The following is a 72,089-nucleotide window of genomic DNA, read 5'->3' as shown; positions in this document are numbered from 1 at the left end:
GGTTCACCCCCATTGTATCACATATCAGAGCTTCATTCATTTTTAATAGCTGAATAATATTGCATTGTTTGAATAGACCACATTTTATCTATCCATCTGGCCACTGATGAACACTTGGGTTGTTTCCACGTTTTGGGTGGAATAATGCTGCTGTAAATATTAGTGCACAAGTGTCTGTGGGCTATGCCTTTCCATTTCTCTTGGGTATAGGACCAGGTTTGCTGAGTTACATATAATGAGTTGCTTGCCTAACTGCCAGACCGTTTTCCAGAGTGGCTCACATTTTACATTCCCACCAAGAGGGCACCAGAGCTCCAAGGCTTCACTAGATTCATATGATCTTTCATGCTTATACTCTGCACCCCCATCCCCAACAACCCCATTCTCTCTGAGTGGGAGTAGGGCCACCAGGCACCAGCTGTCTTTGCACTTCCCCTCATCAGACCTCAGGGTACAGACCTGGCAGAAGCACTTGATAAGTCAGCCCCATCGCTGGCCAGCAGGGGCACTCTCATTGGTCACATGACGGGGTGGACCAGGTGATTTCTCCATTCCAGGTAAACGGCTCCTCCTGGTCCCATGTGCATCACCTGGACTTGCTGGGGTGACCTCATTTCATTCCTCTGAGGTGCAGTGGACGTAGATGAGCAGAACTTCCTTCTCATCTCTGTAGAGCCACCTCGTCTGTGTCACAGGAGCTGTGGATTTCTCTCCCTCAGCCTTAATAACCTCATTTACAACCTTGCTGTAAAATAATGTCACAGTATGTCATAATGATGACACAAGGTAACAAGGTGAACAAGCTCCCTTCCTTCCTTCTCTCCTTCCTTCCTTCCTTCTCTTCTTCCTTCCTTCCTGCAGGATGAATGTGAGGTCCTGGAACCTGATCAACTTATTCAGCACTCTCAATGAAAAAAGAAAGGCCAGGACTCACCCTCTGATGCTTGATTTAAAATTCTAATGATCATTTTAAAAATTATTTTATGTTGGAGTATAGTTGATTAACAATGTGGTGTTAGTTGCATGTGGACAGCAGAGTGATTCAGTTATGCATATACATAAATATATTCTTTTTCAAATTCTTTTCTTGCTAAGTTATTAAGGAAAATGTATTGAGCAGAGTTCCCTGTGCTATACAGTAGGTCCTTGTTGGTGATCTGTATTAAATATTGAAGTGTGCACGTGTCCATCCCTGTCTTTTTGGATGCATCAGAGTTGGGCTTGGATGGTGTTTTTATCGGTTCCTGCTTAATCACTTGGTGGTTTCCAACTCTTTGCGACCCCATGGACTGTAGCCAACCAGACTCTTCTGTTGATGGGATTCTCCAGGCAAGAATACTGGACTGGGTTGCCATTTCCTTCTCCAGAGGATCTTCCTGACCCAGGGATGGAACCCTCATTGCCTGCATTGCAGGTGGATTATTTCCTGTCTGACTGAGTCACCAGGCAAAGCCCATTTTTTGTTTTTTTTTTGGTTGGAAACACTAAATATGAGAAAATCCCAGGATGGCTAATTAAATTTATTCATTAAATTCTCTTCTTAAATACTGACTTTCTTTCCTTGTAGGGTTAAAATGCTGGAGTGTTAGTAGTTTTTATGATAATTATAGTCAAATTTACAAACCTCGGGCATCCACTGATCTCAACAGCAGGGATCAGGAAATATTTCCGCTAAAGGGCCAGATAGTAAACAGCTTCATTTTGGTGGGCCCTACAGGCTGTGTTGCACTGACTTCTTTCTGCTGTTGTGAGTGATGGGAGACACGGAAAGTGGTTAAGCCACAGACGGTCAGACTGTGCCCACCTCTGGCCCTTCAGGGCATCACAGGGAGTGGCTAGCCGGGGCAGACACTTCTCTGTCTGCAGAAGGTGCAGGCAGGACGGCAGGGCTGGGATGACGTCTCTGTCTTCCCTTCTGTCTAAAGAGTCAGTGCTGACAATTTTCTCGAAGCCCAGGTCAGACGCTGAATGTCAAAGGCGGCGGGTGGTGTCACACAATGAGGATGGTGGTCAGTCAGTGAGTCGCTAGACTTAGCCCCAGAGGGGCTCATGTGGCCAGTATATTGTAGGCGGAGCTGTGGTCCTGCCAGGATGAGCCGCAGCAGGTGGCTCGCGTGGAACAGGGGTTCCCAGGCAAGCAAGGAAGCCAACCATCCCAGGTGCAGTCTGGAAGGAGAGAGAAACAGGAGAGGAAGAGGCCCCAGGTAAGGATGCGAGCAGCACTTTGCCATGGAAGGCCAGGCTGGAGCCCAGGTAGAAGGCCTTCAAGGGCGTCCTCACCACCTGGAGTGGAACCTAACTCTCCAGGAAGGACCCAGTCACAAGGACAGCAGGACCCGGGCTGGAGGGAGGTGGTCTTGGGAAGCTGGGTAGAATTATGTGATCCTTACTGGGCCACGTTTAACTTAGGACACATTCTTTTTGTTTCCACTCACATGAACGACTTTATCCATTTTTTAAAAAGCTAAGTCATTTTTAACATTTCCATGCAATCAAAAGGTCACACATGCCCTAACATGTGTCCCGCAGGTAACAGATGAGAACCCACTCTGCAGCACAGGGAGATCTGCCCAGTATTCAGTGGAGACCTCAGTGGGAAGGGATCCGAAAGTGCGGGGACACGTGTGTGCATGGGCTGATCCACTTTGCCATATAGCAGAATTTAGCACACCACTGTAAAGCAGCTATACTCCTATAAAAGTAACTTAGAAAAAGAAAAATGGATAAATACTTCATTCTAAAGGGAGTCTGTGGCTTAAAGATAAATGTCCCCTAGATTACAAAACCCTGAACACACAGGGAACCTAGAAAATTTAATATTCAGCTTAGCAATGCGTGTATGGCCGAATTCCAGATGCTTAAGGGTGACATAAGGTCTTTGTCTGTCACTCGTGCCTCATAGATGTGCCTCATGTGATGTGATGTTTCCATTCTTCACCTGGGCCCCAAGCCATGTGCTTCCGTCCCAGTGACTCTGCACGATGTTAGTGATGCCCTCGATTATGGAATCATTCCACAGCTCATAGGAAAGTAAGGTGATAGCAGTCTTCTCACTAGTCTTTCAGACTGAGTGATTTTCTAGGGATCTGCTTAGAGTTTGGCCTTGTGACTCTTTTTATTATTGACAGAGCCAATGTTTTCTGGGCACTTCCTGTTTCCAGACACAGCTCTGCGTGTTGGATCTCCTGGCAGAAGAACTGCACACACGGCAAGACTCGGTGACCAATGGGAGTCACGGCCACAACATCCTTTCAGCTTGGTTGGTCTGGGGACTGCATCTTGAAGGGGAAGTGTTTGAACATACCGGGATCTAAGGACACAAGGTTGGAGCCTTGGTGTATTAGTCATCCAAGCTGTGTAACAAGTCACCCCCAAACTTAGAGGCTTCAACAGGTCCTTCCTCCATTTCTATGGGTCAGGAATCCAGGACTGGCTTAGCTCAGGGTGGTTCTGGGCTGAGGACCTTTTCTGTGAATTGCTTACATTCTATGGGGTGGGGCTGTAGTCATCCCAGGATTCAGCCAGGGATTCAACCAGGATTCAGCTTCTCATTTTCAATAGATTCTCGGTCCCCTGCTGGCTGTGGGCCAGACACTTGAGCTCCTAACCACGTGGCCTCTCCCTGGGGCTGCTCCCACTGTGGCGGCTGGCTTTCCCCAGAGCAGGCAACCTTAGGGAGAGGGAAAGAGCCAGGATGCCAGTCCACATCATTTTATAACCTAACTGGGGAGTGACATCACTGCTTCTGCCATCTGCTGTTGCTCACACAGACTGAGCCTTGTTGCATGTGGGAGAGGACTCACAGAGTGTGAAAGCAAAGAGACAGGTCTCGTCTGGGACATCCTGGAGGCTGGGGGCCGCTCCTGGGATAATGTCAGAGTTAACCCACCTCCAGAGGAACCAGAGATCAAATTGCCAACATCCACTGGATCATGGAAAAAGCAAGAGAGTTCCAGAAAAACATCTATTTCTGCTTTATTGACTATGCCAAGGCCTTGACAGTGTGGATCACAATAAACTGTGGAAAATTCTTAAAGAGATGGGAATACCAGACCACCTGACCTGCCTCTTGAGAAATCTGTATGCAAGTCAGAAAGCAACAGTTAGACCTGGACATGGAACAACAAACTGGTTCCAAATAGGAAAAGGAGTACGTCAAGGCTGTATATTGTCACCCTGCTTATTTAACTTATATGCAGAGTACATCACGAGAAATGCTGGGCTGGAAGAACCACAAGCTGTGATCAAGATTGCTGGGAGAAATATCAATAACCTCAGATATGCAGATGACATCACCCTTATGGCAGAAGGTGAAGAGGAACTAAAAAGCCTCTTAATGAAAGTAAAAGAGCAGAGTGAAAAAGTTGGCTTAAAGGTCAACGTTCAGATAACTAAGATCATGGCATCTGGTCCCACCACTTCATGGGAAACAGATGGAGAAACAGTGGAACAGTGTCAGCCTTTATTTTTCTGGGCTCCAAAATCACTGCAGATGGTGATTGCAGCCATGAAATTAAAAGATGCTTACTCCTTGGAAGGAAAGTTATGACCAACCTAGATACCATATTAAAAAGCTGAGATATTACTTTGCCAACAAAGACTCTTGAGAGTCCCTTGGTCTGCAATGAGATCCAACCAGTCCATCCTAAAGGAAATCAGCCTTGAATATTGATTGGAAGGACTGATGCTGAGGCTGAAACTCCAATACTTTGGCCACCTCATGAGAAAGGTTGACTCATTGGAAAAGACCCTGATGCTGCAAGGGGCTGGGGGCAGGAGGAGAAGGGGACAACAGAGCATGAGACGGCTGGATGGCATCACCGCCTCAATGGACATGGATTTGGGTGGACTCCGGGAGTTGGTGATGGACAGGGAAGCCTGGCGTGCTGCGATTCATGGGGTCATAAAGAGTTGGACACGACTGAGTAACTGAACTGAACTGAACCCACCTCCAGGCAGTTTCCAGGGCCAGCTGCAGGAACAGGTCTTGATGCTTGAGGACAGGAGGAGGAGGGGTCCATGTCTCTGGGAGCAGGGCGACCTCCCTGCTGTGGGCCGTCCCTAAGGCTGAGCTGAAGGGCAGCGTGTCATCCTCTGCTCCCCAGGGCGGGCAGAACTAACACACACACACACACACCAGCATCAGTGTACAATGAAGGCATTTGTTCTCTGCAGTGAGAAAACACACACAGGTGTGTGGACTGTGTGTGATGAGGGAGGGAAAGAACCTGTTAGGAAAACTCTAAGGCATTGGTTGGGCTTCCCCAGTGGCTCAGAAGTAAAGAATCTGCCGACAATCTAGGAGACGCAAGAGATGGGGGTTCCATCCTTGGGTTGGGGAGACCCCCTGAAGGAAGTCACGGTAACCTACTCCAGTATTCCTGCCCAGAGAATCCCATGAAGAGAGGAGCCTGGCAGGCTACTGTCAATAGGGCTGCAAAAATTCAGACACAACTGAAGTGATTGAGCATGCACACAAAGACTGGTTACAGATAGAAAAAATAACAATAACTGTCAGTACAGACAATGTGACATAATAGATACTAGAGAAAAAAAAATAAATGCTACTTTCAAAAGTTCACCTGGAGCACAAAAGCTGATGTTCCTCTGCACCAGACAAATTCCCTGGCTTTTTGATAATGAAAGTCTGAGCAATCGCAGCCCTTAAACCCACAGATGGTTTCTGGGGAACAGATCAGATGAGAGTTTCTTACAACAGGTGTGAGCTTCCCATAGCGGGCATGTGTGAATTATCTCCCACCAAACACAGTGGCCACTTCCCTCAGCCTGATGCCTCATCCCCCTCTGAACTTGCCGTAGCGGGACGAGATGGAGAGAAACAGGTTCTGTCCAGGGAGACATTGGGGTGAGCTCCTCTGGAGGGCCACCCCACTGCATCTCTGCTCCCAGAGCAGCCACACACATTAGCTGTCACTTTCACTAGCGTGTCCCTACAGATGATGCCCATTAGGCATGCGTGGACACCAGGAGAAGATCACAGGATCGTGGAGGGAGGTCTAAGAAGATCTCAGCAAATGTCACAGCCACTGCTAACAGATCCTTCTCGATGAAAGAGTCTCCTTGGACTGAGACTCGGGGAGAGTATCAGGTGTTGTGAAGATCAAAGTTGATGTCATGTCATCTCTAGGCAAATTACTTATTCCCCAGGGCGTGTGATTCAAAGTTCTGAAACGCTCCCCATGTTAGATATCTGCTCAATGTAATGTAATATCTGGACTTCCCCAGTGGCTCAGCAGTGAAGAACCCACTTGCCAAAAGAGGAGACGTGGTTTTGATCCCTGGGTTGGAAATATCCCCTGGAGGAGGAAATGGCAACCCCCTCCAGTATTCTTGCCTGGAGAATCCCATGGACAGAGGAGCCTAGTGGGCTACAGTCCATGGGGTCAGAAAGAGTCAGACACGACTTAGCGACTGAGCATGCATGTGCTCAGTTCAGTCACTCAGTTGTGTCCGACTCTTTGAGACCCTGTGGACTGCAGCATGCCAGGCTTCCTTGGCCATCACCAACTCCTGGAGCTTACTCAAACTCATGTCCATCGAGTTGGTGATACCCTCCACTCATCTCATCCTCTGTCGACCTCTTCTCCTCCCACCTTCAGTCTTTCCCAGCATCAGGATCTTTTCCAATGAGTCAGTCCTTCCCATGAGGTGGCCAAAGTATTGCAGTTTCAGCTTCAGCATCAGTCCTTCCAATGAATATTCAGGATTGATTTTCCTTTAGGATGAACTGGTTGGATCTCCTTGCAGTCCAAGGGACTCTCAAGAGTCTTCTCCAATGCCACAGTTCAGAAACATCAATTTTTCAGTGCTCAGCTTTCTTCATAGTCCAACTCTCACATCCATACATGACTACTAGAAAAACCATAGCTTTGACTAGATGAACCTTTGTTGGCAAAGTAATGTCTCTGCCTTTTAATATGCTGTCTAGGTTGGTCATAGCTTTTCTTCCAAGGAGCAAGTGTCTTTTAATTTCATGGCTGCAGTCACCATTTGCAGTGATTTTGGAGCCCCCGAAAATAAAATCTCTCACTGTTTCCATTATTTCCCCAACTATTTGCCATGAAGTCATGAAATAATGGGACCAGATGCCATGATATTAGTTTTCTAAAAATTGAGTTTTAAATGAACCTTTTCATTCTCCTCTTTCACCTTAATCAAGAGACTCTTTAGCTCTTCTCTTTCTGCCATAAGGGTGGTGTCATCTGCATAGCTTAGTTTATTGATATTTTTCTGGGCAATCTTGATACATTCAACCTGATAGCTATTTCCTTGTCTGATTTCATCAAAAGTATCCATTCTCAGGTGAAGCAGTAACCCACATTCAACTATCAGTCATTCAAATCTGCCATCAGTTCCTCTAAGCGAGCACATAAAAAAATGATGACCAGTGGAGAAGTAAATGGGGTGAAAATCTTTGGGTGGGCTTTGGGAGAAAGCAGTGTTGGTGGAAAATGAAGTAGCTCTAGAGATCTGGGACAAGATGGGGACCCAGCAATAAGTAGAAGAAGCCCTTCATAAAAAAGAGCAAATTTCAAATGCAATCTGGGTGTTTCCTTGTCCAAAATCATGAGGCAATCCATTAACATTGGATTGTATAAAGCCAAGGATCCCAAATTTGGGTGCATTTTCTAATAACCTGGAGGGTCCTTTAAGAATTGTAGCAATCTACCCCTGTAGATGATCACATAGTAGGTTTTGGGGTAGTATGTGCACTGCTAACAGATACTGTGGGTGTTTGAAGCATGGAGTCCAAAGATCCCATGTAGAGCTATATAATTTAAAAAGCAAAATATGTGAATGAGTTTGATGGGACATTGTGGTCAAAGATTCTAGACCAAAAAAAGGTAAAGAAAAAGCACCATGATGATGCAGTGAATTATTGAATTTGAGAAGTCTCAAATAGTTATCATACCTTGGAGCAAATCCAGAGCAAGTTGTTTAAAAACTCAGGGACATTTCTGCATAATTCACCAAGCCGCCCTGAGCTGCCCGCCTTGTCTCGTGCATCACTTTAGCTGTGGGAACTTGCTCTCCGTGCACACATGCGATGAATAAAATGCTCTCCTACACAAGTGAGCAATTCCAATTTCTTTGGAATTAGAAGCATACTTAATGCTTACCATTGTACAAAAGCCTCAGTGTGCAGTCGTGAAGTCCTGTTGACATTAGTTCTGGATGCACTCATGCTCTGTACCAGTGATAATTGTTAATTGTCCAGGAGAGGAAAGTCCCAAAGACTATTTCAGGAAGAATCCTGATGGAATGAGTGACTTCAATAATCAGCTTCCCTCTGTTATCAGTAAAAGTAAAGAATAGTGCAGAGCGCAAGAAAGTGAAAAACAGCTTCGCTGGCAGCTGAACCATGATGATCTCAAGAGAATGTAAATCATGTTCCAAGAATATAGTGCCCGGATAAGGCCATTCCAAGGCCATGTGGGAAACAAGACAGAGACAGATGGCACTCTCGTGCCACCAGACCAAGGCACATCCCCTCTTCCAACCTGAGTGAGGCTTACCAGTGAAAACTTGAACCTCTTTCCTTCTGGAAGAGCTTATGACACCCAATTGCCAAATTAGCCCCACTTTTTGACAGCATCCCCCACCCAGAACTCAGCCACTTTCATAAACTTCCTGAGAATCATCCATCATGAGTCCAGTCCTACAAGAGCCCTCCCAGCTCCCTCTTGCTGGGATATTCAGACATCTCCACAAACCTAACTTTGCACTGCAGATGTAATGCTGGTGGCATTTGCCCTGAAGACTTCAGCAAGGGGAGACCTCACTGAGGTTTGACCACGATGCCTGGCTGCCACCGCCGAGCCCTCCGCTCAGTGACCCAGCACCCATGAGACCTTCCGAATTTCCAAGGAGTCAAGGCTGCCTTGCTTCCAGTGATAAGTGTCAAACTAACGAGTGCCACTGCTTCACTGAGTCCCTCAGTCTGGGATTTATTTTGGTTCCTAAGACTTTTGAGTCAGAATCAGACTGTGTCACTATTATTGTTCAGTTGGTCAGTTGTGTCTGACTCTTTGCAACCCCGTGGACTGCAGCATGCCAGGTTTCCCTGACCCTCAGCATCTCCTGGAGCTTGCTCAAACTCATGTCCACTGAGTCAGTGATGCCATCGAAACATCTCATCCTCTGTCACCTCCTTCTCCTCCTGCCTTCAATCTTCCCCAGCATCAGGGTCTTTTCCAGTGAGTCAGCTCTTCATATCAGGTGGCCAAAGGTGGCTATTCATATCAGGTGGAGCTTCAGCCTCAGCATCAGTCCTTCCAGTGAACACCCAGGACTGATCTCCTTTAGGATGGACTGGTTGGGTCTCTTTGCCTCCAAGGGACCCTCACAAGTCTTCTCCAACACCACAGTTCAAAAGCATCAGTCCTTCAGCACTCAGCCTTCTTTATGGTCCAAATCTCAGATTGTGTTATGCTTTGGGAAAATGTGGCTTCTAACACGGGGCTCTCCGGCGCCCTGTCCCTGATGTGTTGTTTGTCTGTAAGAGGAAATCTGTAGGGCAAGGGTTGGCCTGGACCCAGCATTCCAGTCTCTCATGCCAGCCCCGGTAGAGTGGTCCAGCCTCAGACCAGTAACCTGTGAAAGTATACCAACGTGGTTTGCCTTTTTGAAACTTTGTGAGAGCCTTCTGTCTTGCCTCCATGCACTAAGAATGGATTCGTTTAGGTCTGTGTGCCTGAAGTTGGAGCTGTAGAGACCTCCGTTTGGACACATTTATTAGAGTCCAAACTCTAAATGCATCATCTGTACTGAAAGGTGTCACATGGGGGCCCTTTCAGTGAGTCTACATCCATTCAGGCCAGATAACTGATTTCTTTCAAGAGCTTATGCTTCTTGAAAAATTAACTATTTAATATATCTCTCTAAATGGCCTCTTTCATGAAACACAAGCTGGAATGACCAAGTGGCCATCTTGGGGAATATCGACCCAAACAAGACTGAGAGAAAACTAGAACAGAACTTAGAAGCAAAATCTCAAGAATCCTGTGGACTAAATTCTTTAATTCATGTAAGGAACCCTCCAGATGCAAATTGAACTCTAGAATTGCCCAAAAAAAAGATTAAGGGAAGGCCAATAAAATGTCAAAAACTTACAACTGCTCCACCTTCCTATTTATATACCTAATTTCCCTCCCCATCTCTTCATTCTCCTGAGCCATCTGTAGGATCCTGAAATTGAAACCACCTTGTCAACCAGATTCCAAACACCTCCTGGTTCATGAACTGTGTACCATGTCTGTTTCCAGTCCTGTCTGTTGCTGTCTTAACTGGCTTCAGTCATGTCCGAATCCTGGTGACCCCATGGACTGTAGCCCACCAGGCTCCTTTGTCCATGGGATTCTCCAGGCCAGAAGGAAGCGCCACCTGGGTGCATTGCTAGGGACCGCCCAAATCCAAGGATCCTATGGAGAAAGAGAGGCCCCAAGAATTCAAACTTGTCTTGGATACCTAGTCTTTCCTGACCTCTATCAATGAGACCACTTTTTGGTGGGGCCAGAAAATGCAAGTCCTTACCTTAAAGTAGCTAACAAGCTTGACCCTGAAAGGAATTTAAAAATTAGTGAACCAGAAAAGTTAAAAAAAAAAAAAAACAAAACATGTTGACAAAAGCAAGTGACCCTGATGTTTTGGATGAGTTAGAGTCCCTGAGAAGAGTGTTTCAGGTAGGAGAGTATTGGAGGTCAGGGAGTTGCAAAGATGCGTCCGGGTGCCTCTGTGTCCATGGCAACAGTGGATAGGAAAGTTGCAGCAACCACAGCCAGGAAGAGAAATGTAATCAAGGATCAGATCTCTCAAGAAAGAAGGTGTGAATACAACTGTGAGTGCATCCAGAATGATTGGGGGAGCCAGGAGTTGACATGTTTCAGTCATGCCTTGAGACAACCCACAACGGTGGAGCAGAGATCGTAATGTGTCCCATAAACCCTCTCTTTTATGTATTATTTTAAGTCTGTTAACATATGCATCCCTACGTGCATGCTCAGTTGTGTCCAACTCTTTGTGATCCCGTGGACTATAGCCCACCAGACTTCTCTGTCCATGAAATTTTCCAGGCAAAAATACTGGAGTGGGTTGCCATTCCCTCCTCCAGAGGATCTGCCCAACACAGGTTCAAACCTGTGTCTCCTATGTCTCCTGCATTGGCAGGAAGTTTAGTGCCACCTGCGAAGCCCCTGCTAACATATACTGAACATGAAACTTAGCGTTTTGGCCATTCTAAGGGTATAGTTCAGATGTGTGGAGCTCATTCACACGGCCCTGCAGCCATCACCACCACCCCTCTGCAGAAGTCTTTTCATATTTCCAACTGAAATGTCTTAGACAACGAGCCCCCAGCACCCCTGCCAGCCCCTGATGACCACCGTCGTAGCTGCTGTCTCTGTGTGTTCTGACTAGCCTGGGGACTTCATGTGAGCGGGTCATACAGTATTTGTCTTTTGTGAGTAGTCTATTTCATTTAGTACGATGTCCCCAAGGCTCACCTGGGCTGTAGCCTGTGTTGCATATCCCTCGTTTCTAAGACTGAATGGTGGCCCATTGTACAGGGGGACTGCATTTTGTTTACGGATCCATCCATCTATGGATGCTTGGGTTGCTTTCCCTTTTAGCTATTGTGAGTAAGGCATCCATGAACATGGGATATCTCTTTGAGATCCTACCTTTAATTATTTGAGGTATTTACCCCAAAGTGGAATACCTGGATCCTTTTATGTATCTTCAATGTCATTAGCCAGATATCACCTGAAGAGGAAGCCAGAGTGGGTTTAGTGTGATCACAGTTAGATCTAGGTGGGACTGGGGTCAGTGTGGCTCTGGGAACCTCATGGCATCCTGGGCCCCACACAGACTTGTTCCTGAACAAATAAACTACCTGTGCTCAAGCCCTAACCTCAGGTTGTGCTTTAGGATAACCCCCAAGGAAGAAGACAGTCAAACTCTCCACCTGTTCATATGAGTTGGTAAGAATTGCCAAAATTATCTCTATATCAAGAGCCAAAAACCACCTCTGATTTCAGTTTGTGGATTTCCTAACCTTCCAGAATTTAGAGCTTCTGAAGTTTTTTCAATAGCGGTCTGAGAGATTATTACACAGAAGGCATTGTGCTTTGGTTACCATTGTGTTGATAAGGAAAGGTAACAGAAAAACGCAAAGAAATCTAACAAATGAAAGACATTCATGTACACTTATTACCAACCAAAGAAAAGTAGATAGTACAATATTTAATGTTAATGGTGACCAGGTTTTACAGCTGTTTCTGAATTCATGATGCAGATGTAACCTTGAGATTTGCCTAAATTATAAATTTATAAAATGCACAGAGTCATTAGGGTATTTCTTGTTAGGTTCTAAATGCTTTACCAGCTGATATTTCACACCTAATTAGTTTGATTTTGTCAGAGTTTGTAGAAACCTCCAAGCAGTCACACATGCTAGAAATCGTATTTATGATGTGCATTTACATTTTGAAATGAAAAGGTCATATGATTAACATGGTAGATCTTAATAAGCTCTGCTTAATTTCATACTTTATCATCTTTTGAAACATCCCAGGAGTGAACACCAAGGAATGTCTTAATGTTTATAATTGCAATGATTTACATTTTAAATTATAGTGATTCACTTCATTTTAGACAACTTATTTGTCAAAATGTATGTGTTGAAACCCTGACCCCCAAGATTGTCTGTGTTTGGAGACAGGATATTTAGGGAGATAATTAAGGTTAAATAAGGGTAAAGGCATGCATGCTAAGTCACTTCAGTCGTGTCTGACTCTGTGAAACCCTATGGACTGTATCCCACCAGGCTCCTCTGTCCATGGGATTCTCCAGGCAAGAATACTGGAGTGGGTTGCCATGCCCTTCTCCAGGGTATCTTCCCAACCCAGGCATTGAACCTACTTGTCTTATGTCTCCTGCATTGGCAGGCGGATTCTAGCACCCCCTGGGAAGCCCCAAGGGCATGAGAGTAGGGTCTTAGTCTGTGAGGGCCAGTGTCCTTGTGAGAAGAAAGAGACACCATGGGTCTCTCTTCACGCACGCAGGGAAGCCGTGAGGACACAGTAAGAAGAGACGCCTGCAAGCCAAGGAGGACGTTCTCTTCTGGGCACCAGCACTCCTGCCACCTCGGTCTCAGACCTCCCGTCTCCAGAGGCAGGAGAAAATGAACGCTGTTGATCAGCCTGTCATGACGGCCTGAACCGGCAAGACAGCCTCACCCTTGGGGTGTGTGCTCCTGGGCACGGGCAGTGTCACCCAAGTCCGAACTCCCCCGAGCACTAGGACAGCGCTGTCAATGCAGCCGACGTTGGTGAAGCTGTGTTTACTGCGTTCAGACCTGTTCAAGAAGTGTTTGTGGGGCCTATAGAGGTGTGAGCTCCACACCTTGGAGATGACCCACCAGGGACCTCCCCTTCTGGCTCCCAGGGACTCAAGTGTGTGACTCATGTTTCCTCAACACGCCCACCACATGAGCCAGGGCAGGGACCAGAGAACAACAAAAAAAAAGAATCCACTTATTTTCTGGTAGCATTCTCCTCGGTGTTCAGTTTTTGAAATGATATTGACCACGTTAACGTTTCCATCAGCGGAGCTCCTGTGACCGTCAGGCTGACCCAGTCGATCCTGGGCGCTGTCAGAGGCGCTCCCCTGGAGGCACAGTCCCTCCATCGCATCATTCCGCGGTTCTCCTTGCTTCTCGGACAGCCCCTGGTGTGTGTACCCGAGCCCCAGTCGGGGTTCTGGGCGTGAACGGTGGTGTATTCTCTCTCTGCCCTGCGTCCCCTCTGACCTCCTCTCTCCTGCGCCCTCAGAGGGTGCCTGCTCCCTCTGACCTCCTCTCCCACACTTATTACCACACCACCCAGCCTTCCCCTCCCAGAGGAGCAGGGAGGACATGGGAAGGATCCGTGACCCTGAAGGAGCGGCCCTCGTGAGCCCAAAGAGTGCAAGGACAGCCAGGTGAGTGGCCCCATGGGCGGCCTCCCTCCCTGAGACCGAAAGGAGACCCCAATGTACACATCCTGAGACCGCCCCTGCCTTCACCCCACGTTGCCCCGGGGCCCATCGAGTGTCGTCTCCTCACACTCTGGGACATGGAGGAAGCTGCGTTCTCCTGCTAACTGCTGTGTTTTCATGACACCCTTTGTTGTTTTTGTCGAGTTGCTAAGTCCTGTCCGACTCTTTGCAACCCCATGGACTGCAGCCTGCCAGGCTCCACGGTCCATGAGGTTTTCCAGGCAAGAACACTGGAGTGGGTCGCCGTGTCTCCTGCAAGGGATCTTCCTCATCCAGGAACTGAACCCATGTCTGCTGTGTGGTCAGGCGGGTTCTTTACTGGCTGAGCCACCGTGGAAGCCCCGACGGCAAGCTAGGAGACCGGTTTCTCAGCTCTCAGAAGCTGGGCTAAACGTCAAGACTTATCTCCTAAGGAAGTAATCAGGGCAAAACCGAATATGTGACCGTCTGGCCACCTTAAACGGAGAGACGTCTAGAAGTGAATCTACTGAATTTACTGAAGTCTAGAAGTGGATTTACTGACACTTTCGGGAGGTTAAAGCAGAGGAAGATGGGTGTGTAGACCGACCGCAGTAGCAGGATCATTGCTGCAGCCTCTTCCCCAGGGATAACTGAGTTTCCTCAGGACCAGTGACGTCAAGAACGAAACAAAGCCAAAGACGCCAAGATGGGGAAGGGGGAGGAAAGAGTCATTTCACAGCAGAAATGGTGAAATTTTAAAAATCGACATAAAATAAAAGTTAACTGCAGCTGCTTTCCCCTGGCATAATTCTCCTTCCCGTGGAATAAAGCATACTACATGATCTCTTTGGCTTCCCATGCCAAACTTAAGAGTGTGATCTGGAAGGCGGAATTAAAGGCCAGACTGTAGAGTTTCCACCAGCAGCCGGGGATCAGTGAGGGGGGAGTGTGAAAACGAAGAGGGAAGGATTCCTAGGGGCTGCTGAGACGGTGGAGTCTGAAGCCACTCAAGAGATGCTGTCAAGGAGAAGAACTGTTCCTGCCTGGGGAGCCGATGCATTTTTAAGGATGCAGGTAGCCAAAACTGTTTTCATCCCAGCTCACAAATAAAACTGTTTTCTTCCCTGAATCTTCCTCGACTGGCCACATGTTGTCTGGAAGACTTTGCACACATGTTTATGTGCATGATGCCTCAGGGCAGTGATAGAAGAGGGAGCTTGTCCAGCGCAGGACCGCAGTTGGGCCCAAGAGAAAGCAGAAGCATCAGGAGCGTGAAGACCAGAGAAACCGGTCACCAGCACAGCTCGTGGACTCGCTCGGCAAGAGACGGAGAGAAGGCGGCGAGGATTCCCAGGGGGACTGTGCTCCTCCCCGTGGCTGCTGCAGCAGGTCACCGCGGACTTACATGCACCTCTGTCACCTTAGGGCTTCCCCCATAGCTCAGTTGGTAGAGAATCTGCCTGCAATGCACGGGACCTGGTTTTGATTCCTGGATCAGGAAGATCCCCTGTAGAAGGAAATGGCAACCCACTCCAGTACTCTTGCCTGGAGAATTCCCATGGACAGAGGAGCCTGGCGGGCTACAGTCCATGGGGTCGCAAGAGTCAGACACGACTGAGCGACTAAACTACAACCACTGTTACCTTAGGACTCTGGAGGTCAGGAGTCTCACTGGGCTAAAACCTGGGTATAAGCAGAGCGTGTACCTTCCGGGGGCGCAGGGGAAGGAATCCATTCCTCGCCATTTCCAGCTTCTCAGAGATGCCCACGTTAGCTGGCTTTGTGTACCTTCAATCTGACTCCTGCTTTCACCCTCACATCTCCTTCTCTCTCTCCCTGACCCCCTAGCTTCCGGCTGTTACTGCCCAGATCCACTCCCATACTCCAGAATCCTGTCCCCATCTCAAGAGCTTCAACACAATCATGTTGGCAAAGTCCCGTTCTGTGCTTGTAAATTAACCTGTTCGTAGGTTCTGTGGGTTAGAAAGTGGGCATCTTTGGGGGCCACTGTACTGCCAACCACAAGGACCTTCTGAAGTCCTGGAGATGGAAGACTCAAATAAAGACTGATTTAACTTATCTGAGTTACAAGATGTGCAGCATTAAACTGCTGTTCTTGGCATTTGGTGGGGCGGGGGGGGATGGTCCAGAGAGCATCTGATGGGAATGGGGCATCTTTCCACCTCTGTGTGCCATCCCAGAGTTTCTGGAGCCTGCCCACACCTGAGAGCATGTTGTCCTCTTCGAATAATACTTTGAGGCAGGCACACAAAGATGAGAAGCACCATCACTCCTGTTACAAATAAGCCCACGGGTAATAAATTTTAAAAAATGCTTTGATAGAAATGCTCTATAAAATTAAAAGGAATTTAAGAAGGGCAAATCCATTCTTTTATTTGTCTGCATCATTTATTCTTTGTCTATGTGCATATTCTTTCTATGTGTTCAGAATATCTTGTTTTGTTTGTTGTTTAGTCACTAATTCATGCCTAACTCTTCTGCAAGCCCATGGACTGTAGCCCACCAGACTCCACTGTCCATGGGGTTTCTCAGACAAGAATATTGGAGTGGGTTGCTATGCCCTCCTCCAGGGGATCTCCCCAAGCCAGGGATCGCACCCAAGCCGCCTGCATTGGCAGGCTTATTCTTTGCCACTGAGCCACCAGGGAAGCCTTTATACATTCCATTAAAATCTTGTCCTATACAGTTATCTGCAGGACTTCCCATCAGTGTTGGTCGTATGTAAGTGTCCTTTTGAACTCCTTCTCATTCACATCTTGATTTGCAAACTTACACACAGTATTCTGCTCCTCTCTTTTCTCATGTAATAGTGTTTTGTGAAAATTCCGTGGGGTCAGCGCAGAACTTTTGTATGGACCATGTAAGATCTCTTGTACATTTGTATATATTTTTTATATATATTTCACTTTGTTAAAAGTTTCTGTCTTTCCATTTAACAATGTTTGCCGTTCCTTCTCAGAGCATTTTATAATCATCACTTTAAAGCTTTTGACAGATATTTCCGACATTTGTGCCAACCTGACATTGCATGGACTAAGTGCTTGTTCCCACATAGCTGAGGTTTTCCTGGTTCTTTATAAGCTGAATAATTTTGGATTGTATCTTGGACACTTTGAATATTTTATAAGACTTTGAGGTCTTATATAAAGCTTATGAAGAATGCTGATATTTCCTATTGTTAAAAAATGAGTAAAGAACACAATTTAGGTGATACAAAAAAACAAAAAACTTTAACCCTTCATGAAGCAGACAGTTTCCATTCGGAGAACTACAAAAACGGGGAGGGAGGCAGGGATCTTTTGCAGGATAAAGAATAAGGAACAAGGAAATAAGTGTGGTACCCAGAGATGGCTCGGCTTTGGGGAACTGGCTCAATAACCTCAGATATGCAGATGACACCACCCTTATGGCAGAAACTGGAGAAGAATGAAAGAGCCTCTTGATGAAAGTGAAAGAGGAGAGTGAAAAACCTGGCTTAAAACTCAACATTCAGAAAACTAAGATCATAGTATACAGTCCCATCACTTCATGGCAAATAGATGGGGAAACAATGGAAACAGTGAGAGATTTTATTTTTGGGGGGCTCCAAAACCACTGCAAATGGTGACTGCAGTCATGAAATTAAAAGATGCTTGCTCCTTGGAAGAAAAACTATGACCAATCGAGACAGCATATTAAAAGGCAGAGATATTACTTTGCCAACAAAGGTCCATCTAGTCAGAGCTATGGTTTTTACAGTAGTCATGTATGGATGTGAGAGCTGGACCATAAAGAAATCTGAGCAGTGAGGAATTGATGCTTTGGAACGGTGGTGTTGGAGAAGACTCTTGAGAGTCCCTTGGACTGCAAGGAGATCCAACCAGTCCATCCTAAAGGAAATCAGTCCTGAATATTCATTGGAAGGACTGATGCTGAAGCTGAAACTGCAATACTTTGGCCAGCTGACGCGAAGAACTGACTCACTGGAAAAGACCCTGATGCTGGCAAAGATTGAGGGCAGGTGGAGAAGGGGATGACAGAGGATGAGATGGTTGGATGGCATCACCAACTCAATGGATATGAGTTTGAGCAAGCTCTGGGAGTTGGTGATGGACAGGGAAGCCTGGTGTGCTGCAGTCTATGGGGTCACAAAGAGTTGGACACGACTGAGTGACTGAACTGAACTGACAGCATGTACTGCGTTTCTAGTCAAGTGGAGCATTTACATAAACACAAAACTTATCCACATTTCAGTTCTCCTGATGTGGCACCAAGGCAGGAGTGGCTCCATCTCGGGCTTAGAAACTTATTTCAGTACTGTTTTAGTAGGTGATGGTTGGGTCTAGGCTGTGAGTCACACCCAGGCTTCTGTAGGCTGTGGTTTGAACAGCCATTCCACTTACAAATCCTGAGCAGCACTGGAATGATCCGAGCCATGTGTACAATGCTGAGCCTAGAAAGGAGGCAGAGGTCTGTCCCTCAGTCTAGTTTTAAATTCTTTGTCTGCTGCTCTAGGTAAGATCCGTGCTAAGGCACATTGAGGCTGAGCCCCGGAATTGTTTAACAATGTATGGGGGTGCTTTTCCAGGCTCTTCTCCCTCCACACTCTTTTCAGTGCTCTTCAGTTCCCTAAGGTTCCCCCTTTTGATCCCTGAAAACCTAGGCTTTATTTATCCTTCTCTGCTGTACACTTCCCCAAACTGTGCCCACAATTAAGGCCAAGTGATGTGAGGACATAAACACATGAAAAAAAAGATACTCACCCCATTTTCTTATGGCCAGAGCTCCTCCGATGAAAGAGGAAGATTCCCTTCTTCCCAGGTTAGGCTACTTGACCCGCTGTTGTCACTCACGAGAAACTTTGTTGCCCCTTGAGCCTGAACTAGGGAGTTTCTTCTGGAGTTTCTTGCTCCATCCAATGCCCGTGTCTAAGTTTCAGACCGTGAGAAATGGTCCAGTGCATCAGTTTGATGGAAGTCTGAATTCTAGTCTTCTTCCCCAATCCACCCGGTAGTATGAATTTGCTAGAATTCCCAAAAAGCCGAGGCCAGCATTCCATCTGGGTCTTAGAGATGAATTCAGTGGGGGTTGGGGGGTGCCAGGTGACATGTGATTACTCCATCCTACCTGGAACTTGATCCCTAACTCATGTGCTCAGCATGCCTACTTCACACCTTGTGATTCAAGCGCTCCCCATCCTCTAAGTGGAAATGAACTTGACAGGGTTTCCACATGTACTATTCCATGTGTTTCTCATACGAGGCTCAGCTCATATTATTCCACAGCTTTCACAAAGATGGAAATCCGAAGAGCCTAGAGCCACACAGCTGGCATGCCTCACAAGAGACGCAAGTGTGCTCCTTCAAATTCCAGGTCTAGCCATTTTAGTGCCTCTCCTTGAATTCTTTATAAGCAACACAATCCTCTGGGACACATCTTCTTATGGGACCGTGACTCTTCTCTTGGGGCAAAAAAATCACAATTTCCACATAACCCAGAATCTTCTTTCGCTAGACTTGAATGTTAATGATGATGATGATTTAAGAGTTTGAACTAGGTAAAGTCCAAAAAATAATTATTTGTGGAAAATATGTGTATCTACCCTCCTATAAAAATCCCTTATCAATATGTCCATCAGGGCAAAAGTATAACTACTGTCATACTTAATTCCCAGATCTTAATATTTATGTATTTATTCTTCATATAGCCCGTATAGCTTACCCTTGGGGAACTTTATAATGAAGACTATCAAGATCTCAGATTGGGTTTATCAAACTATATTTCTCTAGCAGAAAATACATTTCATTTCCTTGGAGTCTGACGAATAAGTAAAAACTGAGATCTTTTTCTTTTATAGCCTTCCACTGACAGTGGAAGGCTAATAGGAATTTTTAAATTTCTAAAACAGAATACAGAAATTAATGAATACGTATTTTCCAATTTTTGTAAATATATCAACCTTCCTAAATATCTTCTTTTCAAATTGAGAAGTAGAGTTTTATATATACATATATATTCTTTTTTAGTGAAATTGAAAATGGAAATTTCAGTTGCTTAAAACTCTGAAAATGAAAACTCACTCACCAGAATTCCCCTGATGAAACTCGCTGGAGGCATTTGCTGTCTCTGAATTTTAATAACCCTCGTTTTAAAAAAAGCTTTCTTTTCTATCACCCACATTGAATGTGAGCATTTGTTTTCAAGTTCTCATTTTGCCTCCACGTAATAAGAATAATAAATATGGCATCTCTGTCTTGCAGCTCGAGGCTTAGAGAAGTATGCCCCAGAAAGCCTTCCACATCCTTTGATAAACACTCCCAGAGGGCTTCCTGCATGCCTTGGAAGCTGCCATGGGTAGTCTTTGCATTTTTTCCTTTCTAAAAGGATGAAACTGAAAAATGTATTACAGAAGGAAAAAAAGCAGATTTGGCATGCGATTCCTTAATGGATTATCAGCTTTGGCACCGGAGGGAAGAAAGCTATAAAAGGGATTCAGGAGAATCTTTGTTTTAAATAAAGATGTGTGTTCTCAAAAAGTAAGGAAGGAGAAATGATCCGACCCTTCCGCCTCTGCGTCAAGAAAAGAGGCATGTGACCCCGCCGCGTCAGGGGTGCACAGATGGTCCCTTGGGAGGGTGGGGGGCAGTGACCTGCCTTCCTTCCCCTCTCTGCCTCCTCATCTCCTGGGTGAATCCTCACTCCCATCCCTTCCAAAGAACCTCCCGGCAAGAGTGAGTCAGAGGCATTATGGGGCAGGGCTACTCGTGTAAATAGATTTCTCGGTGGTTATGTCCCCTGTTGTAAGGTCCTCGTCTGCTTACCGGAGGACACGGTTGTCATGACAAAAGAAAATATACACGACAGCGACGTGGCTTGGCTGACATCCAGCAGATGCTCACGGTTCCTCTTGCATTTGTACCTTAATCCAAGGAAATCCAAACAAGGAAAAAATGTCCCTGTGTGCCAAACCACGTCGTCTCCAAAGTCCCTTCTGATTTTTAACATTTTATGAATTAAGAAGACTATTAGGAGTGACATTTAATGCAAATTATTCATTATAACATGTATGCTGAGTTAGTTGCTCAGTCGTGTCGGACTCTTTCCGACTCTGTGGACCCATCAGAGCCCTCCAGGCTCCTCTGTCCATGGACTCCTCCAGCCAAGAGTACTGGAGGGGGGTTGCCATGCCCTTCTCCAGGGGATCTTCCGGGCCCAGGGATCGAACTCTTGTCTTTTGTGTCTACTGCACTGGCAGGGGAATTCTCTACCACCGGCGCCACCTGCAAAGCCCCAATATTTATTTTATATTATATATGATATATATTAGTGATATCAAATTCACCAGATTCCTCTAGCATGTTTCATATATAATATATGCCACATTAATGCATATATAAGCGAAGCCCTGGTGGTTCAGATGGTAAAGAATCCACTTGCAATGCAGGAGACCCAGGTTTGATCTCTGGGTCAGGAAGATCCCCTGGAGAAGGGAATGGCAACCCACTCCAGTATTCTTGCCTCAAGAAGCCCATGGACAGAGAAACCTGGCAAGCTGCAGTCCATGGGGGATGCAAAGAGTCAGACACAACTGAGAGACTGAACTTTCACTTTCATTGCATATATAATTATTCTATATATCCATATCTCCAAACATATATGTGTCACAAAATTATGTGCATGTATAATGCATGTGTGTATGTGTGCAATGTATATGTATGTGTGTATATATATATGTATATACACACAAGAGATGAGTACTTTTATAGTGTTTGATTACTTTGCAAAATTGTTTTAAATGGTTTATTCTAAGTATTTAAAACATTTACTCTTTGAATCTCATTGAAGCTGAACTACTTCATTGAGTTCACAGTTTCATTAAATAAAGATACTATTTAGCAAAGAAAAGCTTTAGGCTGGTCAAATTATAACTTCTGAATCAACTGGCACTTAAATGCTGAAATCTAACTCAATTGCTAATCAAATTTCATTTTAAACCAAGGAGGAACAGGGGAAAACAACTCAGACTTCTGTTTGAAAACTGAAACCATTACTTTGTACTGAACCATTGTTATGATAATCTAACCATCACTTAGAACTGATGAAGAAAGTAAATTAAGGTTGGCACCATGACATTCATGTTGGATGTTATTACACTAGCATCTGGAGAGACAGATGCATCCATTTACTGATCACGTTGATCGCTAGGACAGCAAGTCCTGAAAAGACCACAGAACTAAGGAGACTGGGGCTGGGACCCCCTTCTGTCCTGCAGGGATCAGCCCGTGCAGAGAGCCACTTCTCATTGGTTTTCTTCTGAACATTACAGGGAAAACTCATTTTTTGTCTTGATTATTACAGAATTATAGGTTCATTATAGAAAATTCTGAAGCAAAAAGAAAAACAATTAATTTACCCCATCTCATTACCTTGATATAACTAGTGATAATGATTTGATATTTGGTGCATTTCTTATAAGTGTCCTTCTATGAAAAAAATACATATACACACATATATGTAGAGACAGACACATAGATTTATGTTCTGAAAGTGAAGCTTGCCTAAGTTGGTGCTTGGCTTGTTGGCGTGCTCATCCATTCGCACATCTGTAACACGAGGCTTTCACGTGTGTGCGGTGCTCAGATGTCCATCCCTGGAACTGAGGAGCACAGCCTGGACGGGAGGTCACGAGCCGCCGTGTGGCGTCGGGAGCCCAGGAGGAGGCAGCCTGAGCCCCTGCTGCTGGCCCACCGGGAATCTTCTACGTCTCTGCAGCTCCCTCATCACCATGTGGCTCCTGGTTTAAAGGCAAGGAGGTGAGCCGGAGGCGAGCCCACTGCATAGCTCTGGCAGTGTAGACTCCTGGATGTTCACATTAGCTCACCTTAGAAAGTCCAGTTTTTATCAAGATTGAGCCTAAAGCACGTTTTCATCATACAGCCGCATTCTTCCACGTTCAGCGGGTAGCCCCTGGCAGGTCTTAAAGTTGTTAAGCTGAGCTGGAGGGGCCATGCAGAGCTCCTGTGAAAAGAAAGTGCAAGTGTTAGTCACTTAGGCATGTCCAATTATTTGTGATCCCGTGGACGATAGCCCGCCAGGCTCCTCTGTCCATGGAATTCCCCCGGGGAGGAACACTAGGCTGGGCTTTCCTTCCCTTCTCCAGGGGATCTTCCCAATCCAGGGATCAAACCCAGGTCTCCTGCATTGCGGGTGGATTCTTTCCCACTGAGTCACCACGGCTGCTAGATACAAAAAAGCTGATCCTCTGCCATCATCCAACAACTTCTGGAGCAGGAGACTGGAAGTAATAAAAAGCAAATAAGAACAAGGGCAATGGATTAATAATTTTTTATTGATAATGGGCGGGGGATTTTCTGAGGCGATCCAAGATCATATAGAAGAGATGGAAAAAACACTCCTATAAACGACACAGCAACAAGTATTTTACTTTCAAACACAAAACAGAACTCAAAAGGCAGCAAAGGAAAAGCTGAGCCTAAAAGCTCTTTCCTATTTATCCCTCCCAGCCCATCAGGGTTGATTCATGTGCCCCTGAGTGCAGGGCATATGATGGGGTCTCCTCCGCGGAAAGAGAAACAGTAAATATGCAGCACTCTGAATAGCGCTCGCCATGGGGCCCCCTGAATGCTAATGCATGGCCATCTCACAGCTGGGTGCTGCTACCACCAGTGTGGTCCACAGAGCTTGCCTGCGTGCCCTCCCACCAACATCCAGGGGAGCCCCGAATCCCCACACTCGAGATGGATTCAGCAGGATCAGTCTTTTTAAACTGCTGTCAAGCTGAGGATAGAAAAATGTGTCATTGTTGCTTTTGTCCCATTTCTGTTTTATCAGCACAGCCCGTCTGGATCTCTGCTGCTGCTGCCATCTACATGCTTTGTTCTTTTACCTGTGAGGTTGTCTTCATATACATATATTTTTTTTAGTTAAAATGATAGTAATAGTAACTATCTTCTGGACACTGATTAGGACCCAGGCATGGTGCTAAGGACCTCATACACGTCACTTGGTGATGTGGTGTAGTCGCTCAGTCAAATCTGACTCCTGCGACTCCATGGACTATAGCCCGCCAGGCTCCTCTGTCCATGGGATTCTCCAGGCAAGAATACTAGAGTGGGTTGCCATTTCCTTCTCCAGGGGATCTTCCCGACCCAGGAATCAAACCCAAGTCTCCTGCATTGCAGGAAGATTCTTTACTGACTGAGCTATGAGGGAAGCTGCATTACTTAATTGGATGCAAAGAACTGACTCATTGGAAAAGACCCTGGTGTTGGGAAAGATTGAAGGAAAAAAAAAAAGAAGGTGACAAAGGATGAGATGGTTCGATAGTATCACCAACTCAACGGACGTGAATGTGAGAAAACTCTGGGATGTAGTGAAAGACAGGGAAGTCTGGCACGCTGCAGTCCATAGGGTCACAAAGGGTCGGACGTGACTTAGAGGCCGAACAACAATAACTTCATTGGATCTTCAAAACAACCCAATGAAGTAGAGTGATTGTTATTGCCCCATTTTACAGATGGACAAACTAAGGTTCAGGAAGATTGAATTACTCGATCAAGATCACAAACTTAGGGACTGTGCATGCCTGGCAAGTAGTAGGTCCTCGTTAAATAGAGGCTGATACTATGGCTGTATCATTGTATGATTGTTCTTGCTCTTATTTTTTAACAGACTATTTTTTAGAGCACTTTGGGCTCACAGTGAAATTAAGGGCAAGGCACAGAAGTTTCCACTATGCCCCCTTCCCCCGCACAGGCTTCCCTGCATGTGCTCCCCAGTAGCTTCCCTGGCAGCTCAGTCGGTAAAGAATCTGCCTGCACTGCAGGAGACCCAGGTTTGATCCCCGGGTAGGGAAGACCTCCTGGAGAAGGAAATGGCAACCTACTCCAGTATTCTTGCCTGGAAAACAGAGGAGCCTGGCAGGCTACAGTCCACGGGGTCACAAGAGTCGGACATGACTTAGCGACTAAACCACCACCTCCCCCATTTTCAACACCCCATACCAGATGGTACATCTGTTACAACTGATGAACCTATTGACCGCAATTGTCACGCAGTCCATAGTTTGCACTAGGGTTCACTCTCGGGGCAGTACATCCTACGGGTTTAGACAAGCGTTCAGTGACATGCCTCCACAATCACAGTGTTGTGCAGAATTGTTCCGCTGCCCTACGAACCCTCTGTGATAGCTCTTACCCCTCCCTTCTCCCAAACCTTGGCAGCCACCGGTCTTCTCGCTGTTGCCGTAGCTTGCCTTTGCCAGAATGTCACAGAGTTGGAAGCATACAGTATGTGGCCTTTCAGATGGAGTCTTTTCACTGAACCATATGCATTTAAGTTTCCTCTGTGTCTTTTTGTGTCTTGAGAGTTTATTTCTTCTAGTGCTGAATGAAGTTTTATTATCTGGATGCAATACAGTTTATTTATCCATTCCCTAAAAGACATCTTGCTGGCTTCTAAGTTTTGGCAATTATGAATAAAGCTGCTATAATCATGGGTATGCAGGGTTTTTGTGGACATAAGTTTTCAATTCATTTCTGTAAATACCAAGGATCATGATTGCTGGATCATATGGTAAGAGTTTGTTTCGTTTTCCAAAAAATGACCAAACCATCTTCCAATGTAGCTGAATCATTTTGCTTTCCCACCAGCGATGGATAAGAATTCCCATTGCTCCATCCATATGCTCCCCAGCCTCTGGCGGTGTCAGTGTTTTGGATTTTGGCCATCCTAATAGGTGTGTAGTAGTATCTCATGGTTATTTTAAATTGCAGTTTGCTAATGAGATCAGATCATGAGCTTCTCAGCATCTGATTATCGTCATCTGTGTATCTTGTTTGGTGAGGTGTCTGTTTGGGACTTTTGCCCATTTTTAAACCAAAATTTGTTTTCTTGTTGTTGTATTTTGTGTCCTTTGTATATCTTGGAACAAAGTCTTTTATCAGACAGGTCTTGTGCAAGTATTTTCTCCCTCTTTGTAGCTTGTTTCTCATTCTTTTGACAGTATCTTTCTCAGACCAGATATTTATTTGCTTGTTTGGCTTTCTTTAATTTCTAAATGAATTAAATTGGAGGGTAATTGCTTCATAATGTCATATTGGGTTCTGCCATAGGACAGTGTGAATCAGCCATAATTATATGTATATTCCCTGTCTCTGGAGCCTCCCTCCCCCCTCCCATCCCACGCCGCTAGGTTGTCACAGAGCTCCAGACTGGGCTCTCTGTGTTACAATAGCAGCTTGTTGTTTGGAATTTTAAATGAACCCTGGATTATCAATGATTTCTTCTAAGGATCATGTCATTCGTGCTATGTCTAAAATGTCATCTCCGTACCCAAGATCACCTAGATTTTCCCTGTTATTTCCTTGCAGTTTTAGAGTTTTATGTTTTACACCTTGGTCTACCATCATTTTGATTGAACTTTTGGTAGAGTCTGTGTCCTGATTCATTTTGTTTCTTGTTAACATCCTGACCATTTGTAATTTTCTCCATTGTATTACCTTTGTTCCTTTGTTAAAGATACAGTGAGTGTATTTACTTGGGTCTCTGAGTTACTTTATAAAAGAGACTATAGGAATAAACAGTAACTTCTTGTCAATTGTACATGTGGCAACACAATTGTGTTGTAAATTTCTCTAGGTGGTTGCTTGTTTTGTTTATGGGAAATTTTAGACCAAAGGTTTTTAACTTCTAAGAGCATGATCCATTAATCATTTAAGTCTGTATTATAAAACATTATTCTGTATACTCTTTAGACTGTTTCATCTTCTTTTTATATTATGTTGATCTACATGATAGCCATTTTGTATGACGCAAAGTAGGAAGATATCAAACTTAAATTTCCCATATTAAGAGTCAGTTTTTTCTACAACAGACAAAACATGGTCCATATTCTCCCAGCTTCATTACAATGAAATCTGTGTCAAACATTTACCATGAGGAGGAGTTTTCCACAGATGTTCCTATGGGTTTTATAATGTCTGTACCTTCTGCATAAATGCTGTAATTAGCTTGTCCAGTTCCTTAAAAAGTCTGTTGCTACATTGATAGGTATTCCTTTGATCTATAGATGGATATGAGAGATGCTGACGTGTTCACGGGCTGACTGCCCCCACTCAGGAATCCAGTATGACTGTCCTGTAACTCATACTCCTTTACCGTTTTCCAAAAATGTTTGTGGACTTCATGTGCATTTCACGTATACTTGAGGGATACTTTTATTTTGGTGGAATTGGGGTTTTTTGTTCTAAAATGTTCTAATTGCTGATTTCTGCACAGAGACAAGTTGCTGTTTATAGTCCTTGTAACTGGCTGCTTTACGCGGTTGGCAGAGAGCGTCTGTGCCTCCTCCCAGCTTTCCTGGACGGCTAATTACACGGTTGGTAAATGTCACTTTCCTCCGAGGTATTTATTTATTTATTTTATTGTCATCACTGTGGTTAGAACATGGTCAGCAGGGACCATGAGCACGAAAAGCAGAACTCCTTGGCAGACACATGATTCTAACATCTCTTTTTAGGCACATGGAACATTTAGTTCAGGAGTCTAGCAGGCAGCCTGCGTCAATTTAAAGAACTTCCTTCTATTCCTTCTTTGCCAAGTCTTTTTGAAGACACGGTGGTGGATTTTACCCCACGCTATTTTGGCATCTGAGATAATCATATGCACATAAATTTCCTATTTGAAATGCTAATGTCATTAATTCCATTAATAGATCGCCCAACCTTTTAATAACCTTGAAGGTAAGTATTGTTCACCTCCTCTGGCTGATCACCACACTGATGCTCGGAGGAGGTAATTAACTCACCCGTGGTACAGCTACAAAGTGATGGAGGTGAGATGAAAGCAGGCTTATCTAGCTCCGAAGCTTCCAGATTTATCCTGGCCGCAATCTCAGGGCTACAGTATTTAAGCACCCCTTCAGGCTGCGGACACAGCTGTGCTGAGAAGGAAGAACGGCAAGGGGATATATGTGTGGGAAGTGTCCCTGGAGGGAGCCTGTGGGCTGCCTGGGGGTTACAGACTCACCTGGGGCTCCAGGGCAGCTGTGGTCCAGTCGGTGGGGGAGCGATGAGGGGATTTCTGTAGGGATTCCTCAGGCCCTGCTGTCTAAAATGTCTGCAGGGCCCCCTGCCCCTCCCTGAGACCCCTCCTGGGAGCATCTCCCAGCCCAGTACCATGGCCTCATCAGGGGCAGGGGCGGCAGGGGGGAGATGGGTCCCCCTTTGGGCCAAGGATAGCTGATCTGTCTCACTCCTCACACTCAGCGTGAGGCAGCCAGCATCCTCCCTAAGCTGTGGGCCTGACGCTCACTGACACTGGCCCCTGGTTTCTGTTGGGTGGGATGTAGGCAATTCCAGGAGTGGAAGTACCACCCTGGACCTGGATCTTCTTCTTCATCAGAAGTTTCTGTCACTCATCACAACAGGGGCCTGGGCCCCTCTGGTTAGCACGCTGACCTCCCCATGGTCAGCTTGACCATCCCAAGGGGAGGTTTCCATCATCCACTTGTTCACCTCCTACCACCACCCCCCGCCCCCCAGGCACGCTGGCTGCCAAGCAGACAGGCTAAGGAGAACCTACATCTCACCCAGGATGGGAACGTGTCTCAGATTCCTACAAGCTTGGAACAGTCAGAACAAAGCTGGGGGCTTCAGTTTGCTGCCTTCCCTGGCCTCCATGGGCTTCTGTCCTCAGAGTTAGTGTGACAGGCAAGCCCTTCCTCTTCAAGGGTTTACAGTTCAGGCTTGGACTGCAGCACATCAGGCTTCCCTATCCGTCACTATCTCCCACTGTTTGCTCAAACCCATGTCCATTGAGTCAATGATGCCATCCAACCATCTCATCCTCTGTTTTCCCCTTCACGTCCTGCTCTCAATCTTTCCCAGCATCAAGGTCTTTTCCAGTAAGTCTGCTCTTTGCATCAGGTGGCCAAAGTACTGAGTTTCAGCTTCAGCATCAGTTCTTCCAGTGAATATTTGAGGACTGATTTCCTCGAGGATGGACTGGTTGGATCTCCTTGCAGTCCAAGGGACTCTCAAGAGTCTTCAACACCACAGTTCAAAACCAGTTCAAAACTGTGGTCTCCACAACCACAGTTCAAAAGCATCAGTTCTTTGGCACTCAGCCTTCTCTATTGTCCAGTTCTCACATCCGTGAATGACTACTGCTATGCAAAATTTCAACCTGTCTCCAATGTGGGTGCACCTAAAGCAGCATTGATGTCACTCTAGTGACCGTGGCATGAGTGTATGCTTGTTAAGTTGCTTCAGTTGTGTCCGACTCTTTGCAACCTCATGGAGTATAGCCCTCCAGGATCCTCCGTCCATGGGATTCTCCAAGCAAGAACACTGGAGTGGATTGTAGACCTTCCTGCAGGGGATCTTCCCAACGCAGGGATTGAACCCAGGTCTCTTGCATCTCCTGCACTGGCAGGCAGGTTCTTTACCTCTAGTGCCACCAGGGAAGCCCAGAAGCTGTGGCAAGTAAATATAAAAACTGATGGCTGCAGGGACTAACGGGGGTAGGAATATGTGTGGAAACACGCTTGCTCACACAGACATGCACATGTGCACGCAGACACACACACAGACACACAAGCACTGCGCAGTAAAATACCAGCTCACTCCGAGCTCGGGCACAGCCCGTGACTCTCATTTAATTTCCTGACCGCCGAGAAGCTGGTGAGGGGCTCTCGCCGCTCCCTGATCCTTATTTATGCCTTTCTCTTGGTTGCTTTCTCCTGGCGCTAGTGCGCCTGGGTCGAGCTCCGCAATCACATCCATTACGGCCCAGTGGCAACAGAGCACGCTGCGGGGAGAGGGAGCAGAGATTTGCTGCAATGATGTGATCTCACTGTCTCAATGGCCTTTTGCAAAATGAGGAAGGAAGTCTTCCAGGCGGCGTTTCATCGTTACCGTGTGTCTGGTTCTCACCTTCGTCTTTCTGACATCTGCTCTGCTGGGTCCCCCAGGACAAAGCAGTCCCTCTGATGGCAAGCCCTGGGTAGGACTTGTCGCCTCCCAGACAGCGAGCAGTGCCCACCCCCAGAATCCAGGCTCGCCTCTGAAAGATCTCAACCATGACAGTAATAATAGAACTTCCAGTCCAGGCTGAATCCCAGATATAAAGATTCCTCTTTGACCAAGGGCTGCTTTTCCAGCAATGCCATGTGCTTGTCTGAGCCCAGATTTCTTTTCTCTGCGTTCCATGTCTACATGGTCAACACCCCCAAAAACACCAATCCTGCTATAGAGCCAAGACACCCAGGTGGAGCCCAGCTGCCCTTGGTGTCAGGGGGCCAGCATCACTCCTGGACCGCATGCTCAGCCCTGTGGTCACCAGCGTTCATGTTCTCCCAGCGCTGAGCACAAGCTGTGTCTGCCAGGCTGAACCCAGCCCTCACCCTCCCTGGCCATGCCCCCCACCTCCGAGGCTGCCAGACGCTGCTGGAGGTGCCCGGAATCTCCCACCAGCCGAGTAAGGGCACAGAGCCCCTTATCCTGCCCGGCCGTGGCGAGGTGAGGGGCAGACGGCAGGAGCCACGAGCAGAGAGCCTGGGACCAGCTCCCCGGGGTACGGATCAGGGAAGCCTCAGCTGGGGGTTGGTGCGCAGCTCAGCGTTTCTCAGTTAACCTCCATGCCCACGTGTGGTCCTGCTGCTCCGCCCCCGCATGGGCCACGGTGGGAGGCTGACCACGCGTTCGGCAGAGGGCTCGCGTGTCCCTTTGAATTGCCGTCCCCCCAGGCTCCGTCTTGCGTCCTCAGTGTCCGCGTCAGAAGCTGCCAGCTGCCTTAAAGCCAGCACGCAGCGAGGGATTCTCTGAATCATGCCCACCAGGAGACGTGATCCACGTCCAACCCTGAGACCCTGACAGAGCCGCTGGGTCTATAACGCTCTGACACATGCGATGCTGACCCCATGGAAGGAGACATCCCTTCAGATTCTTAGCGCCTTAGCGAGGAGAAGCTCTGATGCCATCGAGGGGCTGCCGGGGTTGGGGGGCGCCCGCCTGCCTCTCCGCCTTAGTGAGTCAGCATCACAGCTCCCCACTCAGTGAGGGACCACTGCCCCCAGCATCTCAGGGAAGCAACATTTCCAGGCGTGGCAGGAGACGCAGGCCCAGAGGAATGACCCCCTTCCCCTTCCAGACCACCCCATCGCCTACTGCTGAAGCCTGGCCCCTGCAAGCCCAGCCTGGCTCTCAAAGCTGTGTTCTCAGAGGATTTATGACACGACCCTGCACGGTCTCACCTCTCTGGTCCACGTCAATTTCCGTAGATATCTTCAGTAGTTTTACTTTCTTTTCTTACATCCTCCAAGTGTTCTTTAGACAATGGCAATCTCAAATATGAAACAAGCGGCCTTGTCTGCAGAACAGAGACAAGTTCACAGACATCGAGAACAGACGGGTGGTTGTCAAGGCGGGTGGGGGCAGGGGAGGGAAGGACTGGGGGTCTGAGATGGGCAGGTGCAGACTGCTGTATTCAGGATGGACGAACAGCTGTCCTCCTGGACGGTGAAGGAGTATTTGGGCCTTGAAAAGAAAACAACGGTCTCAAAGGCCCTCGCTGAATCATCTAACTTCGGGGAGAACAAAACCGGACTTTACGTCCCGCTCTGAGGCTGGTTGCATCCACCTGGGACTTATCACCCTCTGCCCAGAAACCTCCCACCCCCTACATCTGCCTGGGACTTATCATGCCCTGTCCAGGGGACTTATCACCCTCTGTCCAGGGGACTTATCACCCTCTGCCCAAAAGCTTACACCCCCTGTTCAACTGCAAATACATCTCAACTAAAGATTACCCAAAACGTCCCACCTGACAAACATTTCCCTGATCGCTTCCACAAACCTCCCTTTAAATATGAAGCCTCCCTGATCCCTCTGGCGCTCAGCCTGGTCGTTAGGCCGCCTGCCGCCCCTCCTTGCCTGAATAGTCACCTACCTCTGTTGAGATCATCTCTCCTTTTCAGCCTCGGCCTGAACTATACCTTACAGACAGAAGAGGGAACTTGAGTCAGTATCTTACGACAAATCAGAGTGGAAAGGGAAAAAAAACAATACCTGGGATTAAAAAAAAAAACCAGACAGGCCACAGGAGCCGATCCGGCTCACCGTCTCTATCTTTAGCTCCCGAGGCCCTCCTCTCCCTTTCCCCTCACCTGTCCCCACCTCCTGTGTGCGGAGGAGAGACCAGCCTTCTGCCCCCTCGTCTCAGCTTGGGGGACCCAGAAGGCATTCCTCAAGGAGAGAGTACTGCTCACATCGGGGACCTCTCTTCGGGCCGTAGACAGTGATGGATGTGCCAAACCCGGGATGTAATTTGGGGAAAAGCCATCACCATACTTTTGTTTCTATCTGGATGTTTGCCCATTGATAAAAATGCTGGCTAAGCAAGGAGCTTGGGGCGAAACAGAAGTCAGAATTCAGGCCCTGGGGGAGCAGCCAACCCAAGCAGCTTGGTGACTTCCTCTATTTTTTGCTTTAAAAAAAAAGACTGATGTCACCTTGACCTATTTTCCTCATTATTAATTTATAGATGAGCCATGGAAGAGAAAATTCATGAAGACAAGTACTGTCAGGGCTGGAAGGGACCTAAAAGGCCTGTGTTTCTGTTTCCCTTCCCTCATGGAGGTGGGGGAGGAAGCAGAGATTGAGGAAAGGCAGCAGAGTCAGGAGCAGGGGTCGCCCCGGAGCCGGGGTCCTGGTCCCAGCCCAGAGTCTCTCTCTAGACACAGCGGCCGCTGGCCCCTGACTGTGGCTTCATGCCACTCCCCTTGGGTGCTAGCTTGTAATATATTTCCTCATTTTAAAATAAACCTTGAGAGGTAGACTTACAGATAATCTTCAGATTTTCTTTTCTGCTGGGTGTGATTCTAGGGTCATCAAATTTTCAAAAGGCAAAGCCTGGAATTTTAAGGGAAAGTGGTAAAATTTACAATTTTGAAAGATAGCACAGTTGACTGAAATCGCCCCTGTGTCCCTGCTTACCTGAATGAGGGGAAATGTGAAGAACGTCCTCAACGGGCAGTGATGTCCTTTGTCTCCCTTCAAGGCCATCACTGCGACATGTGGGGTGGAACTTTCTGCCTGCCTCTCAGGGGTCTGGAAAACCTAAGAGCCAAGGAAGACCATTGTATTACGTGTGGAATAGAGACTGAGTAATAATATTTGGAGAAGTGAAATAAACCCTCATCTTTTGATGTTTATTGCTTTCTAAAGAAAATCCTTATTCCTCTAATTCGCATGACTCCATTAATAATGTCTAGTTATTAAAAAGAATTTCTTTCGGTAGAGAAACATTATTCTTTATGTGAATCAATTATTTCCTGTGCTCAAGTCACCTTGGGCCAGAACATAATGAATATTTGTGAGATGGGAAGGTCAGACACACTGGAACTGAAATTCCTTTCAGGGCTGAGAATGAACGCTGCCCAAGACTAGGAATCCTGAGGTGTGTGATAGCATCAGCTGTCACGGAAATGCTGGATCAATGATGCCACGTCCATCGGCCCCCTTACCAAGAGATCACAGAGTCTCCAGATGAGTGAAGGGTCCCTGCTCGTTAGAGGTTTACTGAGGCTTCCTCAACCAGGCACCCGCACTTTAATGTCCCACCTATTTCTGTGTATCTTTCCTGCAGACTGATGGAGAGATGAAAGGGATGCCTGGTGGGTCTTCAGTCTTTCTTAGGACAGGACTTGTGCCTAAGAGCCTCGAGTCATTCTAGACATGGCCCAGAAAGGTAAAGTGTCAGCACAACATGCTGGGAAATCACCCACCTTTGTTCCTTCCTTTCACGCAAAAAGAATGATTGATGACGGTTCAAGAAATAAAAAACAGCCCCTGTTTTAAAAAAGTCATTAAATGCCAATACCACAATGAATAAAGTGCTGCAATTGTAAACTAATGGTGAAGGCAGCTCCTTTCCTTCTGGGAGGGACCATTCCTAGAAGAGGAGGTCTGGCAAGGCATCTGCAGACACGACCCTTGAACACAGCCGCCCCCTCAGAGGTGCTCACGGGATCTCCTCCCCATTCACCTTTACTGAGGCAGCCATTCCCCGCCCCAACACCATCACAGAGGCCTGAGTGCTGAGTGCAACCTGAGATCTCCCTGACCCAGTGCAGTCTGGGAAACTGCCTCACTCAAGGTCCAAGCTAGGACCTGTGATCTCCCTGACCCAGTGCAGACTAGGAAACTGCCTCACTCAAGGTGCAAGCTAGGACCTGTGATCTCCTTGATCTGGTTCACACTAGGAACACTGCCTCACTCAAGGTCCAAGCTAGGACCTGTGATCTCCCTGACCTGGTTCAGACTGGGAAACTGCCTCATTCAAGGTGCAAGCTAGGACCTGTGATCTCCCTGATCTGGTTCAGACTGGGAAACTGCCTCACTCAAGGTGCAAGCTAGGACCTGTGATCTCCCTGATCTGGTTCACACTAGGAACACTGCCTCACTCAAGGTGCAAGCTAGGACCGGTGATCTCCCTGATCTGGTTCACACTAGGAACACTGCCTCACTCAAGGTGCAAGCTAGGACCTGTGATCTCCCTGACCCAGTGCAGATTGGGAAACTGCCTCACTCAAGGTGCAAGCTAGGAAATGTATTGCTCTCAGAACAGCCCAACTGATGAGCATGTGAGGAAGGGACCACAGGGAGTTTATGTGTAGGGTCCAGGTTCCTGGGCACCGGCATCACCAGGGGAGCAAGACCACCACCCAGTCTTGGCACCTCCCGTCCCCTGCCTGCACTGCCAGTCGGCCGGACTCCACCTAGTCCTAAACACAGAGAAGCCTGTGAATGCAGTCTTGTCCAGGGCAGCCTCCAGCTCGCAGCTGGATGCAGAAGTTGGGGAATCGGGTCTCATAGACCCCCACCCATGTCCTTTGCCTGACTTTTGTCTGTAGAGAAAAGCTCTAGTCCAAATAAATGTAACCAGAGAAGTGAGAGAATGCAGAAAGGCAAACAGTTAAGCAAGACAAGATAGTAATACTTTAGCCACTAAATCAAGTCAACGATCTTTAGTTCTTCCTCAAGGACTAGAGATAATATTCTGAGCCGTGTCCTTGGGGCTTTGGGGGGACCCCGAAACCCCACCAGGTGGGAGCAGTTAATGGTGTGTGGCCCACAAGCACGCAGAGGCCGGATGGGTTGGAACCAGGAGGTTGATGACGCTGACTCCAGATTACTTCACCACCAACCGAGCAGAAGGACGTCCCTGAGCTGATCACGCCCTGCTTCTTGAACACTCCTCACGACCCTCTCTAGGTCGGGACACGGAGTTTTGAGGGGATCAGCCTGCTGTGACTTGCCTTTGCATGCCAAAGCAGTAAAGCTAATTTTTTTCTTCTTCTTCACCCAAAGCCCCATCTCTGTTTTTCTCTTTGGCTCCTGTGAACAGAGGACAAATTTCAGCAGCGCTCAGCCCCAAGTGGAGCCTTTCCCCAGGGTTCTGCCCTCACCCCTTTTCTCCGGCGCCCCTCCCGCGGGGGCGTGTCCGTGCTGGGAGATGAACAGTAGTGGACTGACCTCTCCCCAGCCGGTCCCAGGGAAGCTCTGCTCCTGGAAGCCCCCATCTGACATCTCCATCTCCAGGGTGTGCTCACACACCGCAGCTAGACCAACCTCCCTGATGGTGTCTGTTGCACCTCCCACCTTTAAAACCCCCTGCCCCGTCACACTGATCTCTGCCTGGGCGTGATCCTGACCTCCACCTTCTCCCCATCCCCACTTCCAGCGAGCTGCCCAGTCCAATGAAGGCTCCTGCCCAAGATCCCAGCTGCCACACACTTCTCCCTGAATTCCCGCCCTGCCTGCCAGCTGCTCCTGTGGATACTAGGCTTCTCCAGGAAGCGCGGACTATCTCTGTGCACACTAATGTTCTCTTTTTCTCTGAAGCACATCTAAACAGCTCATGACCTACAGCGTAACATACACAGAGATATAGGTAACTGAGAAGAGTTAAAACATCACACAAAATGCGGCTGCTCTTTGCAACATCATTACAAAACAGGCATTAGACTAAAATAAAAGTGCGGGTCCTCAACAATTCAATGATTCTATGAGATGGAAGATAAAGACCTGAGTATCAGTGAGCTGCATATTCAGCTTTGGGAGCCCGGCTAAAGCCTGAATGGGGCCACCATTCACGAGTTCCTCCTAAAGAAAGAGCTTAGCACTCCTGCTTGCTTAGTGCTAAACTTGGAAATCAACCCTGAATATTCATTGGAAGGACTGATGCTGAAGCTTCAATACTTTGGGCCACCTGATACAAAGAGCTGACTCACTGGAAAAAAATCCTGATGCTGGGAAAGATTGAAGGCAGGAAAAGAGGGTGGCAGAGGTTGAGATGGTTGGATGGCATCACTGACACAGTGGACATGAATTTGAACAAATTCTGGGAGATGGTGAAGTACACGGAAGCCTGGCTTGCTGCAGTCCACGGGGTCGCAAAGAGTCAGACGTGACTGAGCGACTGAACAACAACAGAAAACTTGCAGGAGGAAGAAACTAAATGTTCAAAAACAGATAGTGAGTGTGATGACACGCGTACTCGGAGGCCAGGCCGGGCAGAGAGAAAATATGAAATCCGGCTTTCCCCTGGGCTGTTAGTTTAACAAGCTTTTACAAATCTGCCCTGAATCTCAGAGGGAGAGGTGCGAATTGATTGCATAGTTCCCTATTTTAACCACTTGGGACCCAGCCCAAGGTCCTTCCTCTGGCATTTATTGCTGATCTGGAAGGTAAAGGCTACAGTGTTGCTGTGGAAACCATTATGGGAGGAACAGACAACACTTCTATCTGAACCAGAGAGGATGCATCCAGGCAAAAACACAGGCTGGCGCCGGAAGTCCCGGCCATACCCACCCCTTGCCTTCCCTCTTCCTGCACCATCTCAGCTTCAGCCTTGATCCCCTCTTGCCCTGCGCCCTACCTAACAAGTTACCTGGTCTCCCAGCAACCACTCTTGGCATCATCTCCCATTCCTGTTCTTCAGTGAGCTGCACACGTGTCCAATCATTCCAACCCTGCCCTGGCCCGAAGACCCCGCCGTGCGAACATCTCTATTTCCATCCTATCAGCTGCTTCATGCCCCTCGGGGTGCAGGTCTCCTTGGTAACTCAGTCCAATTCTTCCCGCCTCAGGGCATTTGCACCTAGCACCCCTCAGCCTGGAACATCCCTGGTGGTGAACCAGGAGTTTCTATTTTGTTCATCCTGATATTCTTGATCCCCAACGGAATTGCTGGCAATGTGGTGTTGGAAGCATGAAGGCAATAAGAATGCACCAAGTTGGGGGAAGCTGGCAGTGATCAGGCTAAAACAGACAGTGGGGAGCATTTGGCTCAATCGAAGGGAAGTGTCTCAAACCTGGGAGTCCAAGGGCAGATAAGAGAAGGTAAAGGTTTCTAACCTTGTCAGTGTTGAGTGACTGTGCTTAGTCGGTCATTCGTGTCTGACTCTGTGACCCCGTGGACTGTAGAGCGCCAGGCTCCTCCGTCCCTGGGAATTCTCCCAGCAAGGATATGGAGTGGGTGGCCATGCAAGGATATGGAGTGGGTGGCCATGCACCCCTTCATGGGGTCTTCCCGACCCAGGGATCGAACCCAGGGCTCCTGCACTGCAGGCGGATTCTTTACCAGCTGAGCCCCCAGGGAAGCCCAAGAGTGCGGGAGTGGGTCATCTATAACGCTCATCAGCTGGCTTAGTAAAAGGGGCCCATCTGCAGAGAGGGCTTCCTAGTTTTACAACTAATGATAATGATGACCATCCAACTCATGCCTCTGGACGCTTGTCCCCTTCTCTAAACTTAACTTGATAGGTTCTTGTTTTACAGTGGCTAAGTCATGCCTGACTCTTTGTGACCCCCATGAGCTGCAGCACACCAGGCTTCACTGTCCTTCTATATCTCCCAGAGTTTGCTCTAATTCATGTCCATTGAGTCGGTGATGCCATCCAACCATCATCCTCTGTCGTCCCCTTCTCCTCCTGCCCCTAATCCCTCCCAGCATCAGGGTCTTTTCCAATGAGCTGGCTCTTCACAACCGGTGACCAGAGTATATACTGGAGCTTCAACTTCAGCATCAGTCCTTCCAATGAATATTCAGGACTGGTTTCCTTTAGGATTGACTAGTTTGATCTCCTTGCAGTCCAAGGGACTCTCAAGTCTTCTCCAACTCCACAGTTCAAAAGCATCAATTCTTCAGCACTCAGTCTTCTTTATGGGCCAACTCCCACATGCTTACATGACTACTGGAAAAACCAAAGCTTTGACTATATGGACCTTTGTTGGCAAAGTGATGTCTCTGCTTTTGAATATGCTGTCTAGGCTGATCATAGCTTTTGTTCCGAGTGTCTTTTAGTTTCACAGCTGCACTCACCGTTTGCAGTGATTTTGGATCCCAGAAAATTAAAGCTGCCACTGCTTCTACTGTTTCCCCATCTATTTGCCATGAAGTGATGGGACCCGATGCCATAATCTTAGTTTTTTGAATGTTGAGTTTTAATCAGCTTTTTCACTCTCTTCTTTCACCCTCATCCAGAGGCTCTTTACTTCCTCTTCACTTTCTACCATTAGTGGGATATCACCTACATATCTGAGGTTATTGATATTTCTCTAGGCAATCTTGATTCTGGCTTGTGAAACTGATGGGACAAAGGTCTTATTCTTTGGTATTTTCACAGACAGAGGCTGGAACACAGGAGAAAATAAGCAATTGTTTAGTTGATCCCTTTGCTATGTTGCAGCTTTATGATTTCATACAGTAAACTCAGCCAGTCTCTATCATTTGTGCTAGTAATCTAATTCAGTGTCTACTGGTAAAAGCTCACCTTGAATGCGGGGATATACATCACTTCCGTTTCTCAGAGCAGCTCCAGTGTGATAAGAGCCGAGCAAAGAGGCACCTGGGCACAGGGGTCCCAGCCATCACCTGGCCCAGGTGCTGAACCTGCAGACTCAGCCTCCACAGGGCCGTCCTGGGATTCCCAAAGCTCTGAGGGGTGAAGCTGTGATAAAAATGGACGGTCCTGAGTCTCCTGGGAGGTGTATCATTAGTGGCGCACCGCTAATCGTAACGGGACTGCGACGTGCACAGCTGCTCCTAATAGTGCATACTTTCATTCTAGTCATGACTAGAACAATTAATCACACAGAATATAACCCAGACTTCCAATTTCCATGGTGCTATCTATTAATTTTAAATTAATGCTGTGCCCTTTGTCAATGAGCTGGAGGTGCTTCATAATAAGAGAATAAACATAAGTATATAATGTAAGAACACTTTTGGCATCCACTATTCTTTTCTTTTTTACGAACGAGAGATGAAGCCAGCTTCCAGCTCTGATTTAAATGTGAAGTCAGAGCTGCAGCGTCTTCCTTTTATTGAGAAGAAAGAGCCCTGGGTCGGGGGAAGGGATTGCCCCCCACTCCCAGCCAGTCTCCCCCAGTCACCAGCTCTGAGACCTTGGGGGGCTGGCCCCACCCTCCACGCCCCAGCTTCATTCTGCTGAGGAAAGTATGAGTGGCTTGGTTTTGTTCTCTCATGGGTTTTTTGCAAGTATCTTGTGAGATTGTGGTTGTTGTCCGGTCGCCAAGTTGTGTCCGTCTTTCTACAAACCCTTGGACTACAGCATGCCAGGCTTCCCTGTCCATCACTGTTTCCTAGAGCTTGCTCAAACTCATGTCCATTGAGTCACTGATGCCATCCAACCCTCTCATCCTCTGTCGTCCCCTGCTCCTCCTGCCCTCAATCTTCTCCAACATCACAGTCTTCCAATGAGTCAGCTCTTCACATCAGGTGGCCAGAGTATTGGAGCTTCAGCTTCAGCATCAGTCCTTCCAATGAACATTCAGGACTGATTTCCTTTAGGATGGACTGGTTGGATCTCCTTGCAGTCCAAGGGACTCTCAAGTGTCTTCTCCAACACCACAGTTCAAAAGCATCAATTCTTCAGTACTCAGCTTTCTCTAAGGTCCGACTCTCACATCCACACATGACCACTGGAAAAACCATAGCTTTGACTGTATTTTCAGGCTTTATTATCATAGAGCCTATTTTTCTGAAACTATACTATAAAACTATAAAGACTATAAATTATATGAATTACAACTTTACACAGAAAAATCCATATAGGAAAAAAAGTGACTTGAGATTCCTCAGTCTGTTTAGAATCTCAGCTAAAACCAAGGCAACTGCCCCCAAATAACTTGCCTGAAGCCCCTTGACTCCAGCCCCTCTGATCACGTCCCTGTTTTCCTTTCCTTGTTCTGTGTAAAGAACTAGAGAGCTGGTTGCGGGCATAATGGTGAAATGACTGGGTCCCATGAGTCATTTTTAAAGGAATTTGTTCATTTCAGCACATTTGAATAGGGCCCAACTCTTACTTTATGTGTATCTCTACTGAAGCATAACAGATATGCCTGAGTAACAACCGAGACTTCATCTGTGTGTGCATATCAGTTATCTGTTTCTATGTAAAAAAAATTCTGCAACCATAACAGCTTAGGACCACTGTATATATATCTTATATCTTTAGTTTTTTTTTAGATTAACCTTTAATTGATATACAAAAGCATACATTTAATGCACACATCTTTCTGAGTATGGAGATATACATGCACCCATGATTGAGGGCAGGAGAAGGAGGCGACAGAGGATGAGATCATTGGAAGGCATCACCGACTCAATGGAAATGAGCTTGAGCAAACTCTAGGAGACAGTGAAGGACAGGGAAGCCTGGTGTGCTGCAGTCCGTGGGTGGCAGACTCAAACTTCACTTAGCAATTAACTGAACAACAGCAGTGACACTAGCATATTACCCATTGTACCCACCACTTCCAAAGCATCTTCTTGGGTTCTTTGTGTGTGTGTGTGTGGTTTCTTTTTTTTTGTTTTGGTAAACGCATTTAATATGAGATTTATCTTCTTTACCTGTTTTTAAGAGCACAATACTGTATGAATTCAACCACACTGTCCTATCCCACAGGGTCTGTGGGTCAGGAATGAGGACGGCACAGCTGATTGACTGGATCCTCTCATTTTAGTCACAAGCCTGCGAAGCGTTGGCGGGAAGTAAGTTCTCACTTGGAGGTACTGGGAGGGACCCACTTCCAAGCGCCCTCAGGGTGTGGGCAGAAAGCATTCCTTGTAGCTATCAGCTGGGGCTGCCCTCAGCTCTTTGGCCAGTTACTTCCTCACCCAGCAAAGGCTTCCCTAGAGCCAGTCTGCTTAGACCGCTTCAGATAATACGGTATAATCCCGGAGATGACTTTTGCAATATTTAGCTGTTAAAAAGCAAGTCATATATCTCACCTGTATTCAAAGGTGTAGCTACCTTTCTGCAGGGGATGAGGAGATGCCTTAGAGATCTGGCCTCCTTAAAAGGGCATATACGCCCCACCCCATGTGAAACAGATGGCTAGTGGAAGCTGCATAGCAGGAGGAGCTCGGCTCGGGGCTCTGTGATGACCTGGAGGGCTGGGACGGGGGAGGGAGCCTCTACGGGGAGGGGACACACGTCTACTGGTAGTTGATTCACGCTGATACAGCAGAAACCCATACTGCTGCGTCTAAAGCAATTACACACCAATACAAAGGGGACTTCTAGAAGCACCAGGGTAAAGCCCCACCTTCACGTAAATAATCACCAATCTTTGAATGGTTTATTTCTACACAGTTTTCTGAAAGTAAGGCTTACCTGTAAGAGAAGGCTTTTAGGTGGGAGCATGTTGCAAAAATGAACATTGCGAGAGGCCAGCGTCACACACACACACACACACACACACACACAGACACACACGCCTGACTCAGCGTATTGTGACAGGCTTCTGCCAGCGTGATGTGCAGGTGTAAGGGTGGAGGGGTCCCAGACGGACAGGAGGGGGCTCTTTCTTGCGCTCCTGCATGCTCAGTCACTGGCTGGGAGCTGCCTGGGGTGAATCCGGGGGGCACTCCTCCTCCACCCCCACCCCTTGCGGAGCCAGAACTCAAAGCCCACTTCCCTGACCTCACACTAAACGGACCACGTGCCTTTCAGATGTTATTCCTGTGCTTTAGGCATTCCGCTAGAATGCTGAAAACACACTCTAATTTTCAAGGCTTCAACTAGGCAGTGCTTTTTGAGAGCTTTGATTTACACAATTGGGAGTTGGTCTACAGTTGATTTCAGAACTTTCCATAACGGAGTCATGGGTAGGGAGAGGGTGTTATTTAGTTTTCAAGACTCCAAGATCATTTCACTGGGAAGCTAGTCGAGACCTCCCCTGGGAAATCACACTTAGGGAATTTTGCTTTCTTGGTGTTTTATTAAGTTTTGTTTTATTATTTTGGTCTTGGGATATTGAACACATAACCCACAGGATTTTCTTATATATATATATATTCTGACTGTATATATAGAGAGGGAGCAAGATGAGGAAGGCATATACACATACATATGATATATGGTCTATATTCAGCTTAGGTGCACATCTATACCTATGTATATATGTATGTGGGCATAGTTTTTTTGAATTTTTAAGATTTTAAGTCGGAAGCAAGTGAAATGGGAAAAGACAAGACTCCTGATGCCTCAAAATCCTACTTCTAAGGATAACTGTTTCATAGATAGAACAGACTGTAATGGGTTGTTTTGTAACCTAAATGAATGAGGATAAAAATTATTCACAAAAGAACAACTCTGAAGGCAAGCCTCAGTCATTTATAACTAAAAATGTTTAGTAAGAAGAGCTTATCATCTGAATGTACATTTTCTTTAAAGCACTTGGGGTTTTTTCTTAAACCAGCCAGTGGGCAGTGGTTCACTGACCCTCCCAGCAACTGTGGGAAGCAGGAACTGTTAGTGCATCATTTTAGAAGTCAGGGACTCAAGGCTTAAAGAGAAGATGGGACTTGCCCTAAACTACATGGTCCAAATGTGAGCGTGTGCTCGATTGCTTCTGACTCTGTGACCCCATGGACTGTAACCCGCCAGTCTCCTCTGTCCATGGGATTCTCCAGGCAAGAATACTGGAGTGGGTTGCCATGCCCTCCTCTAGGGGATCTTCTCGACCCGGGGATCAACCCACATCTCTCGTGTCTTCTGCATTGGCACGTGGATTCCTTACCACTGCACCATCTGGGGGGAAGCACTCATGGTCCCGAGGTTCAGCATTTTATTTCTCTGTTTTTAATTAAACTTATTTGTAAACATGTAAGCTGATAGAAGCATGGATATTGCAGAATAGAAGTTGGAGGTAAGAATGCTAACCATGAAAGCAATCTAAAAGGCTTTCACTCTTTTAAACAGGTTTCCAAATCTATTTTAAAGAACAAAGTATGGAAAGCTGAAGGTAGCGACATGGTTGATCTGCTGATTACACTCTTCACATTTTCCCACTTGAGTGAGGAGAGCTGATCTTTGCGCTTGTGGACAGAACACATTCTCAGATTAAGGATCAGGGTTTTAAGTGGTGCCGTTTGAGGGGTGTACCTGAAGAACAGCTGGGGCAGAAGCGCGCCATCAGCGCTGACACGGCCACAGCCTGGTCCTTCAGGGCACTGCCTGCATTTAGGGGGCAGCATTGGTCATGAAGGCAGCTTTCTGTCACACAAAGCCCGTGTGGGATCCTACACCACAAGCGGAGATGCACAAGCCGGTGTAGTGACTACTAGCCGAGCTGAGCAGAGCAAAACTCATGAAATCGTCATCACAGGCCAGTTTGGGTCCTGCGTGGAAAGAACGTGAGACATGGTGCTGAGACGCAGGCTTGCAGCTGCACTTAGGATTCTCCTTCTGATCTGGCAAGCTTGGCTCTTGTCAAGGGGAGCGCCATGCTTGCCGTGGAAATGAGAGGCGCTTGTGACTCTGTGTGGCCAACGCCTGGGTTCCTCCTTACAGATGTCCATTGAATGCAGCATTCTGACGACCTCCACATGGTGACACAAAACCTAAGTCCACAATGTCAGAAGTCCGGAGCTCTCCTGAGCTTACTCTTCCCAGAGGAGAATAAGCCATAGTTTAAGGAAGCAGGCTCCAAATGGGCCACTAATATTCAAATCAGAGATTCTGAGTCTGACAAAAGAGCCTAATTTGGGAAAGACAAGAGCACCGTCCTCAACTGGGAAAGCCCATCCTTACGTGGAGAGGGCCATCCTACGTGATCAAAATACCCTTCCCCCCCACCCCAGCTTTATGGATATAATTGACATTTAATGTCATGTAAGTTTAAGATGAATTATGTGATGGTTTGATGTATGTATATACTGTGAAATGATCATCACAGTAAAGTCAGTGAACACATCCTATACAACAAGGTTAATTGTTTCACCCAACATAATAATAAACTTTCTCTTTTGGTTTAAGAACATTTAAGATCTACTTTCCTAGCTACTTTCGGGTATAAAAAAAATTGCTAACTACAGTCACCAATCTGTACATTATATTCCTAGAACTTACCATATAATTGAAAGTTTGCACCCCTTGACTAACTTCTTACCATTTCCACCTTAATGCCAGCCCCTGGCAATCACCAAACCACTCTTCATTTGTTCAGCTTGTTCAGATTCCATGTGTGACATCATACAGTGTTTGTCTTTCTCCGCCTGACTCACTTCACTTGGCGTAAAGCCCTGAGTGTTCACTCATGTTGTCACAAATGACAAGACTCCTTTCTTTTTCATGGCTGAGTAATATTCCACTGTGCTTCCCAGGTGGCTGTGTGATAACGAACCCAGCTGCCAATGAAGGAGATGCAAGTTTGATCCCTGGGTTGGGAAGATCCCCTGAAGAAGAAAATGGCAAAACACTCCAGTATTCTCACCTGGAAAACCCCATGGACAGAGGAGCCTGGCTGTCTATAACCCTTGGGGTCCCAAAAGGGTCAGGCACAACCCCCAACTAAGCAAAATCAATATTCTGTGGCACTAATATTATACCTGCACTTTTTTTTCTCCATCCTGTGTCAGTGGACACCTGGATTGGTTCCATGCTTTGATTTTGGATTAATGCTGCAATGCACACTGGGGTGGAGATATCCCGTAAAGACAGCGATTTCAAATTCTTTGGTTATATACCTAGAAGTAGGATGACTAGATCATTTGGAAGTTTTACTTTTAATGTCTTAAGAACCCCATACTCTTTTCCATAGTGACTGCACTGGTTTACATTCCCACTAACAGTGCAGAAATGTTCATTTTTCTCTGTATCCCCATCAGTTCTTGTTGTCTCTTGTCAAAATGGTCTCTCTAACAGGTGTGAGGTGTTATCGTGTGGTTTTGATTTACATTTCCCTGTTGATCATTAGTGTTAAGTATATTCAATATAGTTCTTGTCCAGTTGTATGCCCTCTTTAGAAAAATTTCTACTCAGGTCCTTTATCCATTTCTATCATTTGCCTTTTTGATATTGTGTGAGTTTCTTATATATTTTGCATATTAACCACTAATCATTTAACTGTCTTGCAAATATTTTCTCCCACCCAGAGGTTGATTTGTTTTGCTGATTGCGTCTTTTGTTGTGTCTTTTGCTGATTGTGCCTTTTTAGTTTGAAATAGTCTCACTTGTCTATTTTTTCTTTTGTTGCTTGTGCCTTTAGAATCATATTTAAAAAATCATTGGCAAGGCTGGTGTCCAGGAGCTTTCTGCCTATGTTTTTATCTAGGAGTTTTAAGATTTCAGGCCTTAAATTAAGATTTCAAGTAAATTATTGTGAGGAGTGTAAGATATTGCTTCAATTTCATTCTTTAACATATGAATATCCAGTTTTCTCAACATCATTTATTGACTAGATTGTCCTTGAATAGAATTTGTTGAATAGATTCTTGGCTCTGATGTCAAACATTAGTTGACCATGTCTGTGTGGGGTTATTTCTGAGGACCTCGGTTCTCTCCTGTTGGTCTACGCGTGTTTCTGTGCCAGTATTGTATGGCTGATTCTTACATGCGTATGTGCTCAGTGGGTCAGTCGTGTTTGCGACCCCGTGGACTGTCAGCCCACCAGGCTCCTCTGTTGATGGGATTTTCCAGGCAAGAACACTGGAGTGGGTAGCCGCTTCCTTCTCCAGGGGCATCTTCTCCACTCAGGGATGGACACTCATCTTTTGCATCTTCTGATAGGCAGGTTCTTTACCACTGCACCCCTTGGGATACCTTCATAGTATTGTTTGACATCAGGAAGCATAATACTTCCAGCTTTGCTCTTCTTTCTCAGGATTTCTTTCCTCTCTGTTGGAACAACAAAAGTCTGATTCATGTTTGTTTTATTTTCTATGAAGTATGTCATTAGCATTTTGATGATGATTACACTGAATCCATAGATGGCTTATAGACATTTTGATAGCATTAATTCTTCCCATTCATGAATGTGGAATATCTTCCCATTTATTTGCCTTCTATTTCTTTCATCAATATCTTATACTTTTTAATGTCTTAAAGTTTTCATCTCTTTTGTAAAAATTTGTTTCCATATTTTTGATACTATTGTCAATGAGAATTTTTCCTTTTATTTCTTTTTCAGATAGTTTGTTGTTAGTGTTTAGAAACAACTCATTTTTGTATGTTGATTTTGCATCCTGCAACTTTACTGTATTTGTTTATTACTTCTATGAGTTTTTTTGGTGGATCCTTCAGCATTTTCTTTACATAAATTCATTTAATCTGCAGTAACAATTTTATTTCTTGTTTTCTTACTTGGATGGTTTTTAACTTCCTTTTTGCCTAGTTACTCTAACTAGCTAGGGCTTCCAGGACTGTGTTGAATATGAGGGGTGAGACTGGGCACCCATGTCTTGTTCTTGATCACAGAGGAAAATCTTTCAAACTTGCATCATTAAGTATGAACTATCTGTGTTCTTGTCATATGTGGCCTGTATTATGTTGAGATATTTTCTATCTTAATATGTTAACAGCTTTCATCGTGAACAAGCCTGACTGACGATAACAGATCCAGGCCAACCTCAATAATCAGCCAACTAAGGCATTGTGTTTTTACAAACACAACTTGCCTTTAATTGTTAGGAGAATGGAGAAATGCAACCATTAGGAAAATGGTCAAAGACAATCATCAACAAAGAAGTGACACCTGAAATTTAATACTGAAAGTGGAATAGGGTGTTACATGGTCTCTCCACTCTAGTAAAATAAAATTTTATGTATGCTGTGATAAAGAATCCACCTGCAATGCAAGAGAAGTAGGATAAATCTCTGGGTCAGGAAGATCCCCTGGAGAAGCAAACAGCAACCCACTCCAGTATTCTTGTCTGGAGAATCCCATGGAGAGAGGAGCCTGGTGGGCTACAGTCCAAAGTGTCACAAAGAGTTGGACACGACTGAGTGTATGTGCACACGCGCGTGCACGCACACACACACACACACTTGTAATGTCAGTAGCCAAGGTCTGCTGACCTGATGAGTCTGCTTCCACGTCCAGAAAGCATCTCTCCCTTCTGGCTCACATACCCAGCTCCTCTTCTGGGTGTCTGAAACCACGGCCAGAGCAGATGCATTACTACCCGGCCTCAAAGCTTCTGTCCACCCGGCCCGTGGTGGATGAATGCATTTTTATTTTCTTATAGGTAGGAGTATATTGCTGTCTTTAGGAATTGTTAGAAAAAAAAGAAAAACATATTCTCCGTATTATCTGGAACAATCAATGGTCACTTACTTTAAAGCAGTTCTTATGTCAAATATTGCTACCATTTTCTTCCTAAAAACATGAGGAAAACTGGCAACTTATGTGAATTTTGATGTCCATGAACTCTCCCACATTATACACCACACAGAATTCCCTAGAACTAAGGAATATTCAAATCCTATGTTCACTCAAGTTCTGAAAACCAGTGGATGGTAGACCTGCTCAATGCATGAGGTCACCAAAAAGTTAGAGCATTTGTTTCTGTTTTATACCTGATTCAGAAGACAAGGAGGGCATCCACATGAGAAAAAACCAGGATTCCTGTAAAACTCAAGTCACTTAAACTGCAAATGGCCTGCCTGCTAGCATTTGAGTAACGGAGATGAGCATTTTAACAGCAGGGGGAAATTGCAACAGGGAAACACTCTGTTTATAAACTAAGGAGAGAGTGCATACATTTCATGCTCATTTTAATGTCTCAGGTGAATGCTTGTTTCTGTACATATCTGAGCCCTTTCAGTTTTCCAACATTTACCCATTCTGCAATGTAAGCAGTCTTTTTATAGTGACAGAGCGTTTCCACAATGCTCACTTCAAGAGGAAATATGCATTTCACTCCTGGCATGATCTTTGGTTTAATTTCCAATGATGGAAGTCCAGGTGGGAAATAGAGCTCGCGCTTCAATTTCAAGGCAATTCTGTTTCCAATGAGGCAGAGCACCCATCAGACACCTTCAGCCCATCTGCTTACTGCAAACCGAGCTCCAAATCTCTGAGACAGAATTGTTGCAGGAAGGGGGGACCCCTTCCAGGGCTGGAAACTGGGCTCTTGTCTAACACTCGGAAATGAACTGTCCGAGGAGACACGTGTGCTGAGAAAGCAAGAGATTTTGTTGGGAAAGGGCGCCAGGGTGGAGAGCAGGAGGGGAAGGGAATCCAGGAGAATAGCTCTGCCACGTGGCTTGCATTCTTGGGTTTTGTGGTGATGGGATTAGTTTCCAGGTTGTCTTTAGCCAATAATTCTGATTCAAAGTCCTTCCTGGTGGTGCATGACATGTTCAGCCAAGATGGGTGCCAGCAAGGAGGATTCTGGGAGGTGGTCGGACGTGTGGTGTCTCCTTTTGACCTTTCCCAAACTCTTGCGGTTGGTGGTGGCTTATTAGTTCCGTGTTCCTTGCCAGGACCTCCTGTCATAAAAGAACTCATGCAGATGGTTACTGTGGTGCCTGGCCAGGATGGGCGGCTTCAGTCTGTGTGCTTTGCCTCACAGAATCAGCCTGGTTGTCATTAACATCTAAGCAAAGAAAACCATCAGATTAGCAATCTAATTGTGATGGAGTCCTACACTTGGCAGGATTCTACAGCACTGTCGCTGTGGGTTTAATTTCTAAAACTGGTCATCTGGCAGCTGCCACCGAGGGCCGTCCCTTCTCGGTGTTGGGACAGAGGCTCTGGGAGGTTAGCTGGGGCCACCTGGCTCCACGAATGTCATGCCAGGACCTCGGAAGGAAGCGTCTGGTGAGACGACCCTTCAAGTCCTTGGGTGCCTGCCCCAACGCACTCTCTGCTGTGCAATGTTCATCACACAACATATTAAAAGAGCATAGCATCACTCAAAATACGGAGAGCATCTCTGCGGAGCTTGGCGCAGTGGGTCAAGAATCTGCCTGAAATGCAGGAGATGTAGGCTCGATCCCTGGGTCAGGAAGATCCCTTGGAGGAGGGCATGGGAACGCACTCCACTATTCTTGCCTGGAGAATCCCATGGACAGAGGAGCCTGGCGGGCTACTGTCCATAGGGTCACCCAGAGTCAAACATGACCGAGCGACTAAGCGCATGGAAGGCGTTGAGCGGGACAGACACAGGCGGTGGGAGAGCCTTCCTGCAGAACGGTGGGTGAGAGGCCCGGGTGAGCAGGGACGGCGTGAGGCCCGCTCTCCTGGGCGGGTCTGCAGGGCCGGGGTGGACACGCGGGGACTCAGACGGGGCGGTTCTGACGCAGACACTGGGGGTGGGCAGGGAAGAGCAGCGTCTGTGTGTGAGCAAGGAGGCGGAAACAGACACACCGCTCGCACGCCACACACATGCACACCGTGTACACCACATACACACACACACTGTGCCCAACACACCACACACACCCCACACACAGCACACTGTGCACGCCACATCACACATGTAACATACATGCTACACACCACACACACACGCACACCATGTACACCACATCCACACATACACTGTGCCCAACACACCACACACACCCCACACACAGCACACTGTGCACGCCACATCACACATGTAACATACATGTTACACACCACACACACACAGTACACTGTGCACACCACGTCACACATGTAACATACACGCTACACACCACACACACACCACACACACCCCACGCACAGCACACTGTGCACACCACGTCACACATGTAACATACATGCTACACACCACACACACACACCAGACTCACTATGCACATCATACCACACACACAACATACATGTTACACACCACACACACACCACATACTGCAGACACACTATGTGCACCACACCACACACATCCCATGCACAGCACACTGTGCACGCCACATCACACATATAATATACATGCTACACACCACATACCACATACAGCAGACATACTATGCACATCCTACCACTCACATAACATGCATGTAACACACCATACACACACACACATACATACCACATACAGCAGACACACTATGCACACACACACACACACACCCCACGCACACCACACTGTGCACGCCACATCGCACATGTAACATACAGGCTACACACCACACACACCAGACTCACTATGCACATCATACCACACACAACATACATGTTACACACCACACACACACACCACATACAGCAGACACACTATGCGCACCACACCACACACATCCCACGCACAGCACACTGTGCATGCCACATCACACATATAACATACATGTTACACACCACACACCACACCACATACAGCAGACACACTATGCACATCCTACCACTCACATAACATGCAAGTAACACACCATATACACACACACATACACACCACATACACCAGACACAGCATGCACAACACATCACACACATAACATACACATCACAAGACAGATACACAACATACACACACGCACCACATACAGCAGACACGCTATGCACACCACACCACACGCACACCATACACAGCACACACCGCATACACCATACAGACTACACACTCCCCACCATACACACAGCACATACAACACACAACATACACACTATACACATGCACATGCCTCACACCATGCACACCACATACACACACCGGAAACATTCCACACCATACACAATAGACAAAACACAATCCGTAATCCACACACCACATCCACATACTCAGTGCATGCACAATACACAATACAGACCACACACAGAGCACACATCTCACATGCAACACATCACACACACACAGTGCCCCAAACTACACATACACTGACACAGTACACAGCACACGCACATGCCAGAAACGCCACTCACTGCACACAGAACATTACATGAGGTGAAACTTAGGATCACAAGTTCCAATGTGCACGAAGAAGAGAAATTCCATGAAAATTCAAGCTTCACAAACTTGACTAAAGGAAGCAGGCATTCAAAGTGAAAGTGAAAGTTGCTCGGTCATTTTGGGCTCTTTACGACTGCATGGACTATACAGCCCATGGATTCTCTAGGCCAGAATACTGGAGTGGGTAGCCTTTCCCTTCTCCAGATGATCTTTCCAACCCAGGGATCAAACCCAGGTCTCCCACACTGCAGGTGGATTCTTGACCAACTCAGCTATCAGGGAAGCCCAGGCATTCAAAAGAATACACAAATAATGGAACAATCTTCAAAAAAAAGAAGGAATGATGTCTAAGAGTCAAAATAAGAATGGTAAAGCAAAAGGCTGATATGAAACAAGCAGAAACAGATTTTTAAAGACCAGTTAGAAAGTACAAAAATATAGTTTCACAAGATAAGTATTGGATAACAGAAAATCATTAGAGATTTAAAAGACAGTACCAAAATACGGAACCTAAATATTAAGAAATAAAGAGATGAAACACGTGAAAATGATCCTCAAAGAATTAAAGGCAAATTAAGAGGCTCCATCACACCTGAAGGGAGCATTGCCTGCAAGGTGAACAGCAACGTCTGTAGTGATGACTGCTTAGGACTTTTCAAGTAAGTGGACAGTTCACACATGTGTTCAGAGCACATGGCAGAAGCGCATATTCAGTGCTTAGCAGGATGCACTTTAAAAAATCTGTATCTAGGTGCAGTCTAATGAAACTGAAGATCCTCAAAGGTCAAAAGAAACTTACAAACACTTTGAGAAGAAGAAAAAGATGTAAGCCACAGAAGACCGGTAAGCTCTTAAATAAATGTTAAAATTAAGCACACCTAAAAAAGAAAGCAATGAAAGAATTCAGTACATCAGTTAAAGGATGTAGCTCCCGCAGAGAGCATGATTGCTAGTATCACATCCAAAGTGCAATTCCAAGCACAGTGTCACATTTCTAAGAGCCATACACTCATGTCACAATTATGCTGGGTTCCATTCACCCGGGGCTCTGTCTACACCTCAAAGTCTGTATAAACAACTTTCAGTTTACCCCTCCAGCCTTGCTCCCTCCACCCCTAAATACCTGTGACCCCAGAGCCTCTGTCTCCTCCTCCTCAAGCTCAAGTCCCACGCAGCAAACCCTCCCATTGGTATAAGAACCCTAGTGTTAGTTGCTTGGCTTTCTAATTGAGTGCTATTTGCATCCATTGTATCCTAGTGACTGTAATTCCTTTACATGTCCAGGTAGTATGTGTCTTCAGTGAAGAAAGAAAACGTGAGTTGTATCTATATTGTATTTTGTAGGAGAGCCTCTATCAGTGCATTTAAATGTCAAAAAACTATGCAAATAGCTTTAAAACTATTTTATAATTTGCACAAACCTTCGATGTAGTTTTATTTAAAAGTTTAAAAGTCTCTTAGTGATATTTGGGAAAACTAGTGGGCAGGTATTTTGTTTGGGCTGGGAACCATGAAACCCATTATACTTTTTTCAACATAAAATGAAGTGCTGGTTCCTGCTTCCCAAAAAGTTGGTAGTGGATTAGATTAGGGAAATGAGAGGTTCCTGTGTTTGTAATATAGTCATTCTTGCTCTCACTGTAGATGTATATTGTCGCTTTCTGCTTTAAGAGTTTGTTGAACAGCAACGAAAGAAACTAGTCTGCAGAAATCTCTGCGATGGATCCAACTTTGTAGTAGGGCTTCAGGGCCCCTCAGCCTGACCCTGTCACGCTGTGACTTGTCCATTGTTTCAGGCTGGGCCCCGCCTGATTCTTGGTCTGGGTGTCATTTCGCTCCACCACTAGGATCTAGCTAAATCCACTCTAGCTTCTGAGATCAGTCACAGTGTGAGCAGGAGAGTGCTATGTCCTGCCCTCCAGGATCCAGGAAAGAGCTCCCTGCAAAGCCCCACTCCTTCTGATATAAACTAAAACGTTTCAGAAAAAAAGCCTCATTCTGCCCCAGATGATGTAGATAAGACTCTGGGACCCCCCTTTGCTTATCTATGAAAAGTCCCAACACATACTTCTCAGTTCCCATTCTTTGCCTCTAAACGATCAGCAGAATTCTTTATGCCCACCAACCAATCTGAAAAAAGTTCCTGACTTGTCTCTCCAGCTCCCAGGCCTCTGAACTCTAACCCACCCTCAGTGAGCCAGTGTCCCACCTTTCCCAAGGATCTGCCACCCACAGGAAAACGTCCCCTGATCAGCGGTCCCCTCATGCCACCCGGCCCCCAATCCTGGTTCTCTGTCACCGGTTGACTCGCCTCCACCTGGACGCCTGCCCTTTGAGATGCCTGCAGGTGTTGGGGTCAGAACACTCCCTACAGCAACAGATCCTTCCCTTACCGCTTTAATCCCTTAGAGCAAAGGCTCTGCTCACTGTTAACCATGAATTTCAAGCAGAGATCTCATTGGAGCAAAAACAAACAAAAAGCAGTGTTTCAGTTTGGTGTTTGTTGGGACCACAGCCTGGGAAACACTTGCATTGTGTTCTGCAGGACTTCCAGATGGGGGAAGCTCGTGAAGGCAAAAAGCAAGGTTATGTAAGTTGTTTGTCACGAATTAGGATTGGAGGGACTTCCCTGGTGGTCCAGTGGTTAAGACTCTGCTTTGCAATGCAGGGGACATGGGTTCAATTCCTGGTCAGGGAACTAAGATCCCACATGCCATGGAGCAACTAAGCCCACATGCTGAAGAGTCCAAGAGCCACCATGAAGATTCTACATGTGGCAACTAAGGCTCTGCACAGCCAAAATAAAGAAAGAAAAGAAAGGGTGGCAGTATTAAAGCGAAAAAAGAAGAAGAATTAGGATTAGTCCTGTAAGAAGTAAGTGTGCTTGTTAAGCAAGTTTGGTTGGGATTGAAACAATTACACATTTCTGAAGGGACTAGCTAATAACATTTTGCAAATGACTACCCGCATCCTTGAGTTTGGTGCCATTCAGAAAGTTCAGGTTCTCCTGATGCAGGGAAGTGCCTGAATCCACATCCCCAGGGCCCACCAGCTCCATTTCAGATGCCTGAACCATAGTCACTTCATTTGGATTTTTCAAATGATCTAAAATATATCATCATATCCCAGGTGCAGAATTGTTTTTACCTGACATCACTCACTCACATCTTTATAACTTGGGCCATGGGTCTAGAGCTTCCTTGGTGGCTCACTGGTAAAGAATATGCCTGCCAAGCAGGAGATGACGGGGTGGGGAAGCATTCTTGGCAAAGGGAATGGCAACCCACTCCAGCATTCTTGCCTGGAGAATCCCATGGACAGAGGAGCCTGGTGGGCTACAGTCCATGGGGTCACAAAGAGTCAGACACGACTGAGTGACTAAGCAACAACAGCCGTGGGTTTAAGCATTTATTCCTAAAATTCCCCCAGGACTGGAATTCTACCCTTAAACCCTCAGCTAAGGGGCCAGCACGTCCTCCACTGACAGATGCTGTCTCAGCCTGTGAGAACTGCCATCTATGCTCTCTGCCAGCCTCCAACTCAGAGCCCTGGGGACCAACCTCTGCAATGCGGTTAACGCCCATGGCCTCAGCACTACACTGTCCCATCCCACCTGTACTTACGACATCACGAGCGCCGATGCCTGGGGCCAGGCCGGGCTTCCTCCCTGCCTGGCAGCTGCGGACATCGCCTGCCTCAGCCTCCTGGGTGGGTCTCATCTCAGACCTCATCTCTTTCAGCCTCTCATCTCTTTAGAGGCTTCCCAGTCTCAGTGTACCTCAGAACTTAGGAAAAGCATTCATTGCAACACTTCTATTCAAAATAAGTACTGAAAGGGGGACATTCACAAAATCTGTGGATGCCAAAACATTTCACAGGGTGTATAACATTAAATCAGATAATGAGCAATGTAATTGCCCTTCCTTAAAGCAATGAATTTTAAAATTTAGCCCATTTATATGATGAACCCTTATAAAACATTTAAATAAGCAATTTAGATTTTAATGAATCAATACAGTTAGATCTCAAAAAAATATGCTGAGTTTAAACATCCTGGCTTAAATTGCTTTAAGGATTATAAATATTAAATTCTCAACAGACAGGCCTTCTCTCAGATAGCAAACTATAAAGCATGTAAGATATTTTGGCAACAACCTTTTCCTAAGATTAATATTTTGTGAAAAACTAGAATTAAACTGTGATTAGCTTTCCATCTGGATGTTCACTACTTTCTGCTATAGTAAAGTGAGCAACTGAAATGAACTGAACTGAACTGAAAGTGAAAGTGAAAGTTGCTCAGTCATGTCCAACTCTACGTATAGTCCATGGAATTCTCCAGGCCAGAATACTGGAGCGGATAGCCTTTCCCTTCTCCAGGGGATCTTCCCAACCCGGGGGTCAAACCCAAGTCTCCCACATTGCAGGCAGATTCTTTACCAGCTGAGCCACAAGGGAAGCCCTAGTAAACATCAGCTAAATAATCTCCTCACGCTTGGAACCCAGGCATAAACTCTGCTGAAATAATTTAATTTGGAGACATAAGGTCATCCCAGAAATCATCTGTGCTCGTGAGAATCTGACTGTTTTTCCTTTGAATGTCTTTTCCGATGACCACCAGCAACATAAGCTTGTGCGGGTAAATGACACTTCACCGCCTGATAGGCTACAGTCCACAGGTAGCAAAGAGTCGGACATGACTGAGCGGCTTCACTTTCTTTCCTTCTCTAAGACTGAGCAGAAAATACACAAGATGAAACAGGTATGGAAGTTCTAATCCCCATACCTGTGAGCATGGCCTCACCTGGAAATACCCTTTGCAGGTGATCAAGCTGAGGTCATCGGGATGGCCCTTCTCCGGTACGGCTGGTGAACATGTAAGCGGGGGGACTTGGACACAGAGGCGGCACGCTCTCGGGGCGGACACAGTGAGGAAGCGGGACTTATGCAATCACAAGCCAGGGAGTGTCCATGACTGTGAGCAAACCACCAGAAGTCAGCAGAGAAGCACGGATGGGATTCTCTCTACCACTTCAGGAGAAGCCAGCTCTGCCTTTATTTCAGACTCCTGGCCTCCAGAACTGTGAGACAATTCTGTTGTTCAGTAGCTCAGCTGTGTCTGGTTCTTTGACAACCCAGGGAGGCCAGGCTCCTCTGTCCATGGGATTTTCCAGGCAAGAATACTGGAGTGGGTTGCCATTTCCTCCTCCAGAGGATCTTCCACACCCAGGGATCGAACCTGTGTCTCCTGCACTGGCAAAAGGATTCTTTCCCACTGAGCCACCTGGGAAGCCCTGTAGGATAATACCTTTGAGTACATGAAGGCTTCCAGTGGTGGTTCTTTGTTACAGCTGCCCTAGCAAACTCACACACGCGCCTTTCCTTTATCTTCTTCATTTTCATCATTGCTTTGCCTGTTGCTTTGCACACGCTTTACAATCAGTCACTTCTAGGACCTCATACAGGAAGAAGAGAAGTCACGTTCCATTTCTGTCAGCCCCCACACTGACCTTTCACTCACTCTTTCACCTGCTCACTCTTGTCCACGTCCACCTTCCACCAAACTGGACCAAAATACTCTGTCTTGCCCCTGTCATCACTGAAACCTACTCAAGCAACTTTTTTTCCTCATTAAGAAAACTTCACTTTAATATTGCCTTATTCATGAATTTTCTTTTGCAAAGCCTTTTGCATTAGTTATGTATGTTTACCAATTATTTCATTCTTTATTTATGCTACATTGGGAAGTCTAGAGGAAAAATATAATTTACACCTGAGTTTGTACAATATCATTGCATACTACAAACAACTGCACAGTCTAATGAGTTCATGAAGTGTTAAATAACTAGGTCTCTGGTATTTTAAGTTATTTATATTGTGGAAAAATCAGTGCAGAGGTGTTAAAAGTGTTTTAATCATGTTAGAGTAAAAAGGTGACAGTTTTGGTTCCCCTGCAACGTTACACGTTTGCTGAGTTGCTTCAGTTGTGTCCAACTCTTTGTGACCCCAAGGACTGTAGCCTGCCAGGCTCCTCTATCCATTGGATTCTCCAGGCAAGAATACTGGAGTGGGTTGCCATGCCCTCTTCTAGGCAATCATCCTGACCCAGGGATCAAACCCTCATCTCTTACGTCTCCTGAATTGGCAGGCGGGTTCTTTACCACTAGCACCACCTGGGAAGCCCATATTTCTGTCCACTTATGGCTAACCTGTCCTCCCATGTGAATCGTAGGAGCCAGCAGCCCCAGTGGTCCTCAAAGCATTTGTGCTGAGCAGGGACACTGGATGCAGACCGTGATATACCCCAACAGGTGATCACAGCACAGAACCTTCAGTTTGTGGGACAGAACCTTACTCCACCACCCCACTTTTAAGAGAAATGTTCCAGCTCGCTGTTGAACCCTTTGGTCGGCAAGCTGCATGATTGACATGCCAACCATCAAATCCATCATTGAATGGAGAAGGCATATAAGATACAGTCCTTGATTAAATTCCAGAAGCACAGAAAATTGCGTGAGCATTTGGCTCAGAATCTCACAGAATTTGTTCCTTCTATTGCCTCCTGTCTTAAGACTTCACACTAAGCTTCCTATGGCTGCCTGACTGAGGAATACAAATAACAATCAATCTGATAGATGATTTTTATAATTTAGCAGCCCTTACCAGTGGTTGATGGCTGCAATATTATAGCATCATAGAGAGATGCTCATAAATGACCAGGGTTGAAGATAAATTCTTCCCATGGCCAGCGCTTTAAGCAATACAGTCTGTGGTCCACTTTTTTCTCAACTAAAGCAGAGCGGAGCAAAGTTCCATGCTGATTTGCAAGCTTCAGTGAATGGGTTGGCTGGAGGTCAGGCATTTGGAATGAATTGGCATAAGCCTGGGGAGGAGGTAAAAGCAAGGGCCTCTCGGGCCGGACCCAGGCTGTGAAGATGTCTAGAAACTGTGAATACCTAGGAGAGGGTTCCGCTGTGGAGGAGGCTATCAAAACCAAGTGGATAGGTTCACAGCGACATGGACAGACCTAGGGAGTGTTACCCCGAGGGAAGTCAGACAGAGGAGGGGGGATACCGAATGACGTCACTTATATGAGGAATCCTTAAAAACGATACAAGTGAACTTATTAACAAGCAGAAATAGATTCATGGACTGCCAGAACGAGATTATGGTTGCCGGGGGCAAGGATGGGATAGTTAGGGAGTTTGGGAAGGACATGGACACACTGCCATATTTAAAACGGATAATCAGCAATGACCTACGGCACATGAAACCCTGCTCAGTTAAGCGGCAGCCTGGATGGGAGGGCCGTTTGCGGGAGGATAAGCGAAGGCAACAAGCAAAAAACAGGTGGACAAGAGCCCTGTTCCCGCAGGGGTCCTCCTCCGCCAGCCACACCGGCACCAAATGGAGTGGCATGACACTCGCTCCGAGGCAACGCGTGGCTCGGCAACATGGAATTCCCCTCACTGACGCCGGCCTGGCCCCTGTCACGCGTGAGCTTCTACCCCGACAATACCACCGTGTCCTGATACGGCCATCAGTCCTGGAGGGCACCGTCCAAGCCCTCGTGCCAAGTTAATTACATGAAATGCCTTCCATCGTGGAAGGAGCGTTGCCTGGTCTTTTCCCAGCTAGAAACGGAGTTTGGATGTGGATTTGAGTTTCTGACTTGCGGTACCTCTGCCAGCACCACGGCTGGGGATGTGTGAACTGCCTGATCCACCAGTGTGGGCCCTCACCATCACGCTCCGAACAGAGCGAGAAGTGTCACAGCAAGTCATCCAGTGATAGGCTCATGTGCCCGGAATTCCCTGGTTTTAGTAATATAGAAACTTACATGGTCAGATGAAACAGTGAATGGCTCTGCCAAGTCTTTAGTTATGGCTCCAGTTAAGAAACAGTATCCTGAAAATCTGGAGAACTATCTCACAGGAAGCAATGTTTCCATAAATCCAGTGAGCACATGAAACGGTACTGTTTCTCTCAGAGGCAATATGTGTGTATCTGGAAATGTATGGGTTAAAAATTGGGGATGCTCCTTTTATACTTTCCTCTCACTATTACATCTAATAACAAACTTCACTGAATAAGGGGTCTTAACAGGGCCAGCTTTGGAGTACGGCTATTGAGGCAACCGCCTCACGTGTAAAATTCAAGGAGTGTCAAAAACTCATCATCAATACAAATATTATTTCAATGCAATTAAAAATATATCTCTGATGCATAAAATATCAAAAATTTAAATAAAGATAGGATTAGTAACCTGGGATAATTGAACTTTATTTAAAATTTTCACTTGGTGAAGAGAAATTGTCCAACAGGACAGTTCTTAGTTGAAAATGAGATAACAAAGAAGTTGATTTTGAAAATAATATTGATGCATTTTGTTTCCATTAAAACCAGAAGAGTAACATTATAATAAGCCCTGCTTTTGATATAAATGTCATATTTAAACATGTTTCAAGTTCCAATATACCTACATTCAATTTTTCAATAGTTTTTCAATTAATTTAATGTTCTAGAAAGAATCAACCATAAAAACAAAATACATGGAATAGCATATATAAAAGTGCATATTTTTCCTGCAGGCTCAAGTGTGGTTTGGCTTATATTGAATTGTGGCTTCATTTCAAATTTTAGTATTTTTGTTCATCATGAATTTTTGGCATCAGTATTGATTTTTAGAATATTGCAATAAAATATTATTTACCTTGATTAGAGTTTTTTGGTGTCCCTTAAATTTTGTGGTTTAGATAATTGCTTCCCTTGTCCCTCCTGAATTCTAATCCTGGGACTTAGTTTCTGTGTCTGGGTTTTTCAGAGAAAGAGATCAATAAGATCTATAGCTAAAGATTTATTATAAGGAATTGGCTCACACAGTGATGGAGGCTGAGAAATGCATTCATTTAGCTGGAGACCCAGGGAGGACAGTGGGTGGTTCTAGTCTCAACGCAGTGAACTCAGAACCCAGGATAGCCAGTGTTTCAGTGTGAGTCCAAAGGTCATGAAAAGGCCAGTGTCCCAGCTGAAGGCAGTGGGGAAGGAGGACTCCTCCCGTTCTCTTGGGAGTGCCAGCCTTCTACTTTCCATTCAGGTTGCCCAAGTCAGGGAGGGCAGCATGCACTCCTCAGTCTATCAATTCAAATGTTAATCTCATCCAGAAACAACCACACCCACACACACACACACACACACACACACACACACACACACAGAATGTGGTTTGACCAAATATCTGGACTCCACATTGTCCCATCTAAGTTGACACATCACACTAACCATCACTGTTTCTAGGGGAGCATTGATCCCACCAGGCCACACAGCAACGGCTCCACTGAATCAAAGTTGGGACTATGGCTGTCTTGATGCAACATGATTCTGTATTTGCTGGAGTAAGTGATTCATTCTGATCACCAGGAAGACTTAGTGGGTGTTGCTGTTAAAACCCAAGGAATCTCCAGTGTTCACTTCAGTACTTTCATGGAGGTAAATATAGATGGAAAACTACAACATCCTAATAAAAACAAGATCATTGAAGTGTAAGGCACTTAAGAAATGAAAGTTTAGGTTGCCCCTTATTGCAAAAAGCAAAGAGGAACTGAGGAGCCTCTTGATGAAAGTGAAAGAGGAGAGTGAAAAAGTTGGCTTAAAACTCAACATTCAAAAAATGAAGATCTTGGCATTCGGTCCCATGACTCCATGGCAAATACATGGGGAAACAATGGAAACCGTGACAGATTTTATTTTCTTGGGCTCCAAAATCACTGCAAATGGTGACTGCAGCCATGAAATTAAAAGACGCCTGTTCCTTGGAAGAAAAGCTATGACCAACCTAGACAGCATATCAAAAAGCAGAGACATTACTTTGCTGACAAAGTTCTGTCCAGTTAAAGCTACGGTTTTTCCAATAGTCATGTATGGATGTGAGAGTTGGACCGTAAAGAAGGCTGAACACTGAAGAATTGATGCTTTTGAACTGTGTTGTTGGAGAAGACTCTTGAGAGTCCCTTGGACTGCAAGAAGATCAAACCAGTCAACCTTAAAGGAAATTAATCCTGAATATTCATTGGAAGGAATCACGCTAAAGCTGAAACTCCAATCCTTTGGCCACCTGATGCAAAGAACTGACTCACTGGAAAAGACCCTGATGCTGGAAAAGATTAAAGGCAGGAGGAGAAGGGGATGACAGCGGATGAGACGGCTGGATGGCATCACGGACTCAAGGGACATGAGTTTGAGCAAGCTGGGGCTTGGGGAAGGACAGGGAAGCCTGGTGTGCTGCAGTCCATGGGATCAGAAAGAGTCAGACACAGCTTAGGGACTGAGCTACAGCAACAACCACATGAATACAAAGTTTAGTAACGGGGAAACTGTGTGCCGGGGAAGCAACCGCTATGAGGGAACTCTCTTCACCAGACCACTGGTCTATAAACATAAAGTAGTTTTATATGAATAAAGTCTGTTTATTTTTAAAAATCACTTACATTAAATAAAATTGGACCCATAAGATTGATGCCCAAAGCAGGAGCAATACACTTCTCAGAGGAACCATAGTCAATGAAAAGCAATCAAGGCAAGGAATGAAATCAAATAAATAACCATAAAACTAAAATGAAAACACTGCAGCCTCTGGCTGGAGACTACAGCCAGTTCCTGGTGGAAATAGGCATTTCCAGCAGCAAAGAAATCCACAAAATAAGTACGGTGTGTTGAGAGACCACCCAGACTCTTGGGGAGAAAACTGTGTAGGAACTAGGGACTCAGTTGGCATCATCAGGACAAGGCCATGTGTTCCCAGGGGCTGTCGCTGTCACGGCAACGCTGACATGGATAGTCAGCGTTGGATATTGCTCATGGATATCGCTCAATGGGATAGTGTACTAAGAGTTACAGCCAAGAGTTTTCTTGTTTTGATTAATTTTTATTGGAATATAGTTGCTTCACACTGCCATGTTAGTTTCTGCTATACAACAAAGGGACTCAGTTGCATGTGTACATTTACCCAGTCTCTTTTTGGACTTCCTGCCCGTTCACTGAGGGGAGCCCCCTGCACTGCACAATGGGTTCTCATCAGTTACCTATTTCATGCAGAGCATCAGTAGTGTTTACATGTCAGCCTGTATCTCCCAGTCCTCCCGCCGCCCCCTTTCCCCTCTGGTATCCATACATTCGTTCTCTACCTCTGTGTCTCTAAAAAGTAAATAAACAAAATAAAATTTAGAATTTGGTAAAACAACAAAAATAAAGCCAATAGTTTTCGAACGCTGTCTACCGTCTTAATGACTGTGTGAAGGGGTTCAGCTTCAGAGGGGCCAGGACCTCTCCCGGGGCTCCAGAAGAAGACCTCAAGAAGGCAGCAGGGGGGAGCCAGATGTCAGAGGTTAAGGGCAGAGCTGCTCCGAAGAAGGAGGGGCTCTGAGCGCACAGGCAGGGTATGGGCCATGCCTGCCTTCTAGGTCTGGCCCTAGGGGATCAACATCTCTCCTGATGTTCCTCCTTATGGGAGTTTTCTAGAACTTTCCTGGCTTATCTCTGAGAGCAATTGCTTTCTGAGGTCAGAAAAAGAGATGAGACCTCTGCAAGTAAGTTACCTTGCCACATGCTAGACAACAGGTAAAGAGTTGAAACATATGCAGTAATGAGGAGATTACACAGAAAATCAGTTCATGGCAGAGACTATAACAAGGCTGGGGAGTCCCATCAGGTCCAAAAAACTGTAGCAATTCAGCAATTTAGGGTGGAGAAGGCAATGGCACCCCACTCCAGTACTCTTGCCTGTAAAACCCCGTGGACGGAGGAGCCTGTTAGGCTGCGGTCCTTGGGGTCACCAAGAGTCAGACACGACTGAGCGACTTCACTTTCACTTTTCACTTTCAAGCATTGGAGAAAGAAATGGCAACCCACTCCAGTGTTCTTGCCTGGAGAATCCCGGGGACAGGGGAGCCTGGTGGGCTGCCGTCTATGGGGTCGCACAGAGTCGGACACGACTGAAGCGACTTAGCAGCAGCAGCAGCAATTTAGGGAACTGTCGCTGAGAAAGAGAGAGAAAAACGAACTGCTTTTCAGATCTCCAACTACAGCAGCAAAATACACCACAGGCCTCTAATGGTCATGCTATTTTTCTAAAAAAAAAAAATTAAAATTAAATAGGGAAATAATAGAAAATGACAAGAAAAACAGACAAGTTATTATTTCCCAGCCCAGTGGATGCTAGTTCTCATTGAATGGTCAGTAAGCTGTGACAACACCTGTTTACCCAAAGGCTCAATTTTCAGCAATTTCAATTTGTATTAGCAAATAGCCATGACAGAGCCCATGAATTCAGTCCTTTATACCCACCTTAGATTGGGAAATCGTACGTGAGACACAGGGTCTTTTTCTTTTGTTTATCTGTACTGTCTGTGTGCAGTCCTGCAGACCGCTGAGCTGTGTAACAAATCAGCCAGATTATTGACTTAAGTCAACAGTTCTATTGTTTTATCATTCTGGGGGCCAGAAATCTGACACGGCTCTCCCCAGGCTAAAATCTAAGTTTGGCAGGACATGGTTCTTCCTGGAGGCTTCAGGGAAGAATCAATCTATCTCCTGCTAATCCGGAAGGTTGGAAGTGTTCAATTCCTTGCAATAGGATAGAGGCCCGTCTCCTTGTTGGTTGCCAGCTAAAGGCCATTTCCAGCTTCTGGGGGCCATCTGCCTGCCTTGTCCACCTTCAAGCCAGCAATGATGCACTGAGTCCCTCACGCTTCCAGACCTTCTTGCTTCACCTTTTCCTGGTACATCCCTCTGACAATTACTCTGTCTTCCTCTTCCACTTTTAAGTTTCACACAATTACACTGGGAAAAAAAATCCAGCCTAATCTCCCTATTTAAGGAGTAACCTTAATTTTATCTACAAAGTTCTTCCATGACAAAACATATCCATGGATTCCAGGGATTAGGGTCTGGACATTTGGGGACGTTATTCATCCTGCCACATCTTTCAATGAAAGCAGCATTCATGTGGGTCCAATTATGTCAAAATTCACATAATTGGATTGTACATTCTTAAGACACTAATTCATCTTTCATACCCTCTTTTCTACTCCCAAGAGGCATATGTTTCCAGGATAATGGCAAAGACAAAGCACTCTAAATCTTGCTGGTACATCTGCCCTTGGGGACAGCAGCACAGAATCCAGACAGCCTCTCTCTCCTTGAGATCCTTCACTAACTAAAATCTTCTCTGAGCCCATCCTCAACATTCTCTTGACCTCCCCACCTATAGTCTCTTCATGGTCCAGGGCAGAAAACTGCAGACAGGCAGAGTTTCAGGCTTTCTTTGGAACCAGCTTCGGGCTTATGGACCCAGAGCCTAGACAGAGGGAAGGCCTTCACTGATCTTTGATGACCGAATACAGCTACCCACTCTGCCTATTCAATTAGAAGACCTGGGGACTTGAAGGGATCTCAAATTTCTGCCTCCCAATTGCTGACCACTTATTTATAAAAGTCATCATGGATATCACAAAGGAAAGAGCCATTAATACTACAAAGGAAAAATTTTTGGTTGTTGTTTTGATTTGTAAGGTCCTCAATGCATTTTTCATACCCAAGGGTGATTAGTTAAAGGCAAAATCAGCAGTCCCAGAGTGTCAAGGAAGCAATGAATTGCCCGTATTCCAAGTTGAACTGCAAATACCGTCAAGTCGAGAGAGCAAGCATCAGTTCCTCAATTGCCTATATGCCTGGAGTCTGTGTGTTTATGTGACCTAGACAAGTCAAGGTCGCAGCTTCTAACCTAAAAGGGAGCTATGACAACTTGCCCATTTCATCTGATTGCCAGAGAAGGTGATGGGAATTGGGGGTTAAAAGTAAAACCAGGAATATCCTGAAACCCATTAGAAAAGAGGTCAGAAGATTTCAGTGGGAAGGGACCCCATGAAACAAAGTCAGAGGGCTCAGGAGATACCTGAACGCAGGAGTTTCCGTTCAGACAAGGGCATTTTCAATGTCACTCTTGAAAACATATCATTTCAATGTCCCTGTTTCAGTGGAAGGTTCCCTGAGCTATGTCATTGGACAAGGTGTCGGGGACGGCAGCCTATTCGACATTCCAGGTCACACTCCTCTCCTTTCTACTACCCGTGTAGTAAGCTTCCTCTTTAGAGAAGGGCACCTTTCAACTGAGTCCTGGGGATGGAGAACGTCAAGGGGCATGCCACTTCGGGTCTCCTGCACTGCAGGCAGACACTTTATCCTCTGAGCCACCAGGGAAGTGGGGTACTATTCTTGCCAAACATGCAGAACGTCAATATCACCAGGAGAAAACATCAGGCAAACCCACAGCCCAGGATCCTTCCACGTGCCAGACAAGAGAGGCTGCCCAAGAAATGCAGCGGGAGGTGCGAGGTGCACGGCAGCAGGGTGAACACTCTGCAGGGCAGACGTCTGGGGCGTGCATGCCCCCGAAGCTGCTCCTGTGGCTGTTTTCATCACGGGGACTGTGTCTTACGGGAGCTGGGAGGCCACTGTGGGAGGTAAACCCAGCTTTGGAGAATTAGCAGTGCAAAAGGCAGTTGCACTGGACGTGATTCAACGGTTAGAGTAGAAACAGGGGGTAGACATTGGCGCCGGTGGTTTAGTCGCTAAGTCATGTTCGACTCTTGCGACCACATGGACCGTAGCCCGCCAGGCTCCTCTGTCCGTGGGGTGTCCCCAGGCAAGGATACTGGAGCGGGACGCATTGCCTTCTCCAATGGCCATTATTGGACATACAAATGGCTTTTTGAAGGGAGGCGTGGGCTTGGCCAGAAAAATGAACAGTTTGCTCCGGGAGTGTTCTGAGAGAAAAGACAGCCTGGAGGTGCCAAGGCCAGCCCCTGGGTTTGCAGAACAGTCTGAGTTCAGAGGACAGCAGCATCTCCCAAATAGCTGGACATAGTGAGCAAGGGTGATCACCCCTTTGTACATCATTTCTACTTTTGAGCCACGTGTATTCACTTCTTACAGCTGCTCTAACGGATCACTGCAAACTTGGTGGCTTAAAACAATGAACACTTACCATCTTACAATTAAGGAAGCCAGAGTCTTAAGGTGCGGAAATCAGGGTTTGGGAAGGGCTGGTTCCTCCCAGAAGCTCAGCCTTTGCTTCTTCCAGCTTCAGGAAGCTGCCCCATGCCTCAGCTCCCGCCTGCTTCGCTCCAGTCCTTGCTTCCACTGTCATTGCCGGCTCTCCCCCACGGACCCTCCTTCCCTCTTGAAAGCAAGCCCTGTGATTACGTGGATGGCCCACTCATATCATCTTCGTGGACCTCAGCTTGTGAAGTGGAGGCCAGCAGAAAAGTTTCAGAGGACCTCAAAGGCAAGCCTGTGAGCTGGACTTTCCTCAAGAAGAAGCTGGAGCGATCGACAGCATTTACAATAGGCTCCTGGCCACGAGAAAAGAGCAAGCCAATAAATGACTGTCTTCTGCCAGGGAAGGGACTGGGGTCAAGGAAGATGACTGGGACTTTGGACACTTGCAAAGATCCAGGTGCTGGAGTCCCCCAGCAAAGAAGAGTAGTCCCCCTGGGGGAGGAGGATGGGGCAGAGGGAAGGACAGGGGGTGCAGATCCGGGGCTGGTGTCACACTGGGGATGAGGAGGAGGGGCTTGGAAAAGCTCATTTTCCTGAGAGTTACAGAAGCTGCCAGGTGGCCCCAGAGACCCCAGGCAAGCACATGTCCCTGACACGGCTCTGGGAGGTCTGTTCCCAGATACTGGGATAATTCGGCCTGTTCTCATTCTCTTAGGGCATGTTTATCATACTTCTCTATGTTTTAAATTTTGAATGCCAATGGAAGGATATGCCACCTTTAAGAACTGCAAGGAAGAAATCTTGGGTTGCTCTGTTTACTTTCCATTTCCATCAAAGAGGACAATCATGAAGACCCAGTAGAAAGCATGACAAATCACAACTAGAAATGCCACTCATGAAAGGTGGTCTTACACCCAAGTCTGAAAAAGATCAGGTGGAGACTCTAATCAAGATTAGAATGAATCTTCCCTCTGCTGTGTCTTCCCCAGCCCCCACTCTCTGTGACGTTGACTTGTACCTGCTTTGATCATGGGATGAATTTTTTCCTTAAAAAAACTTTGACAACAATGAGACAAGTTCCAAAAAAAGCTAAACTTAACATCATGATAAAAAATAAAAAAATTTGTTATTATACTAGTTATAAAACCAAGCTGAGTCTTCTGAAATAGAGCATCTATATTTGCACTTGCTACATCACATGTCTTTCTCTTCTCACTTGGGTAACACCCAATCCCATGCACAAGTTAATTGGAAATATTGACTCAAACTCACTGCAGAATCATAGGCTGGGTATTCAAGACTATCTGACGTCTTTGTCTCAAGTACTTTAAAAGTTATCACTTCCAATAGGGATCTAAATCGGTACCCTATTGTATATTCAGATGAAAACCCAACAGGCAGATGGAAATGTCCATGTGAAACCCTACTGGCAGAATTGCGGGAAATAATTCTCATTCAATCTCTTGGAAATAAACAGGATAAATTCAACTGAGCTTCTCGACAATATAAGATACTTGGCCAGATTTTCATTCCAACCATTTTTTCTTGGTAATATGTTTACACGTTTGTTATCTTTTTCTCTTGAAATTTCTTACTCTTTTCATCTTTTTAAACACTTTCCAAATATAAGGAAGTCTTTAAAAGGTACGAGGAGCTCTATTTTTTTGGAATGTTTGCACAGAAATTCTCATCCAAATTATTGTGATCTTCACTTTCAGTTTAAATGGAATATTTGAGTTGAACCAGATACAAAAGACAGTCGAGACATAATCTGCTTTGTGTGATTTGAGCAAAACCCGCTTCCAATTGTTCTATCTGTCCCCTCTCCCCCGACCCAGGCCAAGCAGAACTCTAAGACTCCATGACCACCTCCAATGGAAGAAGCCTGAGAAAGGACGTTTTTGTCAACAAGCCCCTCTCCATCTGTGACAAGAACCTGGGAGTCCCAGCTCGGTATGAAACATGTTGTCTGGGGCCTTGACGATCTAAAACATTTTGAAAACTAATTCCTTTTTTTTTTTTTTTTTTTTTTGCCTGCTGTACATAAATCCCCAGAGGAACTCAGAGCCCCCAGGGCATGTGGTAAGAACAGACGCTCTCAAAGTAAGTCCATCGGGAACAACAGGAAAGACACAGAAATGAGACTAAAGCTCACTTTGCTGGAATAAACCTGCTCCATTAAACCTCACTTAACACAAAGAGTGCCGTAGAAACACGACGAGGTCCAACAGCCAGCGCTTAGGCTAAGAGCCCCCAGACGTCACCTGGCTCCTCCCCGCCTTTCCTCTCCACACCAAGAGGGCTTTTCAGACGTCAAAACAGCAGCAACAAAATATTCCATTTACGCACAAAAAGACGCTGTCTTTCAAAAGCCATCAGAGCAAGCTTTGTTTTCCCCTTTTGTCCAAAGAACAAAAGCACTCGAGAAGCACTTCACTCCGGGTCTCACATCACCAGCAAGGGCGTGGGTTGCCGCATCAACACCTGCCTGGGCGGGAGGTGGTACCCGACCCTCGTGGGGCAGCCTGTGGGTTGACACTGGTCCCAGGACGCATGTCCTCTGTGCCCCCCTCTCAGGAGACAACAACAATGGCCCGGGGAGGACCCAGCAGGCAGGACACAGGAGAAGGAGCTACGGGGTCAGGGCACTTTGGAGGAAAGACACTCCTGAGGGCATCACAGGCAGCTCCACGTGTGTACACTCAGTGGTCACACGGGGCTGAGCTCCCGAGGGGCCTGTGCTTGCTTTGCACCCTGCTTGTGGCCCTCGTGAAACACTTAGTATCATTAAGAAGGGCCCTGACTTCTCATTGTGCTGGGCTGCCCAGCTCTCTGGCTGTCCTGGGGAGGAGCCAGAATAGCAGCAGTCAAGACAGGGGTGTGGATCCTGGCTTCCGACCACTCTGCCCTCTGGAGCATCCGTCTAAACCCTGTGTCCTGTCTCTAAATTGGAGATCAAAATGCTTGCTACCTCATGGCTAGTATGCTGAACACGTGCGTGTGTGCTAAGTTGCTCAGTCGTGCCTGATTCTTTGAGAGTCCCGTGGACTCTGTGTAGCCCACCAGGCTTATCTGTCCATGGAACTTCCCATGTAACATGAAACCAAAGCTGTGTGCAACATAAAATAATCCTGACCCAAACTTGTACTATTTCCTCCTCAATATGACATGTCTCTGTCCTATTTCAACTTTTTTACAAGTTGGATTATGACTCATTAAACTTTATTTTGTAATCCATTCCTGTGCTATAATATATGGTTTAGAAAATGTTGCTCTAGGGGCTGTTTTATTGTGAAAAATTATAGTTAAAGAGATACATTCAAGACTACTGGCTAATAGTTAAAGCTGTGCTTTTTCCAGTAGCCATGTACTGATGTGAGAATTGGACCATAAAGAAGGCTGAACACTGAAGAATTGATGCTTTTGAATTGTGGTGCTGGAAAAGACTCTTGAGAGTCCCTTGGACAGCAAGAAAATCAAACCAGTCAATCCTAAAGGAAATCAACCCTGAATATTCATTGGAAAGATTGATGCTAAAGCTGAAGCTCTAATACCTTGGTCACTGTGAAGAACTGACTCATCGGAAAAGACCCTGATGCTGGGAAAGATTGAAGGCAGGAGTAGAAGGGGACAACAGAGGATGAGATGGTTGGATGGCATCATGACTCTATGGACATGAGTTTGAGCAAGCTCTGGGAGTTGGTGATGGACAGGGAGGCCTGCATGACATGTTGCAGTCCATGGGATCTCAAAGAGTCAGACATAACTTAGCAACAAAACAAAAACAAATTGGCTGAATCATCCCAGGTAGCTCTAGTGGTAAAGAATCCACCTGCCAATGCAGGAGACGCAAGAGACTCAGGTTCAGTCCCTGGGTTGGGAAGATCCCCTGGAGTAGGAAATGGCAACCCACTCCAGTATTCTTGCTTGGAAAATTACAAGGACAGAGAAGCCTGGCGGGCTGCAGTCCATAAGGTCACAAAGAGTAGGACACGACTGAGGCACACACAGCCAGCCGGCACTGGCCGAATCACAACCCTCCCTCAAATTCATACGTTGAAGCCTTAACCCTCAAAGCTTAGACTGTGACTATATTTTCAGGTAGGCATTTGAAAAGGTGGCTTTTTAAATTTAATTTTTTAATTGGAGGGAAATTGCTTTACAATGTTATATTGGTTTTTGTTATACAACAATGCAAATTAGCTGTAATTTCATAGCTTTTTTTATACTCAAACATATTCAGAAAATTCATGTTTCAAAAATATCCTTTGTGTAATTAATTTAATATTTTTGTTCTTTGATTGTAATGGGATAGATTCTTTAAAATGATGGGACTGCTGGGGCAAAGGGTGTGTGTCTATCAAATTATTAGAGATTTATTTTAGAAAGCTGTAGCAATCCTCATCTTAACTAGCAAGGGTTTTTCATCTTATTCTCTGAATCCTCTTTCAGACTGGAAGATATGGTGCTTGCTGTGTTCTGCTAGTCAGCTGCATGGAAAATATGAGGTAAGACTGATTTAGCTTTCATTTCCCTGCAGGCCAATGATGTTGAGATTTCTGACTGTGTATTTCCTCTCCTGTGTATTCCTTGTCCATCTCATTACTCATTTTCCCAGTGAGCTGTCTTTTTTCTTGTATATTTACAGGAGCACTCTTACTGCCTCACATAAGTGAAATGGAGAAGGACTCTATGAGGACTTCCTAGGACAGACACCCCACCCTGTCCTTGGCCTGCCTCTTGCAGTAAGAGGTCACCCCCTGCCTGGAAGCACTTTCCTTCCTTGGGTTCCATGCCACTGGCCCTGGAGGCGAAGGATCCTGAATTAGTTTACCATGATGCAAAGAAACTGATCCTTAATGCTCTTTCCTTATTTGGTGCCTGACCTCAGGCTCTTTGAGCAGAATTTAATAAAACAGTACAAAGAAAAATGCTCATAAAAGAATAAAGACGTAGGCTTGCTTTCACATCTTTTCACATTGGATGTCGGGGGCATGATTTGGCTGCAACTGCCCAACTCCAAATCACAGAGACTTCGTAGAGAGGTGAGGACCGGCTCCGATGTGGCATCACGGTTGCTGGTTGCTCCTCTCCCTGATGGAGAGCAGGGAGAGGCAGTCCTCAGGGGGGATAGAAGAACTTTCTACTCTCTTTTTCTAGGACTTTTAGAGTGACTGATGCTTATGGGACCATGCAAAGCGTAAGGCATTTTAGAACTGAAGACAAGACAGAGCTTTGGTGCTTTCGTATGCACACATTAGCATAAGGAAGAGCTTACCAGCCTTGTGTTTTTTCAATTGCTTTTGTTGTCCACCCGCTAAGTTGTGTCCAGGTCTTTGTGACCCCATGGACTGCAGCACGTGAGGCTTCCCTGTTCTCCGCTATCTCCTGGAGTTTGCTCAGACTCATGTCCATTGAGTCGATTTTTGGCTGTACTGCATCTTCATTGCTTCACAGACTTTCCTCTAGTTGAAGTGAGGGGGGGACTCCTCTTGAACGGTTGTTGCTGAACCATGGAAAGACGCTAGGATTCTTGGCCTCTGGAGGAGAAGAATTCAACCCAGGGCCAGAGACGAGGCTTGATTGCTCACAACTTTTGTGTAATAAAGTTTTATTAAACTATAAAGGAGATAGAGAAAGCTTCTGACATAGGCATCAGAAGGGGGCAGAAAGAGTACCCCTCCCCCCCGCTAGTTTTTAGCTGGATGTTATATAGTCACTAGTAGTCTGTTAATGAAAGAAAGGAATGTCTTAAAACTCAGAATGGCACCAGGCCCATCATCCATAAGATGTATTTTGGGATA

The sequence above is a fragment of the Odocoileus virginianus genome, chromosome 14 (assembly GCF_023699985.2).
Source record: "Odocoileus virginianus isolate 20LAN1187 ecotype Illinois chromosome 14, Ovbor_1.2, whole genome shotgun sequence".
Taxonomy (NCBI): domain Eukaryota; kingdom Metazoa; phylum Chordata; class Mammalia; order Artiodactyla; family Cervidae; genus Odocoileus; species Odocoileus virginianus.
This window is presented reverse-complemented; position numbering follows the sequence as displayed.